Source organism: Lactuca virosa, chromosome 3, assembly GCF_052849685.1.
Source record: "Lactuca virosa cultivar CGN04683 chromosome 3, Lactuca_virosa_CGN04683_v6, whole genome shotgun sequence".
Taxonomy (NCBI): domain Eukaryota; kingdom Viridiplantae; phylum Streptophyta; class Magnoliopsida; order Asterales; family Asteraceae; genus Lactuca; species Lactuca virosa.
The window spans coordinates 88,932,876-89,004,964 of NC_136428.1; the positions used below are offsets into that span (position 1 = coordinate 88,932,876).

At 39.0% G+C, this 72,089-nt stretch overlaps 4 pseudogenes; 1 reads left to right on the top strand and 3 right to left on the bottom strand.

Annotated features, from left to right (window-relative positions):
- Window positions 1-507: 507 nt before the first annotated feature.
- Window positions 508-1,465, bottom strand: LOC145163785 (G-type lectin S-receptor-like serine/threonine-protein kinase At2g19130 pseudogene; annotated as a pseudogene).
- Window positions 1,466-2,169: 704 nt separating this feature from the next.
- On the bottom strand, window positions 2,170-9,999 carry LOC145163786 (G-type lectin S-receptor-like serine/threonine-protein kinase At2g19130; annotated as a pseudogene).
- Window positions 10,000-11,931: 1,932 nt separating this feature from the next.
- LOC145166152 (G-type lectin S-receptor-like serine/threonine-protein kinase At2g19130 pseudogene) lies at window positions 11,932-14,647 on the top strand (annotated as a pseudogene).
- Window positions 14,648-16,706: 2,059 nt separating this feature from the next.
- On the bottom strand, window positions 16,707-28,336 carry LOC145163787 (G-type lectin S-receptor-like serine/threonine-protein kinase At2g19130 pseudogene; annotated as a pseudogene).
- Window positions 28,337-72,089: the final 43,753 nt, after the last annotated feature.

Here is a 72,089-nt window from a genome sequence, read left to right on the forward strand (position 1 = left end):
AAAACATGATTTTTATATATTATTTTTATTTTGATTTTATTAAAAATACATTTAATTAAATTAAATTATTTAGAAAATAATAAAATTATTATTTCCTAAATGAATCATTTTAATTAAATTATAATTAATTTAAAAATACAATTTTTTATTTTTTAATTTTGTTTTCTCGTCTTTCCAAACCCGAACATCTTCAATTCTTTTGTTTTCAATCTTGATTTCTCTTCATGTAATTCCTTGAACTTCTTTTTGCATCTTTTTGTACTATTTTCATCATATTTACCACCTACAAACATAATTCGAATACATGTCAAAGTAGCACCATTCTTAGATAAAATCGGTTATTTTACATAAATTATAGTATATTAAGCGTGATGTAAAATATACCGATCAACTACCCTCTAGACTCGGTACTAAAGCCAACATGGCTGCAGACTTATTCAAACTCTACTTTTGACCACTACTTTCACCAAAAATAATTAAAATAACACATATCAAAACATTTCTGGATTAAGTCAACAACGTGAACATAATAGAGAAAACAAAGAGAATTACATTCAAGAAGATGAGCCCTTTGACTCGGAGCCACCACCAATCGGAGCCACCACCAGTGGAATTGTTGTGTACTAGTGAGGGTGAATCAGTTAAGAAAACAGGATCCACCATGTTCTCAAAATATAAAGTGACAATTTGGGGGATCAGAGGCATGCTCACATCCGAAACCCCTTCAAGAATTCGTTCCACCAGACTCGTGGCAGGCCTACTCTCTGCCTCATCTTGGATACACTAACATGCAACTTTGAAAATTTTTGTGACTTCCTCAACACAAGCTTCCTTGTTTAACCTTGTATCTAACAGGCTAAGGATATCACCTCCCCCCATAAGAACATTTGCAACCAAACCTGCATGTACTCCTTGAATCTTCACAATGTACTACATTTTTCTTTTTCCGTAGACTAATTCAAAAAACATCATTCCATAGCTATAAACTTTTGCTTTGGCTGTGACAGCCACCCCCAATATCCATTCTGGTGCTAGATACCCAGGTGTCCCTCTTATAGTCGTCAAAACCCTACTAAAGTCTCGACCAACAAGCTTTGCCAGACAAAAATCTGCAATTTTTGGACAGAATCCGGCATCTAAAAGAATGTTTTCTGGCTTAATGTCACAGTGAATGATTCAGCCCCTACACTTCTCATGAAGATAAACCAAACCTCTTGCATGCAGTTCCAAGTGCAATTAGGTACCTCGTTTTCCAGTTTAAAACTTGTTTTTCATGGAAAAGATGGGTGCCCAGAGAATCGTTTGCCATGTAATCATAAACCAGCAACTTATATTTACCTTGAGCACAGAATCCACGAAGGCGTACAAGATTAATGTGTTGGATGGTTCCGATGGTGCTAACCTCGCACCTGAACTCTTCTCTCCTTGAAAACCAAGCGAAAACCACCTCCTGCTGTTGAATCATAAAAGTGACCCTCTTGAACTCAGCTACCGCAACCATCTCTCTACCGCAACGGTTCAGCACCCGGAGTCAATCTTATTCATCAGCAATTGCATCAGCAACCGGAGTCAGCTACCGCAGTCAACATAGCTAGATTACTGTATTTGTCTTTTATGTAATACACTCTATTATCCAGTATGCCTTGCACGGCTGCTTATAAAGTTGTAATCTGGTGTAGTTTCTAAGTCTCTATAAATAGAGACTTACTCTCTTTGTATTAAAATACCGATAACTTGCAATCTATTCTGAATACATTTCTACAAGTTATCTTCTTCATTTCTCTATCTTTATACTCTTCACGTCTTACTCTCAATTGTTACTGAAACATACCTGATTATAACCTCTCTCCGGAGCAAGTCTTTGAGACTTAATCACTAAGTTGATCTTCCTTATTAACTCGGTTTGATTGCATTCCGTGTTATGAATCAACTCAAGTGTATACTTGATATAACAACTGTTGTCATTTATCTTCCTTTATATTTCCGCAACTAACTCTCTAACTAATTAACTCTAACTTATTAATATTATTGTTGAGATTTTAGATCCTTTGAGATTAACTATTCCGTAATATATACTTGTTCTAACTTTTGTCCAAGTGTGTCTCCAAAGTTTTTCTCTCAACACCTGCCAATTTGTTAGAGAAAGTTTTGGTGGCTATTTGTAAATCTTTATACACAAAAGCCACCAATGATCCCTCCATTGCCGTCTTTCCAACACATATAAAGATTTACAAATAGTGTACCTCCCACAGACCCAACAACAACACCCATGGTGACCAGATTACTCTTCTTGTGATGTCGAAGATCTTTAGAAGCGACTTTGACAAAAGTTGTTTTCCTACTATCATTGTCTTTGGAGAGGTTCAAGAGATCTCCATCCCAAACCAAACACTGATTATCAACAAAAGAGTAAGCATTACATGAGCAATTGTTCAGGTGGTACGACATTCTCCTGCACTCCCAACTGTCGTAGAGTTATTTGGTGGCAGACTCTTGATACTAATAATGAGAAAATCAGGCTTTTCCACGTTTCTCCCACACTGCAAATTGGTTTTTCTCACACATCCACTAGAGAAATCACTATAATTCCAGTCACTCTCAGATCTAGGCTTGTAGCCAGTCATGCAATTACAGAAAGATAATCCTGACTGCCTTCAAGTCCCAAAAGACCCACACAAAGCATAAACATCACACGGCGTTGTAGGTTCAAACCAAATTAAATTCAACTCTTTGGCATTATCCAACCATGCCATTTGTTGAACTTGACCAGAAACATCCATTATAAATATAGAAATAATGGAAGGATTATACACAAAATAAGTGAAGTAACTCTCGTTCTCATACGTATTGTAGCTGTAATTAAATATGTTATCCAACCTCATTTCAGTTACTAAGTCAAACAAATTCTATAACGCCCGTAGATCCGGACTAGCTAATTTAGAGACAATGAGCATCAAAAATGAGTCTTTGATGGAATATTATTTAGGAGTAATCTTAACCAAGTTCTAGAATATGTCACAAGGGTTCCATACATATAAAAAATGCCGAAATCCGAGTTATAACGAATAAGTTATGGCCCGTCGAAGTTTCGCGACAAAACCGGCACGACACTACGCGACGTAAATAGTGAATTTACGAAAGATGACTTTTTGGACTTAGTGATCTAAACAAAAGTTGTAGTATACGTTAAAACGAGAGCGTGCATAAAAAGAACGCCTAAATCTGACTTCGTATGAGGAAGTTATGATTTTTCTAAGATTTAGCCTAGCAGTGCACGACCCGAAACTCGAATTTTAGATCGAGAGGTTTTTGGCCAACGCGACCTAAATAAGAATTGAAGATCTCACTAATAGGAACTCAACGAGAAAAAGACAGACGAAAAAGGAACCAGTATGTAGAAGTTATAAATTTTACGCGGACATTTAACAATGTAGTCAGCTTCTACGGTTAAATTTAAGATCGATCGAGTATTAGCCGACGGAATCAAAAGGAAAGTTGTAGATCTTATTTTTTACCTACGCGTGGATATAAAGAACGTCAAAAACGGAGCTCGTATGCGAAAGTTGAGGATTTTAGAAGTCGGAAGTGTGTTGTGCGAAAATGGGTGATGTGGCACAATCTTGACCATTGCTTTCTCCCCAAGTCTTGCCACCAGATGGTGACATGTGGCACCAAGTTCAACCATATTTCACCCTATAAATAGAACCTCTTCCACCCTCATTTTCTTCACACCTTTCCCATTCTTTCTTCTCTCTACACTCTCTCTAAACCTCCCAAAAAAAAACTCCCCTAGCGCTAGAAGAAAGCCCCGAAGCGCTCGACGGCTCTGAGAAGAAGAGCTTTCAGCTCGGAAAGTCCTGCCCCTGCAGAGCCCGACTTCTATCCAAACCCCCTCGTAGGTAAGATACGCCTACATAATTTTTAATATAGCTTTTATTTAAATATAGTAACGTTATTAGGACCTTATAATAATTATTTGAGCTATTATTATGGGTTATATAAGTGTCGTTATAATATCTTTTTAACTACTCGCGGTACGGGGAATCTGGTTTAAAGGGCCACATATGGTTGTTGGATTTCAGACGTGCTATATGACAAAATGGTCCTGCCCTCCGGTGTTTTATGTTTGGCCCATTTCTGTACATAGTGGTTGGAAAATATTGTTTAAACGCTTATATAATAATAATAATGCTAAGATTAATAATTGGTCACAGTAAATATTAGACTAAAATTTAGCGATAATAATGCTAGGTTTCGTCGAAGGAAAATAGAATCGTTAAAAGTGAAGCGCTGCCCGAGTTTGGAATCATCACTTTAACAAGTGAGTGCATAGTTACTTTCATCTTACACGTAGATATGAAGTATTTTATATACATTACGTGCTATGTGTGCATATTATTTGAATACTTGCTTTCTATGCTGGATGAATGATTTTATACATGTTTTAAATAATTTAAACTGTATATGTATTTTATATCTACGAATATGTTGGGTAAAACATGAGTAGATGAATGATGAGAGATGAAAGATGATATGAGTGAACATTGGCAGCTATAGACTTAGTGCCTAACAAATAACATCGACATCTATGGACTTAGTGCCTATTGAATAAACGTTGGTAGCTATGGACTTAGTAGCTGTTAGATAAACGTTGGTAGCTATGGAGTTAGTACCTATTAGATAAACATTGGTAGCTATGGATTTAATACCCGATGAATGAACTTTAGCAGCTATGGAATTAGTGCTTTATGAACGAGCATTGGCAGCTATGGACTTAGTGCCAAATGTTGGTATTGCAGGGAAAGCTTAAAGTGGTATGAAGGCTTTTATGAGATAAAACAAAACATAGGACAGGGGCAAAAATGGGTAAATGCTTCACTGTTTTATTCACTTTCACAGTAAACAAAAGAAGTCACACACTACCAACGTACACCATCACCTTTTAAACTAATCAAATGTAGAAAAATAAGGAAACTAACTCACACTACCCACTAGACTCGGTACTAAAGCCAACATGGCCGCAAACTTATTCAAACTCTACTTTTGACCACTACTTTCACCAAAAATAATTAAAATAACACATATCAAAACATTTCTGGATTAAGTCAACAACGTGAACATAATAGAGAAAACAAAGAGAATTACATTCAAGAAGATGAGCCCTTTGACTCGGAGCCACCACCAATCGGAGCCACCACCAGTGGAATTGTTGTGTACTAGTGAGGGTGAATCAGTTAAGAAAACAGGATCCACCATGTTCTCAAAATATAAAGTGACAATTTGGGGGATCGGAGGCATGGTCACATCCGAAACCCCTTCAAGAATTCGTTCCACCAGACTCGTGGCAGGCCTACTCTCTGCCTCATCTTGGATACACTAACATGCAACTTTGAAAATTTTTGTGACTTCCTCAACACAAGCTTCCTTGTTTAACCTTGTATCTAACAGGCTAAGGATATCACCTCCCCCCATAAGAACATTTGCAACCAAACCTGCATGTACTCCTTGAATCTTCACAATGTACTACATTTTTTTTTCCCGTAGACTAATTCAAAAAACATAATTCCATAGTTATAAACATTTGCTTTGGCTATGACAGCCACCCCCAATATCCATTCTGGTGCTAGATACCCAGGTGTCCCTCTTATAGTCGTCAAAACCCTACTAAAGTCTCAACCAACAAGCTTTGCCAGACAAAAATCTGCAATTTTTGGACAGAATCCGGCATCTAAAAGAATGTTTTCTGGCTTAATGTCACAGTGAATGATACAGCCCCTACACTTCTCATGAAGATAAACCAAACCTCTTGCATGCAGTTCCAAGTGCAATTAGATACCTCGTTTTCCAGTTTAAAACTTGTTTTTCATGGAAAAGATGGGTGCCCAGAGAATCGTTTGCCATGTAATCATAAACCAGCAACTTAGTTTTACCTTGAGCACAGAATCCACGAAGGCGTACAAGATTAATGTGTTGGATGGTTCCGATGGTGCTAACCTCGCACCTGAACTCTTCTCTCCTTGAAAACCAAGCGAAAACCACCTCCTGCTGTTGAATCATAAAAGTGACCCTCTTGAACTCAGCTACCGCAACCATCTCTCTACCGCAACGGTTCAGCACCCGAAGTCAATCTTATTCATCAGCAACTGCATCAGCAACCGGAGTCAGCTACCGCAGTCAACATAGCTAGATTACTGTATTTGTCTTTTATGTAATACACTCTATTATCCAGTATGCCTTGCACGGCTGCTTATAAAGTTGTAATCTAGTGTAGTTTCTAAGTCTCTATAAATAGAGACTTACTCTCTTTGTATTAAAATACCGATAAGTTGCAATCTATTCTGAATACATTTCTACAAGTTATCTTCTTCATTTCTCTATCTTTCTACTCTTCACTTCTTACTCTCAATTGTTACTGAAACATACCTGATTATAACCTCTCTCCGGAGCAAGTCTTTGAGACTTAATCACTAAGTTGATCTTCCTTATTAACTCGCTTTGATTGCATTCCGTGTTATGAATCAACTCAAGTGTATACTTGATATAACAACTGTTGTCATTTATCTTCCTTTATATTTCCGCAACTAACTCTCTAACTAATTAACTCTAACTTATTAATATTATTGTTGAGATTTTAGATCCTTTGAGATTAACTATTCCGTAATATATACTTGTTCTAACTTTGGTCCAAGTGTGTCTCCAAAATTTTTCTCTCAACACCTGCCAATTAGTTAGAGAAAGTTTTGGTGGCTATTTGTAAATCTTTATACACAAAAGCCACCAATGATCCCTCCTTGCCGTCTTTCCAACACATATAAAGATTTACAAATAGTGTACCTCCCACAGACCCAACAACAACACCCATGGTGACCAGATTACTCTTCTTGTGATGTTGAAGATCTTTAGAAGCGACTTTGACAAAAGTTGTTTTCCTACTATCATTGTCTTTGGAGAGGTTCAAGAGATCTCCATCCCAAACCAAACACTGATTATCAACAAAAGAGTAAGCATTACATGAGCAATTGTTCAGGTGGTATGACATTCTCCTGCACTCCCAACTGTCGTAGAGTTATTTGGTGGCAGACTCTTGACACTAATAATGAGAAAATTAGGCTTTTCCACATTTCTCCCACACTGCAAATTGGTTTTTCTCACACATCCACTAGAGAAATCACTATAATTCCAGTCACTCTCAGATCTAGGCTTGTAGCCAGTCATGCAATTACAGAAAGATAATCCTGACTGCCTTCAAGTCCCAAAAGACCCACACAAAGCATAAACATCACACGGCGTTGTAGGTTCAAACCAAATTAAATTCAACTCTTTGGCATTATCCAACCATGCCATTTGTTGAACTTGACCAGAAACATCCATTATAAATATAGAAATAATGGAAGGATTATACACAGAATAAGTGAAGTAACTCTCGTTCTCATTCGTATTGTAGCTATAATTAAATATGTTATCCAACCTCATTTCAGTTACTAAGTCAAACAAATTCTATAACGCCCGTAGATCCGGACTAGCTAATTTAGAGACAATGAGCATCAAAAATGAGTTTTTGATGGAATATTATTTAGGAGTAATCTTAACCAAGTTCTAGAATATGTCACAAGGGTTCCATACATATAAAAAATGCCGAAATCCGAGTTATAACGAATAAGTTATGGCCCGTCGAAGTTTCGTGACAAAACCGGCACGACATTACGCGACGTAAATAGTGAATTTACGAAAGAGGACTTTTTGGACTTAGTGATCTAAACAAAAGTTGTAGTATACATTAAAACGAGAGCGTGCATAAAAAGAACGCCCAAATCTGACTTCGTATGAGGAAGTTATGATTTTTCTAAGATTTAGCCTAGCAGTGCACGACCCGAAACTCGAATTTTAGATCGAGCGGTTTTTGGCCAACACGACCTAAATAAGAATTGAAGATCTCATTAATAGGAACTCAACGACAAAAAGACAGACGAAAAAGGAGCCCGTATGTAGAAGTTATAAATTTTACGCGGACATTTAACAATGTAGTCACCTTCTACCGTTAAATTTAAGATCGATCGAGAATTAGCCGACGGAGGAAAAAGGAAAGTTGTAGATCTTATTTTTTACCTACGCGTGGATATAAAGAATGTCAAAAATGGAGCTCGTATACGAAAGTTGAGGATTTTAGAAATCGGAAGTGTGTTGTGCGAAAATGGGTGATGTGGCACAATCTTGGCCATTGCTTTCTCCCCAAGTCTTGCCACCAGATGGTGACATGTGGCACCAAGTTCAACCATATTTCACCCTATAAATAGAACCTCTTCCACCCTCATTTTATTCACACCTTTCCCATTCTTTCTTCTCTCTACACTCTCCATAAACCTCCCAAAAAAACTCCCCTAGCGCTAGAAGAAAGCCCCGAACCGCTCGACGGCTCTGAGAAGAAGAGCTTTCAGCTCGGAAGTCCTGCCCCTGCACAGCCCGGCTTCTATCCAAACCCCATCGTAGGTAAGATACGCCTACGTAATTTTTAATATAGCTTTTATTTAAATATAGTAACGTTATTAGGACCTTATAATAATTATTTGAGCTATTATTATAGGTTATATAAGTGTCGTTATAATATCTTTTTAACTACTCGCGGTACGGGGAATCTGGTTTAAAGGGCCACATATGGTTGTTGGATTTCAGACGTGCTACATGACAAAATGGTCCTGCCCTCTGGTGTTTTATGTTTGGCCCATTTCTGTACATAGTGGTTGGAAAATATTGTTTAAACGCTTATATAATAATAATAATGCTAAGATTAATAATTAGTCACAGTAAATATTAGACTAAAATTTAGCGATAATAATGCTAGGTTTCATCGAAGGAAAATAGAATCGTTAAAAGTGAAGCGCTGCCCGAGTTTGGAATCATCACTTTAACAAGTGAGTGCATAGTTACTTTCATCTTATACATAGATATGAAGTATTTTATATAAATTACGTGCTATGTGTGCATATTATTTGAATACTTGCTTTCTATGCTGGATGAACGATTTTATACATGTTTTAAATAATTTAAACTGTATATGTATTTTATATCTACGAATATGTTGGGTAAAACATGAGTAGATGAATGATGAGAGATGAAAGATGATATGAGTGAACATTGGCAGCTATAGACTTAGTGCCTAACAAATAACATCGACATCTATGGACTTAGTGCCTATTGAATAAACGTTGGTAGCTATGGACTTAGTAGCTGTTAGATAAACGTTGGTAGCTATGGAGTTAGTACCTATTAGATAAACATTGGTAGCTATGGATTTAATACCCGATGAATGAACTTTAGCAGCTATGGAATTAGTGCTTTACGAACGAGCATTGGCAGCTATGGACTTAGTGCCTGTCATATAAACCCTGGAAGCAAGGGACTTCAGAATGAACGAATGCAGGATAGATGACTCTTAGGGTAGACCCTTAAGAGTGAGGAAGATAATGGGGATGAGTAATTGAGTTGATTGTTTGTTGTTTAAACATAATAATTATATTATTGTGGGTTGAAAACTCTATGTACTCACCAGGTTTCATAACCTGACCCACTCAAGCTTATTTGTATCACAGGTGTCGATACGAAACTACTTTACACTGAGAGATTTAAAAGAAATGTAGATCACTAGTGTAAATGAATGTAAACTCTGTTTATGCTTATGTTTCTTTATTGACGATGACATCCCAAGGTTTTGAAAATGAATAAAAACACATTTCTTCGGAAATGCTTTGATAACGTATTTATCATATTTTTCTGGGAACAAATTCCGCAACATTTTTATTAAAAGAGGTACTCTGATTTTTATAAAGCATAAACAAAATCGGTCTTTTTTGGCCGTGAAAATGGGGATGTCACAAATTCCCATTCCAAGCCCCACTACTCCAGTATTGCTGAGACCCATTCCACTTGCTTACATACTCTTGACTTGACGGATAAAGCTCCAAAGTGAAGAGTCCTACACCAGGATCTTCGTTGCTTCTCCATGATGTAAGAACCTTGCTCGTTTTTGTTTTATTATTATAACCAAGTTTAGCACCAGGTAACCAAGTATGAGTTGGGTGGTCAAAACTTTGCCAAAAAGGTTAAACTGAATTTGAGCTGTCAATCAAAACTATTATGGTCCTACACTTAAATAGGCTAACCACCTTTATATATGAGCCTACCACTTAGATAAACCCAATATACTATTATGCAAGCCTAAAATGTTGAGCAAATCCAATATAATAATTAGTTCCAACATACTTGATAGACCAATCACACTATATAGGTCCGATATGTAAGATAACTAATGAAAATATATTTTTTTACTCATGGAAGTACACTAATTACTAACATATCTTAATCCTTTTAAAATAAATTTAATACTAAATAATAACAATGATCATAAATAACCAAACTTTATATCCTTAAACACTCAAAGCTTAAATGCTAGAATAACAACATACTTCCAATCTCATTAATCATCGATTTTCAATTTAGTCGACTTCCATGTAAATTTTACATCAGAGTGTAACATTTGGCTCATTAACTTTACGTTCCAATGAACTTCATGTGATTCAATCTTAACACATGTTGTTGCTAAATACATTTATTGAACTTTCTATTTTATAAATCTTCAATAGCGAAATGTTATCTCTATATGCGTCTGCAATGACCTTCTACAACGAAAACAACCTTGTGGTTGCAAAGCGAACCTTCAACGAAGAGGCTTTTAGTGTCAAGTTTGTCGCTTGCAACTAGACCTAATTACTTTTAGAGATGACAAGTGACGTCTCTAAAGGTCATATTTCTTGTAGTGTTTACATCTTGTGACTTATTTGAAAGGGAATGTCACTAAGTAAATGGTAACAGAGTTTCACAATTGTTCTATCTAGGAACTCAATTTTTCTTTCAAGTAGTTTAAGTATTCAAATTTCATACGTTGTATTTTATTATACTTTTGAATATGGTTGTCTTTGGCTCGCCACATCTAGCTAATAAGCTAGTTTATTTTTTGAGTTTTTTTAACTTTTCATTTTGGCAAACCCAAAATTAGTTTATAAGCTAGCTTTTTTAAAAAAGGCTACGTAGACTAACTTTTCATGAACTTTTTAAAATTTTCGAAATATACACTTCATTAATTATAAAAAAAAACATACTTTTCTAAATGTATTTTTATGTCCTTTTATATTTTACAGCTAACTGATTAGCTAATTTTTACCAACATCATTTTTTGTCAGCTAGCTTATAAGCTAACAACTAGTTTATAAGTTAGTAGCTAGCTTTTCTCTCCAACATAGTCTAAATGTTACCGATGTGCTGAATAAGGCAATAATTTGAATGTGGGACCTTGAAGTTGGTGCGATGGTCTTACCCCAATAACCATTACAAAATCTTTTGGGGAACAGGACTTGCAAGCGAATTCCCAGATCAGTTAGTAGAACTGAAATGAATCTTGGCTCTATGCTCATAAATTTGTGCATTCCTCTAACAATATATAATACATAACAAGTTATATAGCGAATAAGTTTTCATTATAACATGCTTTTTATTGTTTCTTCTATGTTATCTGGGACGAAATAATTAGAGCTAGGTAGGAAGTTAATGGTAGAGGGTTGCATGCTAACCCATATGACAATTAACAGTGACCCATTGTTTATATATTTGCTTTGTCTTAATGGAGAAAGCAAGGATGTCAAGTCCCACCATGAAGAAATTTTGACTTTGCATTTACGTCTATGATGGAAGGGGGGTGGATGTGACTTGTCATACATTTGAAATATAGGTGATTGATGAACCATTCCACTGTCAATTTGTGTATTTGGTTCAAGTTATCTAAAAGCTTCAAAGTCTTGGGTAACAGTCTTTTAACTTTACAACTTAGGAGAAAGGACTTAGAATGAAAGAAGATTTTCATTTTATATAGACTGACTTGTATGGCCATTATTTCAAGCGGGTTTATCAAGTTAGAATACTATTTTTGTTGACTATCAACCTATCATGCATAGCCTCTCAGATGTCAGTTCTATAAAACCCAATACTGATAACATGTTATAATATGATATTTGTCATCTCTCTTTCTCTCTATCTATCTCCTTGTCGAGATTTTGTACAAGTCATGTGCTTCACGGAAAGTAACATTTTATTGAGGGTTCTTGTCCTCTTGTGTTTCTCTCTTACCATAACTATCTCATCTGGAGCCAACACCATTTCTTCAAACCGGTCTCTATCAGGAAACCAAAGGATCATATCCGAAAGATACGAGTTCGAGCTGGGTTTTTTCAAAGCAGGTAAGTCTTCCAACTATTACATAGGCATCTGGTATAAAAAGGTCGATTCCAATCCTCCCACCATAGTTTGGGTGGCTAACCGAGAAACACCCATCTCTAATATATTCCAATCAGAATTAAAAATCATAAATGGTAACTTAGTGCTCTTAAATGAGTCCAAGTTCCAGATTTGGTCCACAAAAATCACCACCACCACCACTTTGAATTCTGCAATAGCTGTTCTTCTTGATGATGGCAACTTAGTTTTGAGAGACGGCACTTCAAATTCAATTGAACCTTTTTGGCAAAGTTTTGACCACCCAACTCATACTTGGTTGCCTGGTGCTAAACTTGCTTATGATAATAGAACCAAAAGAAGTCAGCTTCTTACATCATGGAGAAGTAATGAAGATCCAGCTGTAGGCCTCTTTTCTTTGGAGCTTGACCCGTCTACTACAGAGTACATAAGCAAGTGGAATGGCTCCCAGCAATATTGGACAAGTGGGCCTTGGAATGAGAATTGGCGCAGATTTGACAAAGTACCTGAAATGAGGTTGAATTACATTTATAATTTCAGCTATCATAAAAATGAGAATGAGAGTTACTTCACTTATTCTGTGTATAATACTACCATCATATCTAGATTTATAATGGATATTTCTGGCCATGCACAGCAACAAACATGGTTGGAAGCTACCAAAGAGTGGAATTTGTTTTGGACTCAACCTAGAACACAGTGTGAGGTCTATGCTTGGTGTGGGGCTTTTGGAATTTGCAGGCAGACTCAATTACCGTTTTGTAATTGCTTGATTGGCTTCAAGCCTAGATCAGAGAGTGAATGGAATCAGAGTGATTTCTCTGGTGGGTGTGTGAGAAAAACTGAGTTGCAGTGTGGGAGAAATATGGAAAAGTCTGATTTTCTCATGATTAGTGTCAAGAGTCTGCCTCAAAATAAATTCATGCCAGTTGGAAGTGCCCGAGAATGTCATACCATCTGTTTGAAGAATTGCTCCTGTAATGCTTACTCTTTTGTCGATAATCAATGTTCGGTTTGGGATGGAGATCTCTTGAACCTCTCAGAAGACAATGATGATGGGAAACAAGTCTATGTCAAAGTCGCTTATAAAGATCTTCCACATCATAAAAAGAGTAATCGGGTCACCATGGGAGCTGTTGTGGGGTCCGTTGGAGTTGCAGTTTTCGTCCTGGGTCTATTTTCGCTTTCGGTCTATAGAAAAAGGAGGATATCGGTGGGTAAGACGAGAATGGAGGGATCATTGGTGGCATTTGCATACAGAGATTTAAAAATAGCTACAAAAAATTTCTCGGACAAATTAGGAGGAGGTGGCTTTGGTTCCGTGTTCAAGGGGATACTGCATGATTCGTCTATTGTAGCAGTGAAAAAGCTTGAAAGCATCAGCCAAGGAGAGAAGCAGTTCAGGAGTGAAGTCAGCACAATCGGTACTATCCAACACGTTAATCTTGTACGCCTTCGTGGGTTTTGTGCACAAGGTAACAATAAGCTGTTGGTGTATGATTACATGGCAAACGGATCTCTGGACACCCATCTTTTCCATGGAAAACAAGTTTTAAACTGGGAAACGAGGTATCAGATTGCACTTGGAATTGCAAGAGGCTTGGTTTATCTACATGAGAAGTGCAGAGACTGTATCATTCACTGTGACATAAAGCCAGAAAACATTCTTCTAGATGCCGAATTCTGTCCGAAAATTGCTGATTTTGGTCTAGCAAAGCTTGTTGGTCGAGACTTTAGTAGAGTTTTGACGACCATAAGAGGGACACGAGGGTATCTAGCACCAGAATGGTTATCGGGGGTGGCTGTCACAGCTAAAGCGGATGTTTTTAGCTATGGAATGCTGCTTTTTGAATTAGTTAATGGTAAGCGAAATGCAGAGCAATCTGAAGATTCAAGGAGTCCATTCTTCCCTTGTTTAGTTTCTAGTGTTCTGAAGGTGGGAGGTAATATCCTTAGCTTGGTAGATAGTAGGTTAAACAGGGAAGCTAGTGTTGAAGAAGTCTCAAAAATTTGCAAAGTTGCATGTTGGTGTATCCAAGATGAGGAAGACAGTAGGCCTTCAATGAGTTTGGTGGAACAGATCCTTGAAGGGGTTATGGATGTGAATATGCCTCCGATCCCTCGATCTGTCACGCTCTTTGTTGATAACACCGAGCGTGTTGTTTTCTTCACGGAATCATCCTCAAAGGGGAGTTCAGAGGTATACAGCAGTTGTTCCCCCCAGTCGAAGAGCTCCTCTTCTTGAAGATAATTATCTTTATTTAATCTATTATATTCAAATAATTAGACATATATTGTATTGTACGTAATAGAATAAAAGAGAAAATGAATTTTTGTTGCAAGTGGATGTGGATCGATCATCATGACCTTTCAAACATGAGTTGGCCAGGTTTTGTAGTGAAGTTTGAATCGACTTGCTAAGAAGTATGGAAGTCATAATCATGGAGATGAGTAGTTCTTACTTCTTAGTGCGACCCTTCATTCACGTTACATTTTGGTCAAAGACACTATATGGACTTACTTTTTGTGAGTGGTTTTATTGTACTCATACAGACATCTTGGTAAATTAAAATAAAATAAAATAAAAAAACAAAATTTCATTCATATACTTACAAATTTTAAATATTACTTTTATGTTTTTACAAATTCATATCTATTTTTAAACTAATATTTTAATTAGTATTAAACCAATTTAATATTGAAAAACTCACATTTTTCCTCGATCAATCTCTACCTAGCGACTCATTTTTCCTCGATTAGCTCTCAAGTCAGGCGTGACCAACGACCTTACTCACTTAGCCCGTTGACGTAATTTGATCACTTTGATCGTGTGGACCACGTTAGTTATTGTGGTCTTTGTTTTTTTATATTCTTTCATTATTACTCCTTCTGAAATCGTTTGAATTACCTCCCAGGGTTATGTTGAGTGTCAAGTTGATCATACATTGGTTGTCAAAACTAGTACTATCGGCAAGAAAACTATACTTATTATGTATGTTGATAACATCATCCAGAGACGATGTACAATCAATTAGACTACTAAAAAGGAATTGTGCCCAAATACTTACTTCGAATGGAAGTTGCTCGATCCAAGGAAGGCATTGTCATATCCCCGAATGAAATACATCCTAGATTTCTTGAAAGAAATGGGCCTTCTCAAGTGTAAACGAACAGAATCTCCCATGGTCCCATAGTTATGGTCCGCTATTCATTAGATATAAGTGCACACTAATGCAAGATGACCTGAAATACTACAATCGAAACTCAACCACATGTTACTACTATTATGAAAAACTCACATTGATCGTGTGGACCGCGTTAGTTATTGTGTTCTTTGTTTTTTTATAGGCTTTCATTATTACTCCTTGTGAAATCGTTTGAATCGTCCTAACTCGTTACCTACCAAGGTTATGTTGAGTGTCAAGTTGATCATACATTGGTTGTTAAAACTAGTACTATCGGGAAGAAAACTATACTTATTATGTATGTTGATAACATCATCAGAGACGATGTACAATCAATTAGACTACGAAAAAGGAATTGTGCCCAAATACTTACTTCGAATGCAAGTTGCTTGATCCAAGGAAGGCATTGTCATATCCCTGAATGAAATACATCCTAGATTTCTTGAAAGAAATGGGCCTTCTCAAGTGTAAACGAACATAATCTCCCATGGTCCCATAGTTATGGTCCGCGATTCATCAGATATAAGTGCACACTAATGCAAGATGACCTGAAATACTACAACCGAAACTCAACCACATGCTACTACTATTATGGCTTGTTATTATGTTTTGGGCAATCTTGTCACATGGAGGAGCAAGAAACATTTGTTCATGTGACAAGTCATGTCAGTGTCGCAGCAATGTTGAATCCGAGTATCGAGCTCTTGCACTAGGAATTTGTGAAGGAATGTGGATACAGAGTGCACTCGGAATGAAGATGGAAGAATCTATAGAAGTTTATAAGTAGATAGCTTGCAATTATCATAGCAAAAAAGATTGTTCACCAAAACCGTACAAAGCACATAGAGATTGATTGACACCTTATATCTAAAAAAAGTTAATTATGGAACTGTTCAGCTAAGATACGCTCTTTCTAATCTCTAAATTTTTGATATTCTAATTAACCAAAGGTTTGCCTACAACTAACTTGAATAACTCATTTTCAAGCTTGGTTCAATTCATATAGAATACCATGTTTTGGCTATGAAAATGATCCATAATATTCCAAAACTACATCTTATCTCATACACACGTTAACGTTATAACATGATCAACTAAGCTATATTAGAATGATTATATAAAATGAAATGCAACTTTTATTCTAGAGTGATCGGCTCTATCAACCATTTATTCGCAACAAAAAAGTCAATGACTCGTTTATTTTTATCATTGATATAATTTCTAATCACTCACGTGAACATAATAGAGAAAATAAAGAGAACTACATTCAAGAAGATGAGCCCTTTGACTGGGAGCCACCAGTGAGGGTGAATCAGTGAAGAAAAAAGGATCCTCCATGTTCTCAACATATAAAGTGACAATTTGGGGGATCGGAGGCATGCTCACATCCGAAACCCCTTCAAGAATCCGTTCCACCAGACACATGGCAGGCCTACTCTCTGCCTCATCTTGGATGCACCAACATGCCACTTTGCAAATTTTTGTAACTTTTTCAACACAAGCTTCCTTGTTTAACCTTGTATCTAATAGGCTAAGGATATCACCTCCCTCCATAAGAACATTTGCAACCAAACCTGGGAAGAATGTACTCCTTGAATCTTCACAATGTACTACATTTCGTTTTCCATATACTAATTCAAAAAGCATCATTCCGTAGCTATAAACATCTGCTTTGGCTGTGACAGCCACCCCCGATATACATTCTGGTGCTAGATACCCAGGTGTCCCTCTTATAGTCGTCAAAACCCTACTAAAGTCTCGACCAACAAGCTTTGCCAGACCAAAATCTGTAATTTTTGGACAGAATCCGGCATCTAAAAGAATGTTTTCTGGCTTAATGTCACAGTGAATGATACATTCCCTACACTTCTCATCAAGATAAACCAAACCTCTTGCAGTTCCAAGTGCAATCAGTTACCTCGTTTTTCAGTTTAAAGCTTGTTTTTCATGGAAAAGATGGGTGCCTAGAGAACCGTTTGCCATGTAATCATAAACCAACAACTTATTTTTACCTTGAGCACAGAACCCACGAAGGCGTACAAGATTAATGTGTTGGATGGTTCCGATGGTGCTAACTTCGCTCCTGAACTCTTCTCTCCTTGAAAACCGAGCGAAAACCACCTCCTCCGGCCCAATTTGTTAGAGAAACTTTTGGTGGCTATTTGTAAATCTTTATACACAAAAGCCACCAATGATCCCTCCATTGTCGTCTTTCCAACACATATACTCTTTCTTCTATAGATTAAAATCAAACTTAGACCCAGTGTAGCATCCCAAGCGTCAGGTATCATTATTATTCCATTTAGATTTCATGTTTTAAGGTCTACTCGACGAGTTGACGTTGTGACTCGTCGAGTAGCAGCGGGCCAGGACACGTCATTTAATGAGTGACTTGTCGAGTCGGCATGGGGGACTCGACGAGTAAGAGCTGGCAGTGGAAACCCTAAGTTTCAGGGTTTTTGCACCCTATATATTGGACCATTAGCGCCTCCCACTATCCTCTATCACCCCTTGAGAGCCAGAAACCCTAATATCCATGAGTGTGAGCTTGGAGAGTGTTTTGGAGCTTTGAGAAGTGATTTTTGTGAAGGAAACTTGTAGATCAAGAGGCTAGCATCAAGGATTTCGTGTGGATCTAGAGTCTACTTCAGTTTGGGCACGCCTTGGAGGTAATAAGCTGTTACCTAGACCTCTTTTCTTCTAGAATCATTCATATGCGGAGGCTAGGGCTTTCTTTAGTTATTCATGAAGGGATTTTGGTATGGGAGCTAGATCTGAAGCTGAAACTTCAGATCTGAACCTCTTTTGAGTCCTAAGTCCATAAAGTTTCCAGCTCTTGCAAGGATGAGACTCTCCTAAGGTGTAAAGCTCCATTAGAAGCTTAGATTGGTTATTTAGAGCCTTTAGGGCCTTGCATGCGTGTAAAGTTTGCAACTTTACGTGATAAACATGCCTTAGAAGCTTGGATCTGTAATCTGGAACCTTGGCATGGCTTAAAAAGTGTCTGCATGGATGAAGGTCTGCAAGGACTTGGCGAGTTGCATAGTTAACTCGGCGAGTCATATGAAGATGGTCATGAACTCGTCGAATTGATGAACAACTCGGCGAGTCCGATGAAGATTGCCTTGGGCTCGGCGAGTCAGTCGACTGCCTCGGCGAGTCGGTTAGGGTTTTTCCCAATCTTTGGATACGTATGAACTCGGCGAGTTAAAGGCGAACTCGACGAGCCAACCAAGGATTTCACGACTTCACGAGTTCAGGAAGGACTCGACGAGTCGAGTCAACATGGACTGTTGACTTTAACTGTGGACTTTGATTTTGACCTGTTGAAAAAGGGTTGTATGGTAACTATAGGTGGTGGAGTTCGTGTTGGTGATCCGGGAATTGAGCTTTCTAGTTTCAAACGACACTTGAGAGGTGAGTTATCCTCACTATATCAACAGGGTCTAAGGCACCAAGGCCGGCCCTTTATGGATTTGTATCCATATTATTACATGATATGTTTATTGTTTTGCATCCTGTTAGTTAGGGTGGTGATATGCTTATGCTTAGTGACCTGGTTCGGTCGATGTCCTGGTTATAGGATGTTGCTATGCTATTTGGATATGTTAGATCGGTTTGACTATTATTATGATAGCATATGATTGTATATACACATGTTGTTTGATTTGGGGGTGGGTTGAGGCGGTCCTGCTTTGTGCTGAAGCCCAACATACCCAGGGCGGTCCGGATGTACTACAGACCCAGGAGGGGATGCTAGTCAGACCTAAGGTCCGGCGAGCGGTCCGGATAGGCTGTAGGCCCTGCGAGGCGGTCCAGACGTGCCGAAGGCTCGGAGAGCGGTCCAGATAGACTGAAGGCCTGCGAGGCGGTCCAGTCAGGCTGAAGTCTCATTATGCATGATGTTTTCCTATTTGATTATATGATATGGTTATGAGATTGATATTTTGGGGGATAGCTCACAAAGCTCTCGGGCTTACAGTTTCAGTTGTTGTTTCAGGTACCTCTGGTAATAGCGGGAAGGCGAAGGCATGATCGTACCGCTCCTCCTGCTGTTATGATTTTTATGATTTGATACTGGGATACTCTGATAGTTAGTATTTTGAAAACAAACTATGTAATGTTTAAATGGTTTCAAGTGTTTTGAAAAAGTTTAAAATTCGCTTGAAAATTTTGGGTGTTACTAGTTGGTATCAGAGCCTTGGTTTGAGTGAATTGGAGGAACACTCGTGTAACTCCAGTCTCAAATCAAGGAAAGGATTTTCAAATTGATTTTTTTCAAAAAGGTTTTCAAGATAAGTAAAGGAGGATGCAGGGTGTACGATCAGCCGAAGCCAGTAAGTAGACCCCAAAATACCATACAGTTATGGATTATGTGATATTGTAGAACAGCATGCTAGTGATAGGATAGGGATCTTCAGGAATTGCATGATAGAATTGCCTGATTACATGATGCCTGCTAGCCTAGGATTTCCTTTATACGAGATAGACATCATTACTGTAGTTGCTTAGTGTATGCATCACGATTATACATAATTAAGATCGTATAGCCTGAGAATGTTTGATTTGGCCTTATGTTCTGTTCTTGTTTGATTGGGAGCTTAGGGTAGGATTGGATATTCGAACGTCTATAGGGTCTAGCGTTATGTATGGCTAGCATACACTAGTGCTGCAGGGTTGGTGGAAGTTTCATGGATGGGTGAGTTGTGTGGGATCGGTAGGTCAGTTGTGAGACGGTTAGCTTTCCTCTAGGAGTGAGGAATGAGTGCTCGCTATGTTTATGTACATTGTTAGGGTGTTGTGGTGATACTTGAGACAAATGTGGGTAGGTGTGGAAGGTAGTATGGGCCCGTACTACTGAAAGCACAGGACCCATACGCGTAGCAAGGAAGTCACAACCCCTAGGGATTAGTCGGGAGTTGGTTTCCAGTTATTTATGCGGATTGTCTGATATCTTCCTGTTATGTTTCAGAATGGTGATGACGAGACGCTTTGTGGCTGGATCCGGTTCGGGATCTGGGCCAGGAGACGGAGGCCAGGAGGGGCCAACAGCACCTGAGCCGGTGATGCAGATGGGTACGGACGAGTTGGATGCCAGGATTCGAGAGATCCTGCATGATGAGGTTGCTGCTATGTTCTAGGCACAGCCGCCGGAGATGTTCGGGTCAATTAAGACCGCCATGGTTGAGTACTTTGATGAGCGCTACGCGGCTCTCACAGAGACAGCTGCCGCAACAGCTGCATCAGCTATATCCGCGGCAGGAGGAGGAGTCAGTAGGGGTTTCCAGTACCAGGACTTCGATAACATGAACCCCCCAACATTTGACGGTACCCAGGATCCTATTCGAGCCATGAGCTGGTTATCCGATGTGGAAGTTTGTTTCTTCACATGTTCATGTCCTACTGACCAAAAGGTCAGGTGCGCCCTGAACATGCTGAGGCTCGGGGCCAAGGACTGGTGGAGGCTGACGACAGGGTCATACTCGGATGAGCAGAGAGCTGCGGTTACTTGGGAGCAGTTCCGGGACATGTTCCGCGCCCGTTACATTCTGCGGGTCGAGCGGGAACGTTTGGCACAGGAGTTTTTGAGTCTGAGACAGGATGGAGAGATGGTGACGGAGATCACCCGCATGTTCACTGAGAGGGCGATGTTCTGCCCTGAATTTGCGTCTGAGCAGGCCCAGATGACACGGTATCTGAGCATGCTCAAGACTGATATTCGATAGTTTGTTGCCATAGAGCGATGTGATACTCTATTGGAGTTACAGGAGGCCGCTAGGCGGTCTGAGTTGGAGATCGAGCTGCAGTTGAGGGAGCAGCGATCGGCCCCAGCGCAGTGGCAACCGGCGCCGAAGTGGTCTAAGACCGCTGATTCTAGGATCGGGGGTCAGTAGGGCCGAACTTATGGAAAGTGCGGCAAGGGTCATACTGGGGCTTGTCGAGCTAGTAGTGGGTGCCACAGGTATGGCAAGGAGGGGCATTTTGCTAGGGACTGTCGTCAGTCTGCCCCTGCCTCGGATATGAGGATATGCTATCATTGTCATCAGGTTGGTCACTTGAAGACCAACTGTCCACAGCTTGCGGCCAAGCCGGCGCAGGCTCCAACGCCGGCTACACTGAGGATTACAGATGGGAGGCAGGGTAGGGCAGAGCCCCCGAAGGCTAAGGGGCGCGTCTTTCAGCTTACGGACGAGGAGGCCAGGGCAGCACCGGATGTGGTTGCTAGTATGTTTCTATCCTTTATCTCATTTAGTATATCTGCTGTATGCTTATCTGTTGTGCTTGTGGTTAGGTACATTCCTAGTGAACTCCTTTATTTGACTCGGGGGCGAGTCGGTCTTTTGTATCTCAGACATTTAGTAGGGAGTTCAGAGTGCCAGTAGGCGAGCTAGAGTGTCCGTTGCGACTTTGTATCGCCAACGAACACAGGGTTTCTGCTTCTTCGATCTATCGAGGGTGCGAGATGGAGATCTTCGGGGTACCTTTTCCGATTGACTTGATTCCGATCCCCATGGGGGATGTGTGCTTGATTGTGGGGATAGACTGGCTCAGTCGTTTCGGTGCCATGATTGACTGTGAGGGTCAGCGGGTAGTGGTTCAAACCCGAAGTGGGGGAGATTTGATTGTATACGGCGAGGGCACCAGAGTGGGATCAGGATTTTGTTCAGCCGCCAGGGCTCGACAGTATATTCAACACGGGGGTGCGGGTTACTTGGCGTATGTATTGGATACACGAGCCAGGGATCAGATTTCGGTTTCCGATGTTCCGGTGGTCAGGGAGTTTGCAGATGTGTTTCCGGAGGAGTTGCCAGGGATACCTCCGGAGAGGCAGGTCGAGTTCAGGATCGACCTGGTGCCAGGTGCGGCCCCTATCTCTAAGGCGCCGTACCGATTGGCACCGCCAGAGATGCAGGAGCTGTCGTCACAGCTACAGGAACTGCTAGGCAAGCAGTTTATTTGACCTAGCAGTTCTCCATGGGGAGCACCGATTCTTTCTGTCCGGAAGAAGGACGGTTCGCACGGGATGTGCATTGATTATCGGGAGTTGAATAAGTTAACATTGAAGAACCGTTACCCACTCCCGAGGATAGACGATCTCTTCGATCAGTTGCAGGGCGCGTCTTGGTTTTCCAAGATAGACTTGAGGTCTGGGTATCATCAGGTAAGGGTCAGAGAGGAGGACGTAGAGAAGATCGCGTTTCGAACTCGTTATGGAGATTACGAATTCGTGGTGATGCCGTTTGGGCTCACCAACGCGCCAGCAGTGTTCATGGACCTGATGAATCGGGTCTGCAGACCGATGCTCGATCGCTCGGTATAGTGTTTATAGACGATATCTTGGTGTATTCCAAGACCCGAGACCAGCATGAGGAGCATCTACGGGAGTTATTGGGAGTTTTGAGACAAGAACGACTGTACGTCAAGTTCTCGAAGTGTGAGTTTTGGCTACGAGAGGTCCAGTTCCTAGGACACCTCGTTAACCATGAGGGGATTTTGGTCGATCCGGCCAAAATCGAGGTGGTTATGCAGTGGGAGGTTCCGAAATCTCTCTCAGAGATCAGAAGCTTTTTGGGATGCCCAGGGTACTACCGAAGATTCATACAGGACATCTCCAAGACAGCGGTTGTGTGAGGCCCCAGTCTTGACACTCCCGGAGGGAGTAGAGGATTTTGTAGTGTTCTGTGATGCATCCATCACAGGTTTAGGGGCAGTCCTCATGCAGAGAGGGCGAGTGATAGCTTATGCGTCGCGGCAGTTGAAGCCGCATGAGACGAGATACCCTACGCATGACTTGGAGCTGGGGGCGGTGGTGTTCGCCCTCAAGATATGGAGACATTACCTTTATGGGGTCCGCTGTACCATTTACACGGATCACAAGAGCTTGAGATATATCATCGATCAGCCGAACCTGAACATGAGGCAGCGCAGGTGGCTGGAAGTAGTCAAGGACTACAATTGCGAGATCCTTTACCACCCTGGTAAAGCGAATGTGGTTGCGGACGCTTTGAGCCGCAAGTCAGCTTGGTCTTCCACCCCAGTGGTATGTATGAGGATACCAGTGGACTCTCCTCTTGTGAGTTTGATCAGAGATGCCCAGGTTGAGGGCATGCGACCAGAGAATTGGAAGCTGGAGAGGATCAAGGGTGAGAATACCCGGTTTGAGCAGGACAGTCGGGGATTATTGACCCGATGCGGTCGGGTTTGGGTTCCGATGTCTGGTAGGGTTAGGCAGACGGTTATGGAGGAGGCTCATAAGTCTCACTTCTCTATTCACCCGGGGGCCACCAAGATGTACCGGGACTTGAGTTTGAGCTATTGGTGGCCGTGCATGAAGCAAGAAATCGCTTGGTACGTAGATAGGTGCTTGACCTATAGGATGGTCAAGGTCGAGCATCAGAGGCCGCATGGCAAGTTGCAGCCCCTGGAGATCCATATGTGGAAATGAGAACAGATCACGATGGATTTTATTACCAAGTTGCCGAGGACGGCGAAGGGGTTTGACGCTATATGGGTCATCGTGGATCGATTGACCAAGAGTGCCCATTTCTTGGCCATACGGGAGAGCTCATCGGCTGAGAAATTGGCCGACGTGTACGTTCGCGAGATCGTGTCTCGCCATGGGGTTCACGTTTCCATTGTCTCTGATCGAGATGTCAGGTTTACCTCCCGTTTCTGGCAGAAGTTTCACGAGGAGCTAGGCACACGGTTGCACTTTAGCACAGCATTCCATCCACAGACTGATGGTCAGAGCGAGCGGACCATTCAGACCCTCGAGGATATGTTGAGGGCGTGTGTCATTGATTTTGGTGGGAGCTGGGATTCCCACGTACCGCTTGCAGAGTTCGCCTACAACAAAAGCTATCATTCCAATTGGCGCCCCGCCATTCGAGCTGTTGTACGGGCGGAGATGTCGCACCCCGGTTTGTTGGGGGTGAGGTTGGTCACAGGGTGATGGGTCGGACGGAGGTGGTCTTTCAGACTACCGAGAAGATTAAGCAGATTAGGCAGCGGGTGCAGACCGCTCAAAGTCGGCAGAAGAGTTACGCCGACCGGCGCCGCTCCGAGTTAGAGTTTCAGGTCGGTGACATGGTACTCCTGAAGGTCTCGCCCTGGAAGGGTGTGATCCGCTTTCTTCTATAGATTAAAATCAAACTTAGACCGAGTGTAACATCCCAACCGTCAGGTATCATTATTATTCCATTTACATTTCATGTTTCAAGGTCTACTCGACGAGTTGACGTTGTGACTCGTCGAGTAGCAGCGGGCCAGTACACGTCAGTTAATGAGTGACTCGTCGAGTCGGCATGGGGGACTCGACGAGTAGGAGCTGGCAGTGGAAACCCTAAGTTTCAGGGTTTTTGCACCCTATATATTGGACCATTAGCGCCTCCCACTGTCCTCTCTCACCCCTTGAGAGCCAGAAACCCTAATTTCCGTGAGTGTGAGCTTGGAGAGTGTTTTGGAGCTTTGAGAAGTGATTTTTGTGAAGGAAACTTGTAGATCAAGAGGCTAGCATCAAGGATTTCGTGTGGATCCAGAGTCTACTTTAGTTTGGGCACGCCTTGGAGGTAATAAGCTGTTACCTTGACCTCTTTTCTTCTAGAATCATTCATATGCGGATGCTAGGGCTTTCTTTTTTTTGGAAAGGGAACTTCCCTAACGAGGGTTTCCAGGCCAGCTTTCGCGCACCGACTAATCCCCCGCTGCAAACATGAGGCTTTGTCTCATGCCCCGGAGTCACTGCAGTCGAACCTCCATGGCCACAAGGGCTGAGTGGTGCCAGGATTTGAACATGGGTCAATAGGTTGTCCACCATGTTTTCCACATGCCTTACCAAGTCACCACAACCCAAGTGGTTAACTTTCTTTAGTTATTCATGAAGGGATTTTGGTATGGGAGCTAGATCTGAAGCTGAAACTTCAGATCTGAACCTCTTTTGAGTCCTAAGTCCATAAAGTTTCCAGCTCTTGCAAGGATGAGACTCTCCTAAGGTGTAAAGCTCCATTAGAAGCTTAGATTGGTCATTTAGAGCCTTTAGGGCCTTGCATGCGTGTAAAGTTTGCAACTTTACGTGATAAACATGCCTTAGAAGCTTGGATCTGTAATCTGGAACCTTGGCATGGCTTAAAAAGTGTCTACATGGATGAAGGCCTGCAAGGACTCGGCGAGTCATATGAAGATGGTCATGAACTCGTCGAGTTGATGAACAACTCGGCGAGTCCGATGAAGATTGCCTTGGGCTCGGCGAGTCAGTCGACTGACTCGGCGAGTCGACTAGGGTTTTTCCTAATCTTTGGACACGTATGAACTCGACGAGCCAACCAAGGATTTCACGACTTCTCTAGTTCAGGAAGGACTCGACGAGTCGGTGAACTGCACTTGACGAGTCGAGTCAACATGGGCTGTTGACTTTGACTGTGGACTTTGAATTTGACTAAGGGTTGACCAGTTGACTTCTGAGGGAATTCTGGTAATTTGGAAATTTATGAAAAAGGGTTGTATGGTAACTATAGGTGGTGGAGTTCGTGTTGGTGATCCGGGAGTTGAGCTTTCTAATTTCAGACGACACTTGAGAGGTGAGTTATCCTCACTATATCAACAGGGTCTAAGGCACCAAGGCTGGCTCTTTATGGATTTGTATCCGGATTATTACATGATATGTTTATTGTTTTGCATCCTGTTAGTTAGGGTGGTGATATGCTTATGCTTAGTGACCTGGTTCGGTCGATGTCCTGGTTATAGGATGTTGCTATGCTATTTGGATCTGTTAGATCGATTTGACTGTTATTATGGTAGCATATGATTGTATATGCACATGTTGTTTGATTTGGGGGTTGGGTTGAGGCGGTCCTGCTTTGTGCTGAAGGCCAACATACCCAGTGCGGTCCGGATGTACTACAGACCCAGGAAGGGATGCTAGTCAGACCGAAGGCCCGACGAGTGGTCCGGATAGGCTGTAGGCCCTACGACGCGGTCTAGACGTGCCAAAGGCTCAGAGAGCGGTCCAGATAGACTGAAGGCCTGCAAGGCGGTCCATTTAGGCTGAAGTTTCATTATGCATGTTGTTTGCCTATTTGATTACATGATATGGTTATGAGATTGGTATTTTGGGGGACAGCTCACTAAGCTCTCGGGCTTACAGTTTCAGTTGTAATTTCAGTTGTAGACTGAAGGCCTGCAAGGCGGTCCATTTAGGCTGAAGTTTCATTATGCATGTTGTTTGCCTATCTGATTACATGATATGGTTATGAGATTGGTATTTTGGGGGACAGCTCACTAAGCTCTCGGGCTTACAGTTTCAGTTGTAGTTTCACGTACCTCTGGTGATCGCGGGAAGGTGAAGGCATGATCGTATCGCTCCTCCTGCTGTTATGATTTTTATGATTTGATACTGGGATACTCTGATAATTAGTATTTTGAAAACAAACTATGTAATGTTTAAATGGTTTCAAGTGTTTTGAAAAAGTTTAAAATTGGCTTGAAAATTTTGGGTGTTACACCCGGGACGAGAAGTGCACCTCCCACAGACCCAACAACAACACCCATGGTGACCAGATTACTCTTCTTGTGATGTGGAAGATCTTTAGAAGCGACTTTAACAAAAATTGTTTTCCTACTATCATTGTCTTCAGAGAGGTTCAAGAGATCTCCATCCCAAACCAAACACTGATTATCAACAAAAGAGTAAGCATTACATGAGCAATTGTTTAGGTGGTACGATAATCTCCAGCACTCCCAACTGCTGTAGTGTTATTTGGTGGCAGACTCTTGACACTAATCATGAGAAAACCAGGCTTTTCAACGTTTCTCCCACACTGCAAATTGGTTTTTCTCACACATCCACCAGAGAAATCACTCTGATTCCAGTCACTCTCAGATCTAGACTTGAAGCCAGTCATGCAATTACAAAAAGATAATCAAGACTGCCTGCAAGTCCCAAAAGACCCACACAAAGCATAAACATCACACTGCATTGTAGGTTAAAACCAAATTAAATTCAACTCTTTGGCATTATCCAACCATGCCAGTTGCTGAACTTGACCAGAAACATCCATTATAAATATAGAAATAATGGAAGGATTATACACAGAATAAGTGAAGTAACTCTCGTTCTCATTCGTATTGTAGCTGTAATTAAATATGTTATCCAACCTCATTTCAGGTACTAAGTCAAACGAATTCCCATTCCAAGCCCCACTACTCCAGTATTGTTGAGAGCCATTCCACTTGCTTACATACTCTTGACTTGACGGATAAAGCTCCAAAGTGAAGAGTCCTACACCAGGATCTTCTTTGCTTCTCCATGATGTAAGAACCTGGCTCGTTTTTGTTATATTATTATTATAACCAAGTTTAGCACCAGGTAACCAAGTATGAGCTGGGTGATCAAAACATTGCCAAAAAGGTTCAACTGAATTTGAGCTGTCAATCAAAACGAAGTTACCATCATCACGAATAAGTGTTGTTGAAGAATTCAAAGTGGTGGTGGTGATGACATTTGTGGACCAAAACTGGAACTTGGACTCATTCAAGAGCACCAAATTACCATCAATGATTTTTAATTCTGAACGGAATCTATCAGAGATAGGTGTTTCTCTATTTGCCACCCAAACTATGGTAGGAGGATTGGAGGAGATCTTTTTATACCAGATGCCTATGTAATAATTGGAAGAGTTACCTGCTTTGAAGAAACCAAGCTCAAACTGCCCACCTTGGGATATGATTGTGTTGTCTCCAGAGAGAGACTGGTTTGCAGATATAATGTTGGCTCCAGATCAAAGATTTATGGTTAGAGAAAACAAAAGGAGAAGCAAAAACCTCACTAAACTCTTACGTTTTGTGAAAAACATGACTTGTACAAAAAAATATGGACAGAGAGATAGATTGAGAGAAAGAGTGATGACAGATATCATATTATATACAGAAACATATTACCAGTAGAGGTTTTTATAGAACTGACAGTTGAAACCTGTGGATAAGTCCTAGAGTTCATAAATGATTGGTTTCTAGTCACAACAAAATGGCACCCTAATTTTCTTAGGCCACTTGTAATAATAATCATACAAGTCAGTCAATATAAATTGCAATACTTCTTCCATTTTAAGTCCTTTCTCCGTATGAAAAGAGGTCCACACCTCAGAAAAATTATATAACATTGCCATGAAAGACTTTTGAAGCATTCAAATAACTTGAAAAAATATACACAAATTGTGAGTGAAATATTTCATCAATAAAAAATATTTAATAGGTTTTACAATTCTAATTAAGTCCTTTCTCCATAAGTTGTGAAGTGAAAAGAACATTGTCATAAAAGCCTTTTGAAGCGTTCAAATGACTTGAAAAACATACATAAATTGACAGTGAAATTGTTCATCAATCACACATATTTCATAGGTTTTACAATTCTAAGTCCTTTATCCATAAGTTCTGAAGTGAAAAGGACATTGTCAAATAATCCTTTTAAAACGTTCAAATGACTTGAAAAATATACACAAATTGACTCTGAAATGGTTCATCAATCACCAATATTTCATAGGTTTAACAATTCTAAGTCCTTTCTTTATAAGTTGTAGAGTGACAAGAGCATTGTCATAAAAGACTTTTGAAGCGTTCAAATGACTTGAAAAACATACATAAATTGACAGTGAAATGGTTCATCAATCACCATTCACCAATATTTTATAGGTTTTACAGTTCTATGTCCTTTCTCCACAAGTTGTGGAGTGAAAACAAAATGCTTTCAAATGACTTAAAAAATATGCACAAATTAACAGTGATATGATTCATCAATCACCAATATTTCATAGGTTTTACAATTCTATGTCCTTTCCCCATCAGGTGTGGAGTGAAAAGAGCATTGTCATAAAAGAGTTTTGAAACATTCAAATGAATTGAAAATATACACAAATTGACATTGAATTGTTCACCAAGCACCTATGTTTCATAGGTTATACAATTCTAAGTCCTTTCTCCATTAGTTGTGGGGTTAAAATATAAACAAATTGCCAGCAAAATGGTTCACCAATCACCAATATTTCATAGGTTTTACAATTTTATGTCCTTTCTCAATAAGTTGTGGAGTGAAAAGAAAATCGTTCAAATTACTTGAAAAATATACACAAAGTGACAGTGAAGTGGTTGACCAATCACCAATATATCATAGGTTTTACAATTCTAAGTCCTTTCTCCATAACTTGTGGAGTGAAAAGCATTGTCATAAAATTCTTTTGAAGCGTTCAAATAACTTGAAAAATATACATAAATTTACAGTGAAATGGTGAATCACCTATATTTCATAGGTTTACATTAAAAGATGATAATTTTGACTTTAAAATTTCATGCTCAAAGACCAAGCTGTGTCATCTTGGCCTCACGAAGGCACTTCGAAGCCGCATAGAAGGTACAGGGAGAAATCAGAATAGCAACGTCTCAGTTCTTGGAGGTCCGGGCGGTTTGGTCGCTGCCTCCCGAGAACGCATCGAAGTCACGTGGAGGCTAGCGGTTCATACCTGGAAGGTCTTGGCGGCATGATCGCTGTTTCCGTGCTGCTTGGAAGCCGGGTGAAAGGCACAGGCGTGCGGTTTGTTCGCCGCCTCATGAGCTCGCTGTGAAACCGCGTGAATTCTATTAACAAAAAAAATCATTTTTTTTGCCATGGAACAACCACAAAATTAACATCGTAACGAAATATAATCTTTATATATTGATTTTATTGACAAAAAAAAAATCATTTTTTTGGTGATTTAACCGATGGAACCAACTATTACTTGCAATTGTGTTCAATTTTTTGGTTTTCGCATACGTTCTCATTTCATTGGTTAAGTTGTAAACAACATATCAGGAGTGGTTTTTTTGTCAATAAGACAAAACATAGGTAGTTTTTCTTTTTTTAATTCATAATAATTTTTAACCTCAAGTATTATCTATTTATTCTAAAAGTTTAGGTCATTTTTAGTCGCCAAAATTTTTTCGATTTTTATTTTAATCATTACACTATGTTTAAGCTATTAGTAGTCAGTGAACTTATTTAATGTAAAGTCCCAAAAATACTATGTGCAAATTTTATTTTAAAAACTATCAAAACCATCATTCATTCATTTCAAAATCCATTAAAATGTGATTATATATATATATATATATATATATATATATATATATATATATATATATATATATAATAACCATCAGAGTACAAATATTTCACCCTGTTAATGCATAAGAAGTGAAGGTCTAGCAAACCAAAGAAAATCCGAAGTCACTCAAGTCCGAGATGTGAAGATGCTCTGAAGTTCCTTTTGCATCCGAGATGAAGAGATTCCGAAGTTTTAGTCTGTACAAGCATTTAATGTTTTTTTGTCTTTAGTTGATGTAATAGTTCTTAGGACGATTTCAGCAAATCTTTTAAGTGTTAGATTTGTCAAACACTTAGCATTAACTAGTCCTTAGAATGTTTATCAGTTTGTACCATGTCTCTAATTTACTATTTAAGGAGTAGATGTTTTCATGAATATGTACCAAGAATAGAAGTAATCAATATTCTCTCCACATCATTTCAAACTTTCTTGCAAGTCAAATTTCTTTCATTTACATTCTACTTGTTCTAAATCGTCTTTACTTTGATTATACTCAATCATACTTCATTTTACTTACTTGAATACTTTGTTGAATATTATCTTTAAGTCTTGACTGGTTTACCAGACTTGACTGCACCAACTAATTAGAAGCAGACATTGATCTTAATGGTTAATTCACGGTTTGAGTTTTCAAACCTTGTTCGTGCATTGAATCTTGTTCTCACAATTGGTATCAGAGCTTGAGTGGTTGTCCTTTGAATCCATAAGTACAGATTATAATTGATATGAGATTACGTTGGTATCTCAATCAGTGTTCAGGATAAAAGTTATTCTATATACCGCTTCTGCTCTAATACTTTAACTTCAATGGTTGCTCCTAATCAAACTCAACAAATGTATTCGATGCAAATAGCAAATAGCAAATAGTGTGGGTTTCCCTTCTCGTTCCCCATTGCTAGTTGTTGAAGAGTATGATCACTGGAAAGTTAGGATGAAAAGTTTTTTACTTGGCAAGGAAAAAGGTGAAGAAATATGGAGGTTTGTAAAAGAAGGTCCTCATGTTTCGGTCAGACAAACGGTGAGAGATGTTGTTGCAACCCTCATGGGCCAAGAAGATAAACGCCCAACACCTCTCACTGCTGCAGACATCGAGAAATTGCATGCATACCATATTACATTTTCCGATATGGTGTTTGGTGCTCCTCCATCTCTTTTTGAGCACATTAAGTTGTGCAAATCTGCAAAAGATATTTGGGACACTCTTCAGGATTTGTTTGATGGGTCCGAGAATATGAAAGATAAACATCTGACTTCGGTTGTCAATGATTTTGACACCTTCACTACTATTCTAGGTGAATCCGTAGCCTCGGCTTCAAATAGGTATCGAATTGTTGTAAGCAACATGACTGCGCACGGTATAATCATAACTCCTCTTGAGTACAATCTGAAGTTTATCAATAGCCTCAGAAAAGGCTGGGGAAATGTCAAGTCATGTCTTCAGAGTAATAGATCTCTGAAGAATCCGGAGGTTTATCAACTCTTTGATGAACTACAAGGCCACGAATCTAATGTTGCACAAACGTTAAGAGAAATGTCTAGAGGTCCTCTTGCCTTGCTTAGTTGTGTTAACCCACTTATTCCGAACCCATCCGTGTTAAATCCATTTGGAACTATCCCACATATTTCGCTCGTTCAACCAACCTTCCCTACTCCACCTACTCTACCTATTCCTAACCATTCAGAAAATCACGATCTCGATCCAACTGAGTCCGAACTTCGCTTCCAATAGGAGTTTGCACTATTGTCCATGAAATACACGTGTCCATGGAATCCTAGTCACAAACCGTATCAAAGCCGATTCCAAACTCCTCATCAAAATAATCCTCAACCATTTCCTAAACCTTTATAAAACCAACTTACTTACAAACCCAACATCTCCTCATCAAGTTACCCCTCAGAATCCCATGATATTCCGAAGTCAGACAAACCCAAGATAGTTTGTCATAAGTGTGGACATGTTAACCATTTTGCCAGAGATTGTTTGTAGCATCCCAACCATCAGGTATCATTATTATTCCATTTAGATTTCATGTTTTAAGGTCTACTCGACGAGTTGACGCTGTGACTCGTCGAGTAGCAGCGGGTCAGGACACGTCATTTAATGAGTAACTCGGCGAGTCGGCATGGGGGACTCGACGAGTAGGAGCTGGCAGAGGATACCCTAAATTTCAGGGGTTTTGCACCATATATATTGGACCATTAGCGCCTCCTATTGTCCTCTATCACCCCTTGAGAGCCAGAAACCCTAATTTCTGTGAGTGTGAGCTTGGAGAGTGTTTTGGAGCTTTGGGAAGTGATTGTTGTGAAGGAAACTTGTAGATCAAGAGGCTAGCATCAAGGATTTCGTGTGGATCCAGAGTCTACTTCATCTTGGGCATGTTTTGGAGGTAACAAGATGTTACCTTGACCTCCTTTCTTCTAGAATCTTTCATATGTGAAGATTAGGGCTTTCTTTAGCTATTCTTGAAGGGATTATGGTATGGGAGTTAGATCTGAAGTTGAAACTTCAGATCTGACCCCTTTTTGAGTCCTAAGTTCATAAAGTTCTTAATAGGGTCATGAAGGAACCCTTGTTTATGAGTAAAGTCCCATTCCAAGCTTAGATGTGGATTTTAAGTCATGCAAATACGTAAAGGTAGCAACTTTACGTTGCTAATGCACTCTAGGGACCTAGATCTACTGATTGGATCAAAGGTGTAGTTCAGAATCTCTTGATCATGAGAGTATGCGTATGGACTCGGCGATTCTGGAAGATGACTCGGCGAGTCGGGTAGGGTTTTGTCCAAATTGGTCCCGCATGGACTCGGCGAGGTCTGGGAGATGACCCGGCGAGTCATTTTGGACTTCCAAGCACTGGGTCGCGTATCGACTCGGCGAGTCTGCTAGAGACTCGGCGAGTCGAGTCGAGAAATTCTGGAATCAGGAGGGACTCGAGGCAGAGAAAGTTATATTCAACAAATAGGTCAACATGGACTGTTGACCATTGACCAGTGACTTGACTTGACTGTAGGATGTCTTGTACCTCCCAAGGGCATTTTGGTAATTTGAATGATTATTGAGTGGACCACTTATGGGTACAGGCGAGGTGGTTGGAGCTATATCTGGAGGTATGGACAGTATCATTCCGAGCTACTAGCAAGGTGAGTTATCCTCACTATATCAATAGGGTCTAAGGCCCCAAGGCCGGCCCTTTTAGTTGTTATCTTGGTTATAGTATGCTACATGTGGTTATGATCTGTTAGATTGGTATCAGGATAGACAGTATGTTGTTATGCTCTTATGATCCGTTAGGATTGGTATGTTAGTGACCCGGTTAGGTCGATGCTCTGGTTATGAGAGATTGCTATGATCGATGATCTGTGAGATAGTTATATTTGATATTTGTATATGCTAGTATATGTTAGTCATGTGCACATGGTTATTTGCTTGATGTTTGGGTTGAGGTGGTCCTGCTTTGTGCTGAAGGCCAACATACCCTAAGAGCGGTCCGGATAGGCTGTAGGCCCGTATGGCAGTCCAGTCATACCGAAGGCTCGGGATAGATCCAGATAGACTGTAGGCCCTGCAAGGCGGTCCAGTCAGGCCGAAGGCCCAGTATGCATGTTGTTGATTATCTGTTATTGATATGGCATTATCGGTGTGGTATTGGTATTTTGGGGGTAGCTCACTATGCCCTTGGGCTTACAATTTCAGTTTATTGTTTCAGGTACTTCCGGAGATCATGGCAAGGCGAAGGCTTGACCGTACCGCTCCTCATCCATATGATTATATTTCTGCGACACTCTGATGAATAATATTTTGAAAACATTTTGTAAAACACTATTTGGTTTCATGGTTGAAAAAGTTTAAATTTGGCTTAAAATTTTTGGATGTTACATTGTTTGGCTGAAACCTCTCAGAAGCCAAAGGTTAAAGATTCTGCATATTATGCTTGCAGAGCTCAAGAGATGGCAGCAAGTGAGAAAGCTTTTTTTACTACTGTGTCAAGAGATGTTGAAGGGTATTGGTCTTCTAGAGACGATGATGATGTGAGTACTAGAAGGAATATGTGTCTTATGGCAAGACAGTCGATCGAATATGGTGAAGGCTACTGGTCATTAGGTTCAGAAGGAGACGATGAAGTTGCTGAGCCAAACTTTTTCTACATGGCAACCAATGATCCACCAGGTAGGAGCATCGTTTACCAGGTAAAATATATGATTAGTAAAAATAATTTTGATTTATCTCTTTGTGAACCATATCTATCCTAGATCCAATCAGATATGGCCATCATCCATAAAGCCTATGAGTCTGCCATAGAAGTAAGTGAGAAGCTGGAAAGTGAACTGACTCGCCTTAGATTACGCTTTGAAGATAGAAAGCTTAACATAGAATCACTAGAAAGAGAGCTTCTAATGTCTCTTGATGAATGTATCATTTTAAAAGACAAATATGAAATCACCTTTTGTGAAATAAATGTTTTAGTTTCTGATAACAAACATATCAATGCCAAAATTGATGTTTTACATCATTCAATTGATATTCTTGAAGCAAACGAATGGATGAATCATAATTTTTGTCATCCATGGTCCAAAGCACCAGAACTTGGAAGCAAGTTTTCGAAATCTATGGATCATCCCTTAAAGGAGTTGCAAAATCTAAATTTTATGGGAGACGTTCCGAACCACAAACATTCAGATAACCGTGTCTCACCATTTTTGCCCCTTCTCGAGACTTCAGACCAATTTCAATCTCTAATTCTTGAGTTCCAACCTATTGTTGTCAAATGTCCTGATTCCATGCCTCTTCTGCCTCTGATAACCCTGGACCTAAATCAGTCTTCAGATTCATTCCCTGACATCATCTGTACTAGAGCTCCAGTTCTGAACTTCGGTCCTCTAAACAATTGTGTTGTAAAGAAAATAATTCCCAAGACAACTGGACATGACTATGATAAATCGGATTTTGTTTGGGCATCATTAGATAGTGGCGTTGATGAAGAAATTGTATGTGATGATTCATCTGACTCGTGTATCTCTAATTCTGAAGTGATCTCGAAAAAAACTCTAGTACCAATTAAGCCTAAGTTTTACAATCCATCATCTGGACAAACTTCCAAGTCATCATCTGAATCTCGGAAGAAACCTTGGTTAAATAAGAAAAATGTTGTCAACCCTAAGATCCAAGCCAAAAATTCCCTTAATAAAGAAATTAGGTCAATGCAAGATTCCAGATTTATTGAGAGATCCGAAAAGAAAGTGTCTCTGACAGTTAGTCCAACCACTAGGAACCACAATACCTTTATCCCTGCTAAGATTCTTAAAATGCCATCCAATCCTCCTTGTCCGGTTACTCAAAACAAGTTTGTTAGTCCTAATTCAAAAAAGGTTACCGTTGAGACTCATTATATGAAAACTGACTTTCCTCGGACAATTTCTTCTGTATTTTTTGCTAAATCTGATGGTACTATTTTCAAATCACAACAATTTCTGAAACCAAATGTGCCATCAAAAGCAGCAAGCAAAGAATGGGTTGGTAAGAACATTGTTGTTAAAAAATCCTCAAAAGATTCAAAACAAAATTTTAAGTGGAAAGTAAAAAAGGTTGAAAATGCATCTATAACTTCTGTCAACACAGTGATTCCTATGTAACGCGTGGTTTATGTGTTGTTAGTTTTCAATATTTTTAGACTTTTGGGCTGGAACTCGACGAGTTGGGGAGCTCCAACTCGTCAAGTAGAGATCATTTTGGTCGCGGAATAAAGGGTCTACTCGACGAGTTGGAAGGCCCCAACTCGACGAGTAGAAACTAGAAAGGAAAACCCTAATTTTTAGGGTTTGTACCCTATTTACAGGCCTTAAGCCTCACTTCTAGCCTCCCTTATCACCCCCTTTGTCCAGAGAAACCCTAAATCGTGTCTTGTCTCCCATTTTGAGTGTGTGAGGGCTTAAGTAGTGCCTTTTTGGTGTTTATGTGAAGAAGCTTGAAGTGGTTGGTGCATAGTTGAAGGGAGAGGTTGTAGATCCGGTGTTTACTTTGCTATGGCAACCATTTTAAGGTATAAAGTCGAAACCTTGACCTTCCATCGCTTAGATCATTTTCTATGAAAGTTTATGGTCATTATTAGCCTAGTTTGGTACAATTCTTGTTTTTGAGCATGATATGGAGATATGGCTTTAGATCTGGACTTCTCAGGGCCTTTGGGGACTTAAAGTTGCCAACTTTATCAAGTCGTGGCCCTCCTTCATTCTCTAAGTCCCTTGACAAGCATTGATTAACTGTTCTTAGCCTTTGATGCCTTGCATGGATGTAAAGTTAGCAACTTTATGTGGTATCTTAACACTAGGGGGCTGGATCTGTACTTTGGGGCTTTAGATTCGACTGGAAAGGGGCTGAATATGTTGAGACAGGGGAAACTCGACGAGTTGGCTAGGGGTTTTCCCCAGTTTTCTGAACACTGAAGGAACTCGACGAGTTACTAGATGGACTCGACGAGTTGAGTCAACATGGACTTTTGACCTTGACTGTTGACTTGGGCTCTGACCGGGAGTCGATTAGGGTTGACCATTCAGTATTTTAGGCCTTTTTGGTAGTGGGCCTTCTCAGGTTAAGTCCATTGATAGATTTATAGACATTATTGTGTTGGGTTTTTGTTTTGGGCTTGGGCCTCAGTGTTGGATCATACTGGGCCAGGGGTGGAATGGTCATTTTACCCCATGTATAGATTAAGGATTATAGTATGGAAACCAATTGCTAATTGGGTATATGGATTGGTATTGACAGCTCGAGAAGTCGGCGGGTCAGCAGCTAAGAATATCATTCGGGAAGCTTCTGTATTCGAGGTGAGTCTCCCCACCATACCAATGGGTCTACGGCACCAAGGACGACCCATTTTATGATATGTGGTACACTAGTTGATGTAGTGTTATGTGGCTTGTTAGTTGGTTATATGCTAGGTGGTATGCTAGGTGTATATGTGGTATACTTGTATAAAAGACCATGGGGGAGCCCATGACACTTGGATGTCAGACCATGTGGAGAGCCCATGGCTTTCTTATTAAAGACCATAGGGGGAGCCCATGACACTTGGATGTAAGCCCATATGGGGAGCCCATGGCTTTCCTATTGAAGACCATGGTGAAGCCCATGGAACTTAGGTATAAGACTATGTGGGGAGCCCATGGCATCCTAGAGTAAGACCCTGGGGGGAGCCCACGACATCCCTATATGTTGTATGCATGGCTTATGTGGTTTATGTAGCTTTTATAGCTAAATGGAATTATGTGATTATGTGGATTGTGTGGCGCACAAACCCATGTTTTCCGCAACGAATGATTTTGGGATGAACTCTAATAATTGTTTTAATTAGCGATGTTTTGGAATGTTTGGAATAAATGATATCTATGTTTTGGCTATATTAAAAATGAAATTTTTACCCTTCATTTTTGGGTCGTTACAAGTTGGTATCACAGCCTTGGTATGAGGGATTCATATATACTTTCGGGTGTGTATGAACTCAAACTGAGGATCTGTAAAGTTTTCAAAAAGAAAAAAAATGTTTTCAAGGAAAAAGTTTTCTAAAACAAGAAAGGGTGTGGTGCATGCAATCAGCCGAGCTCAAGTAAGTTTCCCCATAATACCCATATATGTTATCTGTTATGACTTGATTTATAAATCTGAGAATCGCATGCTAGTTAGGGCTATGATGGATGCCTTTATATGTTGTATGAGCTGGTAGACTTGCATGCTAGTGCTGAGTAGTCAGCGATAAATTGGCCTGATATGTGTTGCTTGTAGCCTTGGGGATACTGGACGCCATGCTAGAATGAGAGTGATTAGTGGTATTGATAACTGCTAAGTGCATGTTTTGAAAATTGAATACGGTTAGGATCTTATAGCCTTAGAATAGCTGATTTGGCTTGTTTCCTATTCTGTGTACAATTTGCATGCATAATGCAGCCGACGGTGGGAGTGGATGTGGAGAGCATGGGTTGTGGACTGAATGTCCGATGATAGTTTCACGGGTTGGAGGGTGCCCTAGGGAAAGCTTAGGATGAGATTAGTGACAGGTATAACCTGCTGGAGGATTGTATGTGTGGATAGGCTGACTTGTCTAGTGTATGTTGGTTAGATTTACCATTACCTGAATGCTTCTTGCATTGTGTTTTTTGGGATTCCTAGTGATGTGGATCAACTACTAAGTGAATATGTTAAGTCACATGTAGTACAGGTTAAATAATCAAAGAGTGATGGATTTGGCCCTATTACGCAACTCTCGTCTGAGTCCAACCGTTCTAGGGTTGAATCTTTTACTCGAAGGATTATCTGATCTCTGCTGTATGTGACTATATTCATGAGGTAGTTGGTCGAAATTGGTGAGAATTTTTCAGTAACTGAGGGCGGGGTGAGGTTGGGAACCTAAGAAAGCCTAGGATATGCTCCAGTGAACTAGTGGGGCGGTTCGGTGAAGTTGGCAACCTAGGGGAGCCTAGGAGGTGCTTCGGTAGATATCGTGTTGTTGTTTAGGAGACATTTAGTACATCAGTGGAGTAAGTAATTTAGAGGATTCGGTAGGATTACTGAGGAAAGTATGGATAGGTGTGGAAGGTAGTATTGGGCCCGTACTACTGAAAGAACAGGATCCATACTCGAATCAGTGAGAGTCTTGGAGAATCGAGAAGCTTATGAGAAAGAGAATTCTTGGTTATGCTTTAATCGTGGGAATAGTTGCGTTGCATGATGAGGATGAGCATGCATGGGAAGGACCGGGGTTTGGCCAGGCTCTAGTGGTGAGCTAGTTAGTGGAAGGACTGCCAGGATTTTGAGTTCGCCTTGGATATCTTGTATCAGGCAGCAAGGATTGATGGTACGATCTATTGCACATTCGGGATAGGAGACTATGTATTAGGGCAGAGGTTGCTCCAGCTATTGCAGTTTAGCCGTTGACGATTGAGCTGGTGAGCATGTCAGGGTGTGAGACCCTGAATGATATGGGTCCCAGAGCCTGAGGGTGGAAGATCGATTTGGAGTACCTCGAGAAGAGAGGTTCAGGTCATGTGAATTTAGTGGTGGATTTCGGGAAGAGACCCAAGACTTGGAGCAACGTTTGAGAGGCCAGCGGGGCCGGAATCAGTGCAGTACGTGCGGGTTGCTACAGGTGTAGCAGGGTTGGTCACGTTAGAAGGGATTCCCTAGAGGGAGCAAGCATGTGTTATTTTCGCTGTGATCAGATGGACGACAAGGGGGTCGACTGGCTGATGATCAGGGAGGAGCAGTGAGTGCACCTGCTTCGGCTATTTTGAGGATCACCAACGGGCGAGATGGTATAGCAGGAGCCCCATCGGAGAGGGTCTACACTTCGCAGAATCAGATAGGAGAGGTCGAAACTTCAGCAGGCGAGGGTGCGAGGTATGTACCCTTTTGCCTCCCTACCAGCTTTACCTATATTTTGTGGCGGTTATCTTGCGTCAGCATGAGTAAGCATGTCGTTGGTTGTTATCTCTGGTTGTGGTTGATTCATATATATTCAAGAAGAGTTATATGTCATCTGCATAGCATAAATTTTTAGTGAAATAGTACGAGGTCGTCTACTTATAAATAGCAGATTCCCAGTGTTCGAATGCCACCTGGAGTGTAGTCGGGTATGGTTCAGGGGCTTGTAAGAGGGAATTATAACTAGGATTCAGTAGCCTCAGTAATTGTGCTTAGAAGGGCTTTCTGGGTTGCCGAGGGAAGAGAGAGTTGTTGCTAAAGTTTTGGTTGGAGCATCCGTCCTTTGGACTTCGAAATCGAGGGCGATATCATGTTAAGCATCTGGAGTCCTTGGTGTTGTTTGTATTCAGGAAGTGTTAGCTGGTTATCAGGAGTTGTGTTGTTTTTAGGAAGGGTTACTTATGATTCATTAGCCTTGGTAAGCACCGGTCGTCAGCAGATTGATCATTGGGACATAAGAAGGATTGGGAATCCTTCAATTTTCATGTGTCGAGCGGACTTAGTCGAATCTGAGTGAGGGAGAACCGTCCAGGTAGCCAGGACAGAAGCAAGGGTGAAACTAGGATACGTTTCGCATCCCCTTTAGGGAAGGGAAGGCGGCCCTAGTGGCTGTCTAGATGTAGGATTCTGTAGATTGGGAGTTCGGGAAACTCCCCAACATTTGGATCGTGTCTTCTTGATGTCAGATAACAAGCTTTGGGGGAGGGAACCAAGTTAGGTTCAAGTTAGTAGTTGAGTTCAGTTGTGGAGGATAGACCTTGTGAGTTCTCGACATTGAGATATGTTCGGATTGGTAGATGAGTGATAGGGCCACGGGCAGCGGCCGTGTAATATGGGAAGTGTTGTAAGACTTCGGGGGAGCCGTAGCATTCACTAATGGTTAGTTAGGGTGAAAATGTTGTAAGACAACGGGGGAGCCGTAGCATTCACTAGTCGTCAGATAATGTGGAAAGTGTTGTAACACTATGGGGGAGCCGTAGCATCCACAAAGCAGTCAGATAGTGTGGGAAGTGTCGTCAGACTGCGGGATAGCCATAGCATTCACAGATTCTTTCGGATGATTGAGGTTAGGGTAGGTCAGTTCGCAAGGTTGTGGGGAGGCCACGACTTAATTAGAATCTGGACCGGAGGTGATTGTTCGAGCAGTTATCCGTGGGCGAGCCCGGATGGTTATGGGAATTCAGGATGGAACTGGTAGACACGGTTGACTCAAGGGTTTGGATATCAAGTTGCATGATCATGTGGATAAGTAGTATATGACACAGTAGGGCTACGGCTAGGTAGTCCTGATCTTTGATCTCTTGGGAACCTGGTGGTTGAACCGGGTGCGAGAGTGGTAGTCTCGGGGATCGGCTAAGGGTATTTATTTATCGGTCAAGTAAGGGATGTCAGAAGTTATGGTGAATTATGCAAATGTAGATTCATGGATCTCGAGGTAGAAGCAGAGTATAGATTTGTTTTGGGAAAGATCCCGAATCGGAGTTCGTGCATGTTTAGTACAAGATTTTGTTTCAGTGAGATGAGATTTAGGAGCATCTATATGCCAAGGGAATCAAATGTAGGATTCAAGGGTAATGAATGGGTTTGGTTCGATGGTAGCTTAAGCCATTGTGATGTGTCTCGGGCTGGTTCTGTCTATAATAGAGCCACAACATGTTGGAATCAGGAAACGGCAGGTTGAAGGAGACCGGGAATGATGTAAGACTACCGTTATTCAGGTAGCTTGTACTTTTTTATTGGATTCAGTGGTGACAGGTTGTCAGATTATGATGATTGGATGTGTCAGAAAGTTTGATGGAGCCATGAGTGGCGGTATAGATAGGCCAATTATTACTAGACGAGGTCTCTTTCGGAGGTTGCATGGGGCGAGGGTGAGGTTTCTAGTCGGCTCAGCAGCCGGACAGGAATCTGGTATTTCGAATATAGGCGTTTGACATCGGGTTATGGTAAGTGAATTCATATAGTTGGTAACACCAAGATAATCAGGATCAGAGAGAGTCTGGTGTGGTTGGGTCCTGTTGCCTTTTGAAAGGCCAATAAGTGATCGAGGTGACGGTTGTGTCTCTCGGGACGTCGGGTGTCGGTATTCGTTGGGTTCAAAACAGGCTGCTGATTATTGGTAAGAGTTGGATACTCAATTTTTATCGAGGTTGAAATACTCTTAGGGCTTCAACTTGAGGGGTGACACCCGGTTCGGGAAGCAGCTGAAGGTCAGGTATAGTTATTCGGTCAGAATTTGGCCTAGTTCGGCAAGGCGATGCATCGTGTAGGACTGTTGCAGAAGCTCATACTGATTCATAGGGGATACTATGTATCATCCACGAAAGTGTTTGGACGACGACTCTAGTGTACTTCCTTATAATCGATATTCAGGCGAAGGAGCGTCTAAATCATGGGAGGAAGTTAGTGCTAGTTATCGAAAAGAAAATACAGGCCATGAGGAAGTAAGGTAGCAAGATTAGTGAAGGTGCAATGGGAATCATTAGACGGATCATAGGAGATAATGGAAGTTGCGGGCGTGGCACGTGAGCAGTGGCCGGAGGAGGAGATGATGAAGTATTATCCAGACCCTATGCATCAGCAGACTTCGAGGACGAAGTCTAGTTCAAGTGGGCGATATTTGTAACGCTTGGTTTATGTGTTGTTCAGTTTTCAATACTTTTAGACTTTTGGACTGGAACTTGATGAGTTGGGGAGCTCCAACTCGTCGAGTAGAGATCATTTTGGTCACGGAGTGAAGGGTCTACTCGACGAGTTGGAAGGCCCTAACTCGACGAGTAGGCACTGGAAAGGAAAATCCTAATTTTTTTGGGTTTGTAGCCTATTTAAAGGCCTTAAGCCTTACTTGTAGCCTCCCTTATCACCCTCTTTGTCCAGAGAAACCCTAAATCGTGTCTCATCTCCCATTTTGAGTGTGTGAGGGCTTAAGGAGTGCCTTTTTGGTGTTTATGTGAAAAAGGTTGAAGTGGTTGATGTTGGGTTTTGGTATATTACAACATCATATGGTGCACATACAACCCTAAAAGCTTTGGATCTATGTTTTCTCTAATTATACATGAAATATTGTTTCGAAAGATTTAAGCCCACAACTAACACACAATTGATATAAACAACATAGTAATGAGTTATAGTGTTACCTCTTTGTTATAGCTTGTAGAACTTCTTGAGTTTGGCCTTTAATAACTTAGTGCGCCAAGTGTTGCACCTCAAATGGAATCACAACACACCTTTGGACAAAGGATGACTTTTGAGAGAATATTCTTGCAACCATGTAAACCCTAATGTGAATGACTTTTCCTCTTACTTAGGATCCATGGGTTAAAACCTCCCTGGACTATCCATTGACTACCATATTGGTTTAGCCCATCCTAAATAACCATAAGCTCACACCATAAGAATGATTTATTTACCAAATGAATCCCCTTACATTTAATTAGTCTCTTTTCATCACTAAATTAATTATTGATCAATACTAATTAAATAATATAATTTCATATTAATATATTAGAACTTATAATATATTAATAAATCATAAATAGCCTCTTCTCAAAAGTCCATCCTATCAAATTGTCCTGGTGATATGCAACCAAAATGGACCATGCTACCCTCGGGTCAAGTACATACCAATTATAGTTATGGGCTTAGACACCTAATCCAACAGTCTCCCACTTGGATATGTCTAATAAATATTATTGCAAGTATGACTCCAAAATCCCGACTAGCAATCGTAGCTCCTAAAAGCCGTTATCGAACTCTCACCTAGTCAATGACGCGTCCATTAGATAAGGGATCATATATTCCTCCATTCTAGATATCATATGGACTGAGACATGGATTTTAATCAATCCCTCTGTCCATCTGTTGTTTCCTGATTTCCAATTTATGACGTCTGACTAATTGTACAAATCAAATCAGTCCAGTTTTGGCCAAGCACTTAGGGTGTCATCACTAAATCATCGAGTAGCCCACATATATCGCTTTTATCCCTCTAAGGGTAAAAGGAATGGATAAACTTCGACTCATATGCTTGCTCTATTTACTCATCAAATCACACACAACAATACATTTTATAACACCGAGTTACCGATGTATTTTCATATTATCAATGTGCAACCGACTTGTAAACTGCAACTCATATCTCTCCGTTTGAAGAATATAAGATATTATCGTCTCATGATCACTCGTGATAAAATCCATGAAGTGATTCAAATTAGCGTGGGTTAAGTCCAATACTCGAATCTTATTCCAGGAGTACTCACGAACACTGCAGCTATGTCTAAAACACCTAGACAAACTACATACCCATTCATGACAATCTTGCCTCAATACCTACTTCCAAAGTATGATCGACGGTGGATGGTTTGAAGAACCTAGTTATTCGGGAAGTCAAAACATGCAAAGTGAAACACAAGAATAATACTAATCCTATATGGCCCCAAAACTTTTGAGTTCCATATTGATTACTCATTATTCATAGTATAATGTTTCAATTTATCAACTTAATACTTGAATTAAAACAATAGATATGCCATGCTCTAAGCATGCACACTATGTTTGTCTAAACAATAGTTATGCCATGCTCCAAGCATGCACACTATGTTTGACTATGGTCCTTACTTTATGAAATAGATCAATTGAACACATCTTCAATGAAACACATTTCACAATTCCAAATTTTTATCACCAGTGTAAGAATTCCAAATCCTTGTCACTGCTATAATGTGTTAGATTCTAAATTATCATGCAATAATTCCTTTGTAATGTCTAGGTACCAAATGTCACAGAGACATGACCAACGATATTACAAAGTATTCCTTTGGAGATTGTTACAAGAACAATTCCATGGAAGTGAAGTCTCAAATTCAAAGTACATTCCTTTGAACATCCTTCTTGCATAAAAGTTTCTAACTTTCATATAGATTCGTAACATCCAACTCACATAATGGAAACATTTCCATATTTGCCATATGACAACTTAGAATCCTATCTATTCATAAAAATGTCGATACGGTCCATCCATTATTATGCTTCCAACTGTCCTTAAGCAACCAATCCTTGGTGAAACTTAGATTGTCCTTAACAGTTGTTTAACCACTTTAGTCATATCATGTTCTAGTCCTTTGTCACACCCCAAACCAGACGGCAGAAACGTCCGGGGATGGAGGACTTCAATTGTAGTATCACAACACATGCATCATAGTAATCAAAGTACAAACAACCATTGTATTTAAAAAGTATAAGTATTTACATGTGTTCAATCATTGTATATTGAACCAAAATAGTTATACAAAAGAAGATATGACTCAACATAGCTTCATCTTCTCAAAAAGCTTGGGGAGTACCTGTGTATTATTTCCCTGAGAATACAAGTAATTTGAAAAGAGAGTATCAACATAAAGTTGAGTGAGTGCATAAGTGTTTATGTTTGAAAGAGTATCTCTGTATCTTGTATATGTAAACTGTTCCAGAAAATCCTATATTTTCTGTTGTATATGAAAAATATAAGTTTATAAAAGAGTTTAGTGTTTTGAGTATTTTTGATGATTTAATGTCGTTTTATCATGATTTGAAATCATGATTTTATAACACAAAATTCTTGTGTTATGCTTGTATTCCCCCCCTTAAAACAGTAGAAATTATGAAAATACGGGGGTATGAACTCACTTGTTAGATGGTGATTTGGGCAGCGTTTCGTTTCCCGGAAATGAGTTTATTTGACGAGAAACCGACTCAATTCGGGCAGAGTTTCGACTGGAGAGAGGCTAACTTCTTGGGAATCTCGGGACTTCGAGGCTTGCTTAGGGTTTTCAATAAGATACCGGGGCTTTAGGGGTTGTAAATATGCTTGTGGGGATAGAAAGTGTGAAGAAAGGTGAATTTTGGGGTGAAATATGTGTCAAATCCGAGAGGTCTCGCTCCCTTTATATACGGTGCGAGGGGCGGTCCGAAGTATGAGTCAACAGCAACACGCGTCTTCAGCAGCGAGGTCCACGTGCGAGGCTCAGACAGGTGGCTCAGAGGTGGAGGCTTCGGACTGGACCGGACTTCGGTCCACTGGGAAGAGGGCATGTGTCCGGGGGGTGTCCGAAGGGTGTCTGCGGGATGTCTCATGCGAAGGTGTCAGAAGGTAAGTGGACCGCATACTTGGTTGAATCAGAAGGCGCCACGCGGTACTTCGGTCCAATCAGTAGACGGCAGGTGGAAGCTCGCATGCGAGGGTGACGTGTCCGAAGGTCATGCATGCGAAATTGCCCGGTTTTCCATTTTTCTTGATTTTTGTGCCAAAAACTTGTGAAAATCATAACTTTCGTATACGAGCTCCGTTTTTTACGTTCTTTATATGCACGCGTAGGGAAAATTATACTCTACGACTTTCGTTTAGACTTCGTCGGCTGATTTTGAATTTATTTTTAATATTGTTATATTTAACAGACCGGGACAGGAAATCCGTTAAAAATTCATAACTTCTTCATCCGGCGTCCGTTTTTGTCTGTCTTTTTACCGTTGTACTACTATTGACGAGACCTTCAATTCTTGTTTAGGTTGTGTTAGCTAAAAATCACTCGATCTTTATTTCGAGTTTTTAGCTGTACACTGCTATACTGAAACTTAGAAAAATCGTAACTTCCTCATACGAAGTAAGATTTTGCCGTTCTTTCTATGAAAGTTCTCGGTTTAACATAAACTACAAATTTCATTTAGATTGTTAAGGCTAAAAAGCCTTTTATTGAACATTCAGTTTTTATACTGAACAGTGTTTTGCCGGTTTTGTCGCGGATCTTCGATTGGTCATAACTTCTTCGTTATAACTCGGATTGTAGTGTTCTTTATGTTTTTGGAAAAATTGTTACAATATCTATCACTTGGTTCATCCCAATCGAGATTGTTTAATAATTTATTTTTGAGGGTCAATTATGTAAATATACACAATATGCTAAAATTTCTCTTTATTATTTAAAAAGAAATACAAATTGACCTACATTATTACGTAGGTTTGAAATAACGGTTTGTTACATTATCCCCCGTTAGAGAGAATTTCGTCCCGAAATTAGCATTTCAGATAGACGAGGGAAAAAGATGTGGATATTTCTGTTTCATTTGATCCTCCCGTTCCCAAGTGAATTCAGGTCCCCGTTTTGAATTCCAGCGAACCTTCACTATCGGGATACGGCTTTGTTTAGTTTTCTTAACTTCCTTGTCTAGAATCTCTACGGGTTCTTCCACAAAGTTGAGGCTCTCGTTTAACTCGATTTCCTCGAGTGGGATTACAAGAGTCTCGTCGGATAGACACTTTTTCAAGTTCGAAACGTGGAAGGTAGGATGAATGTTATTTAGTTCTTGGGGTAGTCGAAGTTTGTAAGCTACATGACCAATTCTAGCAAGAATTTCGAAGGGTCCTATGTACCTTGGATTCAATTTGTCACGCTTTCCAAAGCGTATCATGCCTTTCCAGGGTGAGACCTTTAAAAAGACGCGGTCACCAACTTGGAATTCCAAGGGTTTTCTCCGTTTGTCAGCGTAGCTTTTCTGTCTATCTCTGGAAGCTTTAAGTCGCTCCCGAATTTGTACGATTTTGTCTGTGGTTTCTCGAATGATTTCCGGACCAGTGAGAGCGCTGATGTGTAAAATTCACTAGTCTTAAATTTATAGGGTTGAAATTACCGATGCTAGAATTTATTACACGACTTAGGCAAGTGTACCTAATTGTAATTGTAATATAGCAATGGTAAGAACGGATGTCGAACACTTGGGGAAACGACTATGATTTACGTTTAGACTATTTGTCGCTAATTAACTTAAAAGATAAGAAACTTGGGGGAATTTTTAGTAACGATAAAAATAATGAGAATTTTAACGATTAAAGTGTAAAAACAAATATAGAACAAGAATTGGTTTTTAAGAATCAAGAATGATAAGGATGCTTTCACTTAGATTTAATTCCACCTTTTAATAATGAATGATTTATATTAAGTGCAATGGATATTATTAGTTATTTACCGATTTCTAAAATTGGTTAAAAATCATGATCTAATTTTTACCGTTTTGATAATAAAATTAATTAAAAACAATTGTCATGCAATTAATAATTTTATTAACAATATTTAATTCGTATCATGCAAACATTTGATCAAACTATTAATTTTAGTGGTCGTAAAACTAATAGGAAATCGTAAGTTGGTCGTACGATATAAAATATACATGTTAAATTTTTAGTATTTTATTTTGCCCAATTCCTAGAATATTGTCCTTTACTAGTCATAAATATCAATGGTTATGAAAAATTTATGATTCAAGATAATATAATTAAAGTGATCTTTTAAAAATATTAACTTAGTTATGGGAAAATTAATTACAAAAACTTAACATATACAAATAAATGATCAAATATGCATGATAAAATAAATAACAATTAATATCCGAATAATATAAATCAAATCATATTTTCAAGGTTTCATTATCCAAGTGAAAGCAAAGAGAATTTAGCTCATAATTAAGGTTACAACATACATAGAAAACATATTGAGAATGTTAAACATGTCGATAAAACAAACCCGATGTAGTCCCTAATGCCACTGCAATCTTCAATTCCTTAGCTTTTTGACTCTTGAATCCCCAATTGTGGTTCAAAGGTTGGATGGAATTTGGTATAGTGGTGATATGGTAAGAAATTGTATGGAGAAATTTGTGTATCAAAGTGTATGATTCAATTTCTTCTCCCTTTTTGTGGTAAAAAATGGTGGTATTTATAGTAAAAATTGGAAGAATTAAATACCAAAAAGAAATAAATTGAGATTGGATCTAATGAAAAAGAATTCAAAAGAAATAAAAAGATGGGAATAAAAGGTTGGAAAGTTTAAAGGTGGTGAATTATTGAGTATTGGTTGGAAAAGAATGGGTTTAAAATAGGGAAAAGTGGAGAAAAATTGGTTAAAAATGGAATGGAATCGGAATTGGCAAATCTGGTAACCAAAACGACGTCGTTTAGAAGGATGAATAGTACCGGTTCGAATTTCGGGTCGAAACCGGGTCAAGGCGCGGACCTTGATGTGAGACGAAATGGTTCGGATCCTCGGGTCGGACGGGTCGAAGTTCGGATGCGGATCGGGTTCCGATGACGTCGTCGCTGACGTCACAATCGGAAAAAGGCGCGGATCCTTTTTCCCGGGTCGGATCGGTTCGGGTCGGCAACAGGGTAAAACCCGGATCTTCTGTGAGAGAAAATGGACGCGGGGCGGACTTCGGGTCCCGACTCGGGTCTTCCGGATCTGGGTCGCGAATCGGGGTTTCGGATTTTGGGCTCCGGGTTTGGGCTCCGATTTGGGCTCCGGGTTTGGGCTCCGATTTTTTGTTTTTTTTCTATTTTTTTTTCTTTTTTCTCAATTTAAATTAAATTAAATTAAATTAATTAATATAAATTATTTAGAAATTAAATAATTAATTCCCAATAATTTATTTTAATTAAACCTCATTAATTAATTTAAATTCTATTTTTTTTATATTTTTATTTTGTTTTCTCGTCTTTCCAACACGGCTATTTTTTTGAATTCTTTGACTTTTTGATCTCGTTTTTCTTCGTGTAATTTCTTTCACTTCTTTTTGCGGATTTTTGCACATTTTCTTCTCCTTTTTCTTCAGAAATGATTTTTAGCTGTAAAATGGAATTTCAAACTTTATAAGTACCTTTTATCTTAAATCATACCAAAATATAGCTAAAAATACATAAATATCGCTCGAAATATATGTATAATTATTGCGATATCAAAATACCCCACACTTGAACTTTGCTTGTCCTCAAGCAAAACTGACTTTAGCATGTCATCATATCAAAACTTTCATCACCAACATTGTTTAAGACAATCCAACTTGAACCCAGCCATTACATCGAAACCTCAATGCATACATTTGTGTCTAATGATTCTTAAAACTTCCCCAATCCTAAATACTCACAATCTTCATAAACACTTGCCCACTTCTTTTGAACAACATTCATTTTATGCATCCCTCCGAATATATCCTCAGAAATCTTTCTTAACCTCAAAGTATTTTTACTAAGTCCCCAAGCATACATATGGAAAAATAACCTAGAAATAAAAATTACAATAACTAATAACTTGGCAAATTGCCTTTATTCTAGAGTCTTCATTGATTTTTGGAATTTTTCTTCATGATATTTCTTGATTTTCATAGCTTTGTAGACTTTTCTTTTCTTTTTTTTCTTTTTTTTTTCTTTTTTTTTTCTTTTCTTTTTTCAATCTAAAAATCCTAAAAATAAAAACATATGCTTAAGCAAGGGAACTTAACTTCAACTCTTATTGGTTAGAGATATTAGTCTAGAGTGCAATGACTACATAAGCTCTCCTGGATATATTTCTGGTACACGATGCTAAACATATTATGGCCCTCAAACTAAGCAAGGTTGTGTTTTTGTTCCATGATTTCACTAGGATAGGGAAGCCACAAATGTACTATAACATACTATTGGTTCAATTAAACATTTGAGTTCGCTTTGAATCATCCCACACAACGTTAACAACTTAAGTTTCAACACAATAAAACTTTTTAATTTTTATCAAAAATGCTTGGTTTCCTTATTCGACCCCCTACCCCACACTTAAATCATACAATGTCCCCATTGTATGTAAAATTAAAGCACATAAAAGTAAAAAGGGAGAAAAAGGAACAGACTCCCCTGGGGTATTGTAGTGGCGAGGTCGAAATCCTGATTTGCGTAGGACAAGTGTTGAGTGCACTTTTCTGTTTGTAATGTTGAAGTGCATGTAAATCTTTTCTTTTTGAACCAGTTGGAGATTTAGGTAAGTGTGGCATCTGAATCTTTTTCCGCACAATTTCTCTGAACAGGTGCATTTACGTGTTGCGTATAAGATTTGGACGCGTCGCGTAATGCAATTGTTGGGATTCTCTTCGCAATTCTTGAATTTAATGCTTTTTATACTGGCCAAGGACACATTGCGTTATTAGATCAATTACTCCTTTTCGCTGAGTGAATTGATTTGACTTGTGTCGGCCGAACACTTGCTTCATCCTTCGAATAATGCTCTCCCGTTGGTCAGTGTTAGCTTCAGTTCTCCATCCTGCTCTTTGTGGGGAATCACCACACACTTATGTGATGCCATTGCTCCAATTGTAATTTGCACTTCAGAAATTTTACTTTACACCATTCTCACCATCACCTGTTTCTAAGCTGAAAAGTAACTTTCACAGAAAAATAAAACCATTAAAAAGCACTTTTATTGAAAACACAAACTAAAAAGAAAATTCACACCAAACATACAGAAAATAAACACACCAAATTTAAAAATCAAAACAAACATCGGGTTGCCTCCCGCAAGCGCTTCTTTTTAACTGAGTCATGAGCCAGACTCTACCCCTCACTTAATTGTTTTCAGTGAGTTGGAGGGGTATATCCTCTTTCTCTTCTTCTTCTAACATTCCTTCCTGGTAATGCTTTACTCGATGTCCATTTACCTTAAAGCTTTCTCCATTTTTTCCAATTAGTTCGATTGCTCCATGTGAAAAGACTTCTTTTATTGTGAATGGACCGTACCAACGCGTCTTCAGTTTACCTGGAAAAAGTTTCAACCTGGAATTGAATAGCAATACTTTTTCTCCAGGGGTAAACTTTTTGTCTTTGCTTAATCTTTTATCATGCCATTTCTTTGATTTCTCTTTGTAGATTTGAGAGTTTCCATAAGCTTCATCCCTTAATTCTTCCAGAGCATTCATCTGCATAAGACGGTTAGTTTTAATTTCCATAGGATCAAAGTTGCATGATTTCAATGCCCAAAATGCTTTATGTTCGATTTCGACTGGCAAATGACATGCTTTTCCAAAGATCATCCTATATAGTGTACTACCAATAGGTGTTTTGTATGCAGTTCGAAATGCCCACAGCGCATCATTAAGTTTATCTGCCCATTCCTTCTTGTTACTTCCCACTGATCGTTCCAGAATTCTTTTTAAAGCTCGATTTGTGACTTCAGTTTGCCCACTGGTTTGTGGATGATAGGCCGTTGCGATTCTATGGTGAACACCATATTTTTGCAAAACCTTTTCCAGTTGGGTATTGCAGAAGTGTGTACCCCTGTCACTGATCAGAGCTTTAGGGAAACCAAAACGTGAAAACAAATTCTTTAAAAACTTGACTACTACACGAGCATCGTTAGTGGGTAAAGCTTTCGCTTCAGCCCACTTTGATACGTAGTCAACAGCTACCAAAATATATTTGTTTCCTCGTGAGGAAGGAAATGGTCCCATAAAATCGATTCCCCAAACGTCAAAAATTTCACATACTTGGATGCTGTTTTGGGGCATCTCATTTCGGGAAGAGATGTTACCGGCCCTTTGACATGCATCACATTCTTTCACGAAGATGTGAGCATCTTTGAAAATCGTAGGCCAGTAAAATCCAGCATCAAAGATTTTTCTTGCTGTGTAATTAGCACCATGATGCCCCCCAGTCGGTCCAGCGTGACATCCTTTCATGATCTCGCGACTTTCTTTTCCGAATACGCATCTCCTTACTACATTATCCGCGCAACTTCGGAATAAGTAAGGGTCATCCCAATAATAGTGCTTGAGGCCCGAAAAAAATTTCTTCTTTTGTTGATGTGTCATTCCTTTAAAAAGAAATCCTGCAGCTAAGTAGTTTACAATGTCTGCATACCAAGGTACCTCTTCACCTATCATCATCAAGGATTCATCTGGAAATTTGTCATTTATTTCAGATTCCTTGAGTTCTTCGATGTTGGGATTCTCTAATCTGGACAAATGATCAGCAACCACATTTTCCATGCCTTTCTTGTCTTTAATCTCGATGTCAAATTCTTGGAGCAACATGATCCAACGAATTAATCGTTGCTTAGAGTCTTCTTTCCTGAATAAATACTTCAAGGCAGCATGATCAGTAAAGACAATAGTTTTTGACAAGATTAAGTAAGAGCGAAATTTCTCAAAAGCATAAACCACAGCAAGCAATTCTTTTTCAGTTGTGGTGTAATTTGCTTGAGCGGGGTTTAACGTCTTGCTGGCATAGTAGATTGGCTGAAAATGTTTCTCAATTCTTTGTCCCATAACTGCTCCCACTGCAAAATCACTAGCATCACACATTAATTCAAATGGCAAATTCCAATTTGGAGCGACCATTATCGGGGCTGTTGTTAATTTTTCTTTTAAATTGTTGAAAGCATTTAAACAATCTGAAGAAAAATTAAACTTTGCTTCCTTTAACAGAAGTTGAGTCAAAGGGCGCGTGATTTTTGAAAAATCTTTTATGAACCTTCTGTAAAATCCTGCATGACCTAGAAAACTTCTGACCCCTTTGACGTTGGTTGGAGGTGGCAATTTTGATATTGTCTCTATTTTCGCTTTGTCCACCTCAATCCTATTCTTGGAGATTTTATGCCCTAGTACAATGCCTTCTTGCACCATGAAATGACATTTCTCCCAGTTCAAAACCAGATTTGATTCTTCGCATCTAGCAAGCATTTTGTCTAGATTAGCTAAACATGCATCAAAGGAATCTCCAAACACTGAAAAATCATCCATAAACACTTCCATGAAGTTTTCCACCATGTCGTGGAAAATGGCTGTCATGCATCTTTGGAAGGTTGCAGGAGCATTGGAAAGTCCGAATGACATTCGTCTGTATGCAAAAGTTCCGTATGGGCAAGTGAATGTTGTCTTTTCTTGATCTTCAGGAACGATAGGAATTTGAAAGTATCCTGAGAAACCATCTAGGAAACAATAGTAAGCATTTCCAGAAAGACGTTCTAGCATCTGATCGATAAAAGGAAGGGGGAAATGGTCTTTGCGGGATGCATCATTTAACTTTCGATAATCGATGCACACTCGCCACCCTGTAACTGTTCTTGTTGGTATCAGCTCATTCTTTTCATTGATTATGATGGTCATTCCTCCCTTCTTTGGGACAATGTGAATGGGGCTTACCCATGGACTGTCTGAAATAGGGTAGATCATTCCCGAATCTAAGAGTTTTACGATCTCTTTTCTCACAACTTCTTGCATTTTCGGGTTCAATCGCCTTTGTGGTTGGACTGCTGGTTTTGATCCTTCTTCCATCAAAATTTTGTGAGAACAATAGGATGGATTTATTCCTTTGATATCAGAAATATTCCATGCTATAGCTTGCTTTCTCTTTTTCAAAACTTCAATCAACCTCTCTTTTTCATGCGGTGAGAGATTTGCAGCGATGATCACAGGGAATTGCTCATTATTTCCTAGGTATGCGTACTCCAAATGATCAGGTAAAACTTTCAACTCAGTTTTGACATCGGAGTCAGAAGGTGTTTCTTTTTTGTGTGCTTCCTCTTTTTCTGATTTACTATCCATGTAGTCTTCTTTTTGATTAATCTCCTTCAGCAGTTTTTCCAGTTCTTCCAGATCTTTTTCAGCATCAAACGTATCTTCTCCAAGTTGCATCATGCTTTCAATGTCTTTATCTTTTACTTCCAATATCTCATTTTCCAATAAGTTATCAAAAATATCAGCAAAGAAAACTTCATCATCACTCACCTTGGAGTGCTTCATTGCTCTATCAAGACCGAAGGTGATAACATCAGTTCCGACTCTTAGTGTCAACTTTGATCCATGAATGTCAACTAATGCTCTTGCAGTGCTTAAGAATGGTCTTCCCAAAATAATAGGAACTTCATTGTCTTCTTCCATATCAAGCACTACAAAATCTACAGGAAATACGAACTTGTCAACTTTCACCAGTAAGTCCTCCACTATCCCTTTTGGATACGTCACTGATTTGTTTGCCAGATGGATTGCCATTCGAATTGGTTTTGGTTCAGGTAAATCAAGTTTCTTGTAAAACGAATATGGCATAAGATTTATACTTGCTCCTGAATCAGCCAGAGCATGGCTGAGACCCAAATTACCAAATTGGCACGGTAAAGTCAGACTTCCTGGATCTCTCATTTTCTGAGGAAGTTTGTTCAACATGGCTGCTGAACATTGTTCGTTTAATACTACACTTGAAGCTTCCTCCATTTTCTTTCGGTTAACAAGCAAATCTTTCAGAAATTTTGCATATTTGGGCATTTGAGCCATAGCTTCAATGAATGGGATGTTGATATGCAAGGATTTGATATGATCGATGAATTTGCGATAGTCCTCCTCCTCTTTTTCCTTCCTCAAGCGTTGAGGGAAAGGAATTGGTGGCCTATATGGTTTGACAACTGGAGTGGATGTAGTTGTCTCAACCGGAACTGGTTCTTTTTCCTTCTCTTGTGATTGTGAAATAGTAGAAGGTTCGTTAGTATGAACTGGAACTAACGGCTCAAGAATTTTTCCAGTTCGAGTTGTTATTGCTTTGACATGAGCAGTCGGATTTGTCTCAGTGTTACTTGGTAATGTTCCAGGAAATCGCTCTTGTAGTACTCTCGAAATTTGCCCGATTTGGTTTTCGATGTTCAACATCGAAGCTTGCTGATTTCTTAGAGCAGTTTCAGTTGTTGATCCGATTCTTTTCACCAACTCTTCTGTATCTCGATGTCTTTTATCAGATGCTTCTGCAAATCTGGCCATCATTTCTTCGAAAGTTGGCTTCTTTTCTTGCACAATTTGCTCTAATGGTGGGTTTTTTTGGTAGAAACCTTGACCGCTTTGTCTCCATTTCCCTTGCAACTCCATTTCCTTCTTGTATTCATCGAATGGTTTCCAGTTGTTCCGAGGCTTCCTTTCATCGTATCTATCTCCAGATGAGTAGCATACATCAACCTTTTGATTCCCATCTTGATCTAATGGACAATCTTTTTCAAGATGTGGTCCACTACAGTTGTCACAGCCGACTTGGATAGCATGAATTGTCTGATTGACCTTTTTCATGTCTCTTCCTAATGCATCCAATTTTGCATTTAATGCTGCCAAGCCATCTGAGCTCTCTCCTGTTGATCTTTTTCGGAAAGATGAATCTCGTGAAGAATGCCACTGATGTGAGTGTTGGGCGAGTTCCTCGATTATTGCTTTCCCGTCAGCTGGATTTTTCTTAGGAATGGGTCCTTGAGAGTCAACTAACTGACGGGTACAAACATCGATCCCGTTATAGAAAGTCTGCACGACCTGATGTGGATTTAGATCATGTTGTGGACAATTTTGCAGCATTTCTTTATAACGGTCCCAAGCATCATACAGTGTCTCATCTTCAAGCTGCTGAAAATTTTGAATTTTCATTTTCATCTTCGCAATTTTGCATGGTGGGCTAAATTGTTTTGTAAATTTTGATCTTAAACCTTCCCATGTGGTAATCGTAGGTTCAGATTTTATCCAACGTTTTGCAGCTCCTTGTAGTGTTATTGGAAACACTCTAAGCATGACTGCATCTTTGCTTACTCCAACAATGTTAAAGTAGTCAGCTATTTCGAGTACAGCTTCGACATGTTGGTTCGCATCTTCATCTTCTCTTCCGGCAAAAGGAGTTTCTCGTAGAAGGTGAAGAAATTGTCCTTTTAATTCGAAATTTGTTTGGGCTGGTATCGCTGGACGAATGACTCCATGATCATCTCCGTCTCTAGTACGGCTTGTATATTCCTCTAATGAAAGGAGGGCTAGATCGGTCATTGTTTGGTTTTCTCGGATTAGTTGGTGAAACGTGCATTCAGGCTCTTCTAAAGGTGGAACGAAAGTGAAATTTGAACTTCTGGTCATATATTAGGGAAATTCTATCTTAAATTGATTATATTGCATAAATTATTTATTTAATTTTTGTGTAATACTTTGACTATCAAATAGAGAACAGACAGAGAGAGGCAGCCGGGAGGCAGGATCATTTCGGTGTATATTATAAATATAACTTTTCTGAAATCCAACAACCAAAACCAACGTACCAATTCCAAACTCTGTTCTGGTAAGTAGAATTACTCGTATTACACGCGAATTAAATAAGGTTATTCACGCAATATAAACATGGCTCTGATACCATTTTTTTTTTATTTTTAAAATTTTTTTTTTTTTTATATTTTTAAATATATATAAGTTAATATTTTTAAAATTTTTTTTATAAGTAAATTTAACAATCTATAATTAACTAAGGAAATTTAACAACCTATAATTAACTTACAACTAAGGAAATTTATGCAAAATTTAAAAATAATAATAATTTTTTTTATAAAAAAAAAAAATTTTAAATATTTTTTTTTTTTTTTTTTTTTTTTTTTTTAAATTTTTTTTTAATAAGTAAACTTAATATTTTTAATCAATTTCGTCTTTTTTTTTTATTAATTTTGTTTTTAATATATATATATATTTTTTTTTAAAAAAAAATTAAAATTTTTTTTTTTTTTTTTAAAATTTTTTTTTTTACGTTAACTAACAAACAATAAGACTAAACCAAATAAAACCGTTTCCCCGGCAACGGCGCCAAAAACTTGATGTGTAAAATTCACTAGTCTTAAATTTATAGGGTTGAAATTACCGATTCTAGAATTTATTACACGACTTAGGCAAGTGTACCTAATTGTAATTGTAATATAGCAATGGTAATAACGGATGTCGAACACTTGGGGAAACGACTATGATTTACGTTTAGACTATTTGTCGCTAATTAACTTAAAAGATAAGAAACTTGGGGGAATTTTTAGTAACGATAAAAATAATGAGAATTTTAACGATTAAAGTGTAAAAACAAATATAGAACAAGAATTGGTTTTTAAGAATCAAGAATGATAAGGATGCTTTCACTTAGATTTAATTCCACCTTTTAATAATGAATGATTTATATTAAGTGCAATGGATATTATTAGTTATTTACCGATTTCTAAAATTGGTTAAAAATCATGATCTAATTTTTACCGTTTTGATAATAAAATTAATTAAAAACAATTGTCATGCAATTAATAATTTTATTAACAATATTTAATTCGTATCATGCAAACATTTGATCAAACTATTAATTTTAGTGGTCGTAAAACTAATAGGAAATCGTAAGTTGGTCGTACGATATAAAATATACATGTTAAATTTTTAGTATTTTATTTTGCCCAATTCCTAGAATATTGTCCTTTACTAGTCATAAATATCAATGGTTATGAAAAATTTATGATTCAAGATAATATAATTAAAGTGATCTTTTAAAAATATTAACTTAGTTATGGGAAAATTAATTACAAAAACTTAACATATACAAATAAATGATCAAATATGCATGATAAAATAAATAACAATTAATATCCGAATAATATAAATCAAATCATATTTTCAAGGTTTCATTATCCAAGTGAAAGCAAAGAGAATTTAGCTCATAATTAAGGTTACAACATACATAGAAAACATATTGAGAATGTTAAACATGTCGATAAAACAAACCCGATGTAGTCCCTAATGCCACTGCAATCTTCAATTCCTTAGCTTTTTGACTCTTGAATCCCCAATTGTGGTTCAAAGGTTGGATGGAATTTGGTATAGTGGTGATATGGTAAGAAATTGTATGGAGAAATTTGTGTATCAAAATGTATGATTCAATTTCTTCTCCCTTTTTGTGGTAAAAAATGGTGGTATTTATAGTAAAAATTGGAAGAATTAAATACCAAAAAGAAATAAATTGAGATTGGATCTAATGAAAAAGAATTCAAAAGAAATAAAAAGATGGGAATAAAAGGTTGGAAAGTTTAATGGTGGTGAATTATTGAGTATTGGTTGGAAAAGAATGGGTTTAAAATAGGGAAAAGTGGAGAAAAATTGGTTAAAAATGGAATGGAATCAGAATTGGCAAATCTGGTAACCAAAACGACGTCGTTTAGAAGGATGAATAGTACCGGTTCGAATTTCGGGTCGAAACCGGGTCAAGGCGCGGACCTTGATGTGAGACGAAATGGTTCGGATCCTCGGGTCGGACGGGTCGAAGTTCGGATGCGGATCGGGTTCCGATGACGTCGTCGCTGACGTCACAATCGGAAAAAGGCGCGGATCCTTTTTCCCGGGTCGGGTCGGTTCGGGTCGGCAACAGGGTAAAACCCGGATCTTCTGTGAGAGAAAATGGACGCGGGGCGGACTTCGGGTCCCGACTCGGGTCTTCCGGATCTGGGTCGCGAATCGGGGTTTCGGATTTTGGGCTCCGGGTTTGGGCTCCGATTTTTTGTTTTTTTTCTATTTTTTTTTTCTTTTTTCTCAATTTAAATTAAATTAAATTAATTTAATTAATATAAATTATTTAGAAATTAAATAATTAATTCCCAGTAATTTATTTTAATTAAACCTCATTAATTAATTTAAATTCTATTTTTTTTATATTTTTATTTTGTTTTCTCGTCTTTCCAACGCGGCTATTTTTTTGAATTCTTTGACTTTTTGATCTCGTTTTTCTTCGTGTAATTTCTTTCACTTCTTTTTGCGGATTTTTGCACATTTTCTTCTCCTTTTTCTTCAGAAATGATTTTTAGCTGTAAAATGGAATTTCAAACTTTATAAGTACCTTTTATCTTAAATCATACCAAAATATAGCTAAAAATACATAAATATCGCTCGAAATATATGTATAATTATTGCGATATCAAGCGCTGTCAGGAGTTTGACCTCTAGCTAGCTGCGTGTCACCCACTTCAACCCATCACAAAGGGGATCTGCACTTACGGCCATAGAGGTCTTTGAATGGAGCAGCCTTTATGCTAGTGTGATAACTATTGTTATAAGAGAATTCAAAAAGGGGTAAATGAATATCCCATGCCTTCCCAAAGTCTATCACGCAAGCTCGCAACATGTCTTCTAATGTTTGAATCGTCCTCTCACCTTGTCCGTCGGTTTGTGGATGGTAGGTTGTACTCATGTCCAGCCTAGTTCCCATATAGTTTTGTAAAGACTGTCAGAACCGAGAGGTGAATCTATTATCTTGGTCCGAAATAATAGATATTGGTACACCATGGAGTCTAACAATATCCCTGAGGTAAGTTCTGGTTAGTTTCTCCATCTTGTCGGTTTCTTTAATTGGCAAGAAGTGTGCGGATTTGGTTAATCTGTCGACGATTACCCAAATAGTATCATAACCACCCAAAGTCTTGGGTAATTTGGTTACGAAATCCATTGTAATCCGCTCCCACTTCCATTCAGGGATTTCAAGTTGTTGTAATAAACCTGAAGGTTTTTGGTACTCTACCTTGACTTTGGCACAAGTAAGGCACTTGCCCACAAAGGTAGCGATTTCGGCCTTCATGTTAGGCCACCAGTATAGTTTCTTAAGGTCCAGATACATCTTGTTTGAACCTGGATGATTGGAGTATCAGGTTTTGTGTGCTTCATTCATAACCACGTCTCTGTAACCACCGAACTTTGGTGTCCAGATCCGGTTCATGAAATAATAGACTCCATCATCCTTGATTTCGAAGTCCTTATCCATTCCTCTCAGAGTTTCACCTTCCACGTTTTCGGGTTTCAAGGCTTCAAGTTTAGCTTCTTTGATCTGTGTGGACAGATGTGAATGGATTGTCATGGTCAACGACTTTACTCGGCGTCCCGAGTATTCTTTTCTGCTAAGGGCGTCAGCTACTACGTTTGCTTTACCAGGGTGATAAAGAATTTCACATTCGTAGTCGTTCAGTAGCTCCACCCATCGTTGTTGTCTCATGTTCAGCTCTTTTTGATCGAAGATATGCTAGAGACTTTTATGGTCCGTGAATATTGTGCATTTCGTGCCATATAAGTAATGTCTCCAGATCATCAGAGCAAATATCACCGCTCCTAGTTCAAGGTCGTGTGTTGTATAGTTGACTTCATGCATCTTAAGTTGTCGTGAGGCGTAGGAGATAACCTTTCCTCTTTGCATAAGTACACACCCAAGCCCTTGATTTGAAGCATCACAGTACACTACAAAGTCTTCTGTCCCTTCGGGTAGAGACAAGATCGGTGTACTACACAAGGCTTGTTTGAGCGTTTGGAATGCTGCTTCTTGCTTCTCTCCCCAACAAAAAGTTACACCCTTTTGCGTCAGGGTGGTAATCGGTTTAGCGATTCGGGAGAAATTTTGGATGAATCTGCGATAGTAGCCAGCAAGACCTAAGAATTGACGGATTTCTGTAAGTGTTTTGGGTGCTGGTCAGTTTTCAATTGCTTTGATTTTGGAAGGGTCCATGTGTATTCCTTCTGAACTGACCACGTGACCTAGGAATTCAACCTTCCTAATCCAAAAGTCGCACTTTGAAAATTTCGCATAGAGTTTTTATGTCCTAAGGGTTTGTAATACTTGACGAAGATGTTGGCCATGTTCCTCTTTGCTTCTTGAGTAGATAAGGATGTCGTCGATGAAGACTATGATGAATTTGTCCATGAATGGACGACACACTCTGTTCATTAGATCCATGAACACAGCAGGTGCATTCGTCAATCCGAATGGCATCAATATAAACTCGTAATGACCATAACGAGTTCTAAACGCGGTCTTGGGAATGTCTTCCTCCAAAATCCGTAACTGGTGATACCCGGATCTTAAGTCTATTTTCGAGAAGTACTTCGCACCTTGAAGTTGGTCGAACAGATCGTTAATGCGATGCAAAGGATATCTATTCTTGATGGTAAGTTTATTCAGCTCGCGGTAGTCTATGCACATGCGGAATGATCCATCCTTCTTCTTTACGAAGAAAACCGGTGCTCCCCATGGTGAGAAGCTTGGTCTTATGAAACCTTTGCTAAGGAGTTCGTTAAGCTGGCTGGATAATTCTTGCATTTCAGAAGGTGAAAGACGATAGGGGGATTTGGCTACAGGGGTAGCTCCAGGGATTAAGTCGATTCGGAATTCGACTTGTCGTTCGGGAGGTACTCCTGGAAGATCATCGGGAAAAATATCGGGAAAGTTGCAGACCTCTGGAATGCTCGCGATATCTTTCACTTCTTGCTTTTTGTCTATGATGTGAGCTAAGAAAGCACAGTACTCTTTGCGAAGGTACTTCTGTGCCTTGATGCAAGAAAGGATCTGAAGGTTCGTTCCGGGTTTGTCGCCATAGATAATAAGAGTTTCATTAGTTGGCAAGTTCAAACGAATAGATCTTTCATAACATAGGATGTCGGCATGGTTGGGGCACAACCAATCCATACCTATTATGATATCAAAACTTTTGATAGAGACCGACATAAGGTCTATTGGGAAAGACAAGTCATTCAAGGTAAGGATACATCCTATGTATATGTCGTTGGTGGATTTAGATTTCCCGTTAGCCATTTCTACTGTGAAAGTTTCATTTAGTGGTTGGGAGTTTTGATTTAGTAGATGTTTAAAATTATGGCTCACAAAGCTCCTCTTAGCACCACAATCAAATAGAATTCATGCATAAGTATTGTTGAGAAGGAACGTACCCGTGACCACTGCAGGGTCTGCCACCGCTTCTTCATGACCCAATGCTAAAATCCTCCCAACTCCACTGGCATTTCCAGCTTTTGGACAATCTTTCTTGAAATGTCCCACATCACCGCATTGGTAGCATACTCGGCCTACTCCAGCGGCAGGTACTTGGTTAAGTGGTTGGGGTGGTATTCTATAGAACTGGGCAGTATGCCCTTTCCTGTTGCAGTTACGACACTGCATTTCTCGGAAATTTTCGTTGTGGTGAAAATTGCACTTGTTGCATTTAGGGAGGGTACCAGCATAGGGCTTAGTTGGTGCAAGGTTATTAGGGACAGCAGCAGGTACAGTAGCGGGTATGGTATCAGGTACAATAGTAGCATGGACTGCCACTACTTGTTGCTTCCTTGCAGGTTCCAGAGGAGATTTTCCCTTCCTCTTGTTCCAACCCTTCTTGTTGTTGTTGTTCTCCTTGGTTTGTTCTGGAGCAGAAACCACATAGTTTTGACGGGCTCCATGGTTGATAAGAGATTGTGCCAGCTCTTTGGCACTGTCAAAAGTAGTAGGCTTCGAAGCTAAAACACTTGACTGAATTTAGGGCGACATACCCCAAATATATCTCTCAATATTTTTTCTCTCCATAGGAATCATATCCGGACAAAGAATTGCCAGATCACAGAACCTACTGGTATAGGTTGATATGTCAGAACCAACCATTGTAAGAGCCCATAGTTCTTGCTCCAGTTTCTGTACTTCCCCTCGCAGACAGTATTCCCACATTAACATGGCTTTTAGGCTCTCCCAGCTGATGAAGTTAGCCACTACCAGAGTAAGTGACTTAATGTAGCCATTCCACCACGTTAGGGCCCTATCTGAAAAAGTACATGCATCAAATTTAACTTTGCTACCCTCCGGACAGGAGCAAATTTCTAAAATTTCTTCTGTCTTCTCTATCCACTGCCTTAGTGCCATAACTCCCCCAGTGCCATTAAAGGTCTTGGGTTTGGCATTAGAAAAATCCTTATAAGTGCACTCTCGCGAATGCCCATGACTTTCGCCATGGTTAGAAGGATGTGCACCAACTCCTGACCCACTAACACCAGGAGTGTGGATATGAGACATGGCAACCGCTACAGCCGTCGTGACCGCCACTTGAAACATAGCGGGGTCGAATTGAGGAGGTGGTGGTGGGGGTGGCGTTGGTGCTTCATTGATATTGATATGTCTTGGATTTCTACGAGGAGGCATCTTTTTCTATAAAAGTCAATAGATAAAAAGATAGTGAGATATCAAGAATGAATATGAATTGGATATCTCTGAACTAAACACTTAATTCAACATGAATCTTGCAAAGAATTGGAAATAGAAATCCACTGCAAGTACAACTTGCAACAGGATAATATGAAATTGAATGGTAATTTTTCATAGAGTATGAATGTACATGTCGACTGTATTGGTATATTAAGTACATAAGGTCCAGAAAACTTGACCTTAATGCAGGATTATAATATACCCCAATACTGAGAAAGTGTCGACATCAAACCGACCTACCGAAAATAAAATTTCTTCGGTCGTATTGAAAGCATGAAAAATAACACTGGAACATTTCTGTGATCTAAAACTTTGGAATAGGATGTTTATGAGAATTGTACTAACTCTTGTTGAAGTTAAGTGCTTATTGTTTTATTGATACTCGGTTTTGTACATATCGTGAAAAGTAGTATATACATTCGATATAGAAAGTAGAAAGTAGAAGTAGTGCAAACACTACTTGCTGCAGTTGCTACAACGATTGCTAGGTCCTGCTTCATCCTGCGTCTTCCAGCGCCTTTCTTGGGCAGCTTGATGCTCCCTCAATTCTATTATCTCTGATTCAGCAGCATTAAGTTGCCTTTGAAGGGCTTTAGTATGCTGTTGGGTGTCATCCTGCATTTCGTCAAGACGAAGGATATCTGTAGTGTTTGCCTGCGCAACCGTATTCACTTCTAGGATTCGATTGATCGACATCCTTGATTGATCGAATTGCCGGGCTATTCGGTTTACTATAACTGGAAGAGCTCTATCGGCTGTTCCTCCTCTCGAGACGTTATAGAAACCTTGTGCCATTCCGTAAGGAGGGCGTTGGCCGTCTTGTCGACTCCAATACTTTATGTACTGGCCCCACTCGGGTATAGGTTCTGCTTCCTCTTGCCTCATAGGACGCTCCCCAGGGTTGCAGACTTGTGGCTCTGTATCCGTACCACTTGATTCGCTGTCCTCAAAGGGTTCTTCATCTGAGTCTGTAATCCAGCCTGCATTTTGTGGATTGTAGGGGTCCATAGGTTATGTATTAGAAGTAAGGTTAGTAAAATACTCTCTGTAGTATTTTAATCTTTGTGTTCTGTTCTATAGTTCTTCTGAATATGTATGGTAAGTTTTAGACATGTCGCAACACTACTATCACTCCCAAACACATGTTGGTCATATCTCAAATCAATATAGTTGATCAGGCTATATTAATTCCAGATATGATTACATAACTGCCCAGGTTTGACTATAGTGTTCAACATCCAAATACTTTTAAGTTCTTATGACTGTGATACTGTACTTGTAGGTATGAGTGGTAGTATACTTCTTGTAAAAATACTTAAATCTTTAAAAAGTATACTTGTAGTCAGAGCTCCTAGCCCCGATGTATTTATAGTTTGTATATCTTTTATGGATTGATATACTGAGTTCACTATAAACAATGCTCTGATACCAATCTGTCACACCCCCAAACCAGACGGCGGAAACGTCCAGGGGTGGAGGACTTCAATTGCAGTATCACAACACATGCATCATAGTAATCAAAGTACGAACAACCATTGTATTTAAAAAGTATAAGTATTTACATGTGTTCAATCATTGTATATTGAACCAAAATAGTTATACAAAAGAAGATATAACTCAACATAGCTCCATCTTCTCAAAAAGCTCGGGGAGTACATGTGTATTATTTCCCTGAGAATACAAGTAATTTGAAAAGAGAGGATCAACATAAAGTTGAGTGAGTGCATAAGTGTTTATGTTTAAAAGAGTATCTCTGTATCTTGTATATGTAAACTGTTCCAGAAAATCCTATATTTTCTGTTGCATATGAAAAGTAGTTTTATTCCCATAAAACCGTTCTCTTTGTATCAATGTTTTGTATTATTATTCCTTTATGAAAACTTGTAACTGAGAGTGTGTCTGGCTCCACCAGCTGTTATTGAAAACTGTATTGAACCATTGTAGTTTGTATACTGTAAACTGGTACTTTGAAGGTGTACTTTCGCTTAGTTGTTTATACATTAACGTATTGTTAATATCTTTTTAATGAGTTATTATAACCATACTATGACGGATGGCCTGAAACAAACGCTTTGTGGGCATTTAAACTGTTGATAACAATTGTCACTCATTGGCGTGTATGCCTGACTGTAGCTAGCAGCCTGAGTGCGGGGTTGTCAATCCCGATATAGATCTACACACAAATTGTTTCGATCCCCGGGCTGGAGATTTTGGTTATAATGTCAGGGCTTTACCTTGGTTGTCTAAAATGAATTAAACAACCTGAATTGAATGTCTCATAAAAAGCATATAAACGTTACATGTATATTAGTTATGAAAATTCAATCATTCTGAAATAAATGATTGACAATATGTTCTTGAATTAGTATTCCGAACATGTATGTTCTTGAATCAAAACCCAATCATTCTGAAATAAATGATTGACAGTATGTTCTTGAATTAGTATTCCGAACATGTATTTGATAAGTGTAAACCCTTGATTTGTTCTGAATCAAAACCCTTGTTTCTTGTAAAACAGTGTATTCTAGTACACTTGAATCATGAATTATTGTTCTATGTATAAATTACACCTATTATAATTTATATGTACGTTCTGAATCGGTATTTAACTATGTTTGCATGTAATCCCTTGCTCAACATGTTACAAAGGTATTTAAACTGATGAAATAACTTTTATATTTATATACATATACAATTCTATATATAAGTAACAATAAAAAGACACTCGGATAAATAACCGGTACTACAAGCCCACATCCAAACAAGGAAAAGGACCCAGAATGAGTTATCAGTCCTAAGCATTTTAAATCTTATATATATATATATATATATATATATATATATATATATATATATATATATATATATATATATATACAAATATGAATTTTGGGGAAAAATATAAGTTTATAAAAGAGTTTAATGTTTTGAGTATTTTTGATGATTTAATGTCGTTTTATCATGATTTGAAATCATGATTTTATAACACAAAATTCTTGTGTTATGCTTGTATTCCCCCCGTTAAAACAGTAGAAATTATGAAAATACGGGGGTATGAACTCACATGTTAGATGGTGATTTGGGCAGCGTTTCATTTCCCGGAAATGAGTTTATTTGACGAGAAACCGGCTAAAATCGGGCAGAGTTTCGACTGGAGAGAGGCTAACTTCTCGGGAATCTTGGGACTTCGAGGCTTACTTAGGGTTTGCAATAAGATACCGGGGCTTTAGGGGTTGTAAATATTCTTGTGGGGTAGAAAGTGTGAAGAAAGGTGAATTTTGGGGTGAAATATGTGTCAAATCCGAGAGGTCTCGCACCCTTTATATAGGGTGCGAGGGGCGGTCCGAAGTATGAGTCAGAAGCAACACGCGTCGTCAGCAGCGAGGTCCACGTGCGAGGCTTGGACAGCTGGCTCGGAGGTGGAGGCTTCGGACTGGACCGAACTTCGGTCCAATGGGAAGAGGGCATGTGTCCGAGGGGGTGTCCGAGGGGTATCTGCGGGGTGTCTCATGCGAAGGTGTCAGAAGGTAAGTAGACCGCGGACTTGGTCGAATCAGAAGGCGCCACGCGAGACTTCGGTCCAATCAGTAGACGGCACGTGGAAGCTCGCATGCGAGGGTGACGTGTCCGAAGGTCATGCATGCGAAATTGCCCGGTTTTCCATTTTTCTTGATTTATGTGCCAAAAACTTGCGAAAATCATAAGTTTCACATACAAGCTCCGTTTTTTACGTTCTTGATATGCACATGTAGGTAAAGTTATACTCTACGACTTTCGTTTAGACTTTGTCGGCTGATTTTGAATTTATTTTTAATATTATTATTTTTAACAGACCGGGATTGGAAATCCGTTAAAAATTCATAACTTCTTCATCCGACGTCCGTTTTTGTCTGTCTTTTTACCGTTGTACTACTATCGACGAGACCTTCAATTCTCGTTTAGGTTGTGTTGGCTAAAAATCACTCAATCTTTATTTCGAGTTTTTAGCTGTACACTGCTATACTGAAACTTAGAAAAATCGTAACTTCCTCATACGAAGTCAGATTTTGCCGTTCTTTCTATGAAAGTTCTCGGTTTAACATAAACTACAACTTTCATTTAGATTGTTAAGGCTAAAAAGCCTTTTATTGAACATTCATTTTTTATACTTCTTCGTTATAACTCGGATTGTAGTGTTCTTTATGTTTTTGGAAACCTTGTTACAATCTCTATCACTTGGTTCATCCCAATCGAGATTGTTTAATAATTTATTTTTGAGGGTCAAATTATGTAAATATACACAGTATGCTAAAATTTCTCTTTATTATTAAAAAAGAAATACAAATTAACCTACATTATTACATAGGTTTGAAATAACGGTTTGTTACATCCACTTTCCCTCTTAATGTGCTAGGCATTTGGAAATTTTAGAACGAATAAATATTATAGCACATGTACTCGATCCTATACCCGAAGCATATTGGACACGATTCATGACATGATACTTGACCAGTCTCTTGCTATAATAATTTTTTATTTGCCATGTTCTCACAATTCGAACTATGAAGAGGGATGTCGTAATCATAATCGAATTTTGAGAATGCAATTAACATTTCCATATATAGAATTTCCTTATGTTGAACCATTCCAACATAATATTCATATATATATATTCGACTAAAATTGATTAAAATCTCAATCTAAGCTCTTATATTTGAAATGAAGTATAATTTCGTCTCCCTTAATTATAGCAAAACAACTGTTCAAACTCTGCAACCTTGCGAATTGAAACTTTTTGTTTTCTATAATTAACATTGCTAACTTGCAACATTCACCATAATTGATTATGCTCCCACTAGCATAATAATTACTACCTTACTAGCATAACACTTATGCTCCCACTAGCTTTGACATGTTACTCAAAAATCAGCTGGACTTCTAGAAATCAATACTTATCGACTTTCTTACCAAAGTTCAGATTTATGATACGCTGTGCTTCGATAAGACTTGATCTAGGCTTCTCAAACTCATACACCTTTCCTTAGATAGCTCACATGTCTGTCTAAACTATTCAGAACTTACAATAATAAGTTCCAAAATGTTCAAACAATTTGCCATTTCTCACAATTCGAACTACGAAGAGGGATGCCGTAATCATAATTGAATTTGAGAATGCAAATAACACAATTGCTATCTCCTTAAAATCTACTTAGTGAAAGCGTTTCCTCACAATCATTTTCATGAAGCGGAGAGAAACCTTATGACACTAAGACTTTATGGTGTATGTGTTCCTATCCATGTGAATTTGTCAAAACCATAATCACAAGACATGGTTAGTGACAAATTCAAACTCATATGGACTGAACTTGTTCAATCTTAATTTCTTGCCACCTGGCAACACAAGGGCCTACCATTGCTTCCAAGTTGTTATGCAAACAACTGAGAACTCATAGAACTCACAAGCATAGTCAACTTTAACTTGATTAATGGGCACAGAAACAAGAATATGTCAACACGATAGGTTACAAACCTCAAGTCGTGTGCTAGTGTTTAACAATAGGTTTACTCTTGATTAGTTCTTGAAACTTTCAAGATCTTTAAGACTCCCACTGAACTCTTGACATATAAGATTCTCTTTGTCAAGAAACATTACTTGACAAACAAATATTGAAGAGTTAGTGCGGATTCTTATCAAGACAAACACTTCACACAGTTGGTCTTAGTTGGTCTTCGTTCCATCCAAAACATCAAAACTTTCCAATTTCAAATGTACAAGAGTACAAAACATTTTACTCTACATTTGATGAGTGGTATAAACCTTTCTTAAGACCATGTCACTCAAGGCTCGATTCTGGAACAAAGTATGATTCACCTTTTGATTTAACCATTTCAACAATTCACGACTCATCTTCTTAGCCATACAAATGCACGAAGATGTCCTTAGAGGATCAATTGTGATATGGTTTCATAATAACTAAGATAATCATAAAACACGATACTCAAGTACTCTCCCATCTTTTCAGATTGGAGAAACCTTTATCTTTCTGCCTAATTTTGATTTTTCTCATTCGTTCTACCAGGCATTGAAACTTTTTTAATGATTCAGAATTACACTTAATCTTGTAAGCATAACCATATTTACTAAACTTTAGTAAATCATAACGAATAGTCTTATCGTTCTTTGTGGTGGACCTGACCAGCGCATAACCAAGTGTACCCGATCCCTAGTCCTTCACTTGACTCACATATACATGTGACCAATGAATTAGTTTTAATTTCCCAAAGACGAAAAATCTCATTCATCATACAAAACAAGTTGCATGATTCCAAGTTTCTGTCCAATTGAAACTTGGGTGATGAGAATCTTACCTTATTTGGAAAATTTTGAAACTTCCACAGACGATAGAATCAAATCCGTTTTTCCAATATTGCTAGAAACATACAAACATCGAATTTTCATAAATGTCATTGTAAGTAGATATAAGATAAGATAAAATAAAAAAAAATATTTAATTATAAAATGCAGAAAAAACTTTTCCTTACAATGCAATTACATATGATAACTATGTTACAAAATATTTCCTAAATAATCTATCATAACTCCTAAGCAGCAGCTCAAAAATCCGATCCGCGACCAGATTCAGCTTGCTCTTCCTTTAAGCTTCCTTTCCTTTCTTTGATTCTGAAAACATCAAAATGAAACCTTGTCACATCATGTATTAAGAATCAACAATAAGGAACTTAATAGAGTTAGATAGTGGACTGACCTGAAGCAGAACCATACAATCCGACTAAAGTTGTCACGTAGTTAGGGCAACTTCGATTCCAGTGTCCCTTTCCTTGGCAATAGAAACAAACAAGCTCATTGGGAATGTCATATGGAACAATCTCAGATTTGGCCAGTTCCATTCCTTTAGGAGAAGGAATCATTTCTAGGATATCAATGTCATTTCCCATGTCAGCTTGAGAGGCAGATCTTCCAGTCAAATTTGCTTGACCATTGCGCCAAATCATTGTTGATTCAGCAGCAATTAGCAAATAGGTAAGATCAATAAGGGTCATGTCGTGATCTGTCACATAGTAGTCTTTAACTAACTCACTATATGACTCGGGAAGTGACTGAGGAACCCAGTAAATAGCCAACTTCCTTGGGAACACGACACCCAATATTCTCAGCCTGTCAATGTGTGACTTCATATCCAAGACATGTGCACACACGAACCTTCCATCTTGGTGTTTGATATCCAATAGGGCTTGAGTGATCTTGAACTTTTCATGTCTTCGAATTTGTGGGTTAAGGAGAATAATTGGAGGACGTGGAGGAAGTGAAGTATGATTTCTAGTCCCATTAATGCACGACAAAGGGATTAATCTTTCACCTTGATCGCCATGTGGGATATCATATTCATTAGAAAGCTTTTTCTAAAAAGACAAGGAAGACCATAGTTGTCAGAAGTAGACATCTATGAGGGAGAAATTCAAGTTACTTGATTTAAGTCCTTAAAATAGCACCCCAAATGAAATATTAAGGCTAGGACCCAACACAATAATTTACAATTCGGAAGAGGATGCCGTGATCCAATTGTAAACTATTTCAAGGTAGGTAAATGACGATTTACCAATTTCCACCACGAAAAACGAAAAAGAATTTTAGGTTTTAAGTGAATTGAAACTCTTAGATCCTTTGAGATTCATTGAACTTTTCAATGGCATGTTTAAATCTCGATTATGTCCTTCAAGTTTGTGATTGGGATGTCGAGGATCACAAACAAGGTGTGAATAACCATGCAAATTAGCTTGGTACACTTATTGTTACAACCACCTAATCAATGTGCCGGTTAACCACACACACTCCATTAATCTATGATTAACATCAAGCTACCCTTTTTCATTCACTGTTAGTCCCAGATTAGTATGTCGGTTAACCACACACGCGCCACTAACGACTTAACAAGGTGCAAAGTGCAATTTCATGGGTTAGCACCAAACTCACATTTTTCCTAAGTAACTAAGATTGGTAATCTATAAGTGTTTAGTTACTTAGTATTTCATTATACTTTTAATGAAAATTTATGTCCTGTCAAACCCGTTCGGTTAACGACCCTCCACCAGTCAAGGAAGTGGTGGGTGAGAGTGGACACCCATTAAATTGCCATTTTATAGGCAGTAACTTTATACCCCCCTTATAGACCTGCTTCGTGAATGAGGCCTACTAACGGTAAGACTGAATTTGTTCTTATACATATATAAATATTAAACCTATAATAATATAAAGTATACGGGTAGAATTTTAACTTTTAAAACTCTAGGGTTTGGAACTAAAGTATTCAAAAATGAGACTTTACAAATTCCAAAACTTGAGGGCAAGTTTTGAAACTTGTCAAAACTCTTCAAATCCATAAC